The 72,089-nt window shown below is 38.3% G+C and overlaps 1 protein-coding gene across 1 annotated transcript; it reads left to right on the top strand.

Annotated features, from left to right (window-relative positions):
* Positions 1 to 49,200: 49,200 nt before the first annotated feature.
* Positions 49,201 to 52,224, top strand: LOC113298550. Its single transcript, XM_026547318.1, has 3 exons — positions 49,201 to 49,911; positions 50,205 to 50,959; positions 51,799 to 52,224. Exons 1-3 carry the CDS (start codon positions 49,282 to 49,284, stop codon positions 51,965 to 51,967), a joined length of 1,554 nt encoding a protein of 517 aa, XP_026403103.1. The 5' UTR covers positions 49,201 to 49,281; the 3' UTR covers positions 51,968 to 52,224.
* The last annotated feature ends 19,865 nt before the right edge of the window (positions 52,225 to 72,089 follow it).

Here is a 72,089-nt window from a genome sequence, read left to right as displayed (position 1 = left end):
TATGCAAGTTGATTTATGTTGGTTTGTATGAATTATTTACGGCTTAACGAAATAATATGTGTACGGGATGAGTTGTTTAGTCCAATTCGATTCCGGGTAAGAAACCAAGTTAATTCTGATCTTAGTTTGTCTTATCGAAGTGACGTTTCGGTTATTCAAGTCTAATCGAATGCCTAAACAAGGAAATGCTAGTTAACTACCCTAGTATTTGGCTTGTTTAAAATTGAAAGGTCTAAGTTTATGGATAATTAGAACCTGATGAGAAAAATGGAGTCTATCTTTATTTTGGTCTTTTCGAATTAAGCGGTTGTTTTTAAACAATCGGTTTAGCAGAGGAACTAATGTGATTAGTTGTTTTTGGTTTGATAAACTAAATGGGAAAAATTGTTTCGGGCAATTGTTTCCTTGGTAACATATCAAAATAAGACTACTTGTAGTTTCAGTTTTGATATTGGTTATCAGAACATGATGTGTGGAACCCTCGTGCCTAACTCTACAGGTTTGCAAGTCTATTATGAGATTTGTAAGATTCTTTTCGTGTTGTCCTTTATTTTTTCGTTTCTTTGTCATTTTTGTGACAAAAAGGGGGAGAAATATATGGAGTAAACAAGTGATACTGACATTGGTTTTATATTAATTGGTATCACTAAGGAAAAGAACATTGGTACTTGAATGTTTTATCTAACGAAAGAGTGAAAGCACATACTAAGGGGGGGTAACATGTCATATTGATTGGTATAACAAAGACGTGCGGATTGAATATATACCTATCTTCCTTAGGGGGAGTATTAGATTTGTTATTATAATGTAAACAACGGCATTTTCAAGGATTGAATGTAAGCAGTTTTACTGTGCTGATGAATCGGGAATCAAGCAGAGTGTAATGAATTCTTGTAATTTGTTTATCCATATGATGTAAGAGTTTTGTCACTAAAATTGACAAAGGGGGAGATTGTTAGAGCATTGCTCGGTTGAACCCACCAAGTGTTGGTATGTCAAGTTTGGTTGTCATATTTTAGTGAATCAAAACTCATGTTAAGAGTCGCTTGATTATGTACTAGAGTTAAACTTCGTATAAGTTAGCTTGGAAGCATTAGGATATGAGACATTACAAGTACTGAGAAGTCTTGAAGATGTTAAGAAGCAAGGATCTACAACGACAACAATCATCCTTCCACTTGAGGTTAGTGATATTTGACTTGAACTGTTTCATTCCCTAACGTATCTTTCAAGTCGTGCATATTGGAAACATAACTGTGAAGCATATATGGACTCTAGATAGACATAGTATTAAGGAATACAATACGAGGCTTATTGCTTAGCCATTAAACTTTGTAGATAAGACATCTCCATAATCATTTGAATGCTGTTGTGATTATGTATGGGTATGAGGTGAGGATTTCATCATAGGGAACAATGTTTACATGTGTTCTAAGGAAGTAAGTTCATAAACTTGTTTGTGGACCGAAAAGGAAATTGCCAGGAGTTATTGGTTTTGTTATTCATTGCATATCTTATGAACAACTAATATGTGTGATAGAGTATAGACGCTCACAACTTGTTGTGTTCTTGTTAGAACTATTCACAAAGTCCTGACTTTTGTATTGGTATAACTTTTATTAGTAAAACCAATCTTAAGTAATCAACTGTGGTATGATCGGATTATGTCTGCCTTGGGGAAAGGGAACCGATCCTAGTAAGGGAAAGGGAACCGATCCTTGTAAGGGGTGCAATACATCAAGGGGAACTGATCCTTGTATCGGGTGAAACAAGGTTTATAACAGAAAGGGGAACCAATCCTATGGACATGTGCAACACATATAAGTTAGATACCATATATATGTGGGGAACCGATCCTAGTACCCAGTCAACCGAATCTTTGGGAAGCTAGTGTGACTATGCGTAGTACCCACATGGAGGTAGAACCGAAACTTGTTTTGGTAGAACGTAAACCCATGATTGTGATTGAATGTTGGTTTGATCAATCACATGGTTCTTGAAAGTCAGATGAACCTATTATAAACTTGTTTGGAAGTGTGGAAAATCGGTTTCAAGGTTATAAGTGTGAAAGAGAACTTACAAAGTAAAGATGTCGACAAACTTTAAACACGTGCTGTGAATGTTTATTTTTATAATTGTTCAAAGATATTCCTTAACGGCTAAGGGAAGAGAATCCCAGGATCGAAACATAAGTAAGTTAAGAATATTTTATTAAGGTTATTAATTTCACTTTGTAGGGAAATTACAGAATTAGTAATGTGTATTTACTAATTAGATTTTCCGAGAGATTTCGATTGTTATTTTTGGACAGACAATTTCTAGGAATTATGGAAACCGAATTTGTGCTTTAATGAATATCTTGAAAATATTTTCGGTTTTGGAAATTCCTTGGTGTCCAAACTTCTTTATCTATAAATACACGACGTTTTCCTTTCTAGAAAACTAATCCTTCGTAACAACAGACTTCCTCTTTTGTCTTTGTTACTGGTGTAGCCGCCTATCGGAGAGGAGAGTAATCTAATTAGGTGAAATCTCTTACGGCCGCTCGTTTTAAAGTCTTCTTTGGGATTGAGAAGCTCTAGCGCGACCCGTTGGTGGGAATCTAGATAATTTTGGTTTTATCTTTGTTTTCGATTGATTTGATTGACTAACGGTGGTTGAAATCTGATTGCACCTAGTTTTTTTATTCTTGAGAATCTTATCTTCTGATATAAGATTCACTCAAACTAGTTCAGAGTTTCGACGGGGATCTTTAGACTGTTGTTAGTTCTAAAGACGATCTTGTGATGATCCATTGTTAACAGACTCCGTTCGGTGCGTGATTGATTACAAGAGATTCAAGTGATTGTGTGCATGTTTTTATTGAAGATCTAAAAAGATTTGAAGACAAATAAGATATTGAATATCTGACTTGGGTTTTATAATATTTGGTACGCACAATACTTGTTTGGGAAAAAGAGGATCCAATTAATAATCGGTTTATCCTTGTGGTAGAATAGATTGATTAATTGAGTAGATCGGTATCAACACGGTTCTTCAGATTAAAGATGTTGTTGGCTTAATATTAATCGATTACCTTTGGGTGATTGAACATAAGATAGATCTATACCCGACGAAGGAGTTTATGTTAAGATAAACGGAAGAGCCTTTGTCCGACTCATATCACTTGGTTGAATAGAGTTGATACCAAACAGATTTCTTGTTCCTTTACTGTTTGGAATACAAACCAAAGGGATTGTTCCAAGTACGTGACTTATTCATAAGTCGGAGGCGTGGGAATACATACGGAACTAGGTGAACTATAGGGTTAGTTACTTGGTCTCAACTATACGAAGTTAAGTGTAATTTTGTGTAGCGGCTTAATCCTGAGAGTATTCAATTCTGGACTAGGCCTCGGGGTTTTTCTACATATGTGGTTTCCTCGTTAACAAAATCTTGTTGTGTCATTTTCTTTTATTTTCCGCATTATAATTGTTTTATTATAATTAAAGTAAATTACACAAACGTTAATTCCTATGTACTTGATAAGCAATCCTATTGTGTTTGGTTAAGTCCGAACCTTTGTATCAAGTAAACATACTCCGTTGTTGTATTGTCTCGATCTCGTATCCATAGACGATCACACGAAGTGTGAACCGATTAGTTATATTTTCTCAACTCAGTCCATAGACAATCACTTTCGGAGAAAGGACTTATAGGTAGGAAAAGTTTTAGCTTGAGGTATATTTGGGTACCCTCGCCTTTTCAAGTTCAAATGACTCAAATGAGCTAGTTATAGAGTTGTTCTATTGCAAGGAAATTTTATGTACTACACAAGACACAATTGAAGAAAAGATGATTTGATTCACTTGAATCGGTTCATGAACTTTTATAGACACGGTTTGCAAACTGCATTCCTTAGTCTTTTTAAGTTTAAGTTCAGAAATCATCTTCAGATATATAACCTTCTCAAGTTCGCAGAGTAGGTTCGCGGACTTAGCTTCACGCAAGTAGTTTGTCAACTCCATCAGAAATTCTCTGGTTTGAGAACTTCGGCAGTTCGCGGACTTGGATCACGGCATTCATCCGGTTCTCTTGATCAACAACGTTCGCAAACTTTGGTTCAAGGAATATGACTTATACATAAATGTGTTTCCACAACAATGCTTATGTCCACCATTGGTTATGTAATCTAAATTCTCATTTCAATCATTGAAACATTCTTAGAGGATGTTATATAGTTGTTACACCATTTCTCGCCAAAGAAATTTTCAAAGTGATTGAAACATATCATGACTTTCGTCACTATGTAAAGATAAACTTGATCGAAGCGAAAATCTTACCAACACATATTTCGAGATATAGATAGGCGAGGTATACTCGGCTCGAAATACCAAATGTGTGTAATCCAAGTCTATATATATAGCATACGACTTATTGTCTCAAAGATTAGGAGATAGAGTAGATAGACTTTTGAGTGATAGATAAGTTCAAGTCTTCACATACCTTTTTGTCGAGAAGTTCCACCGGTTCCTTGAGTAGTTCTTCCGCTTGTATGATGAATCGCCATGAATTCCTTGAGCTCAACTACACTTTCTATCCTAGTCCGAGACTTAGCTATAATAGACTAGAAATCAAGACTTATAGTTTGATCACTAACATTGACAAACATGCTTGAGATAGCAAAGCATGCGAGTTCGACCGAGCAATTCTCTAACACGAGTTGCCAGCAAAACTGATTGAAAATGAAGCCAAGTCGTTTATAGGTCCTTGTCACGTTGAGTGAGATGCAAAAGGCAAATTCGGGAAGCGAAAGACTATGGCGATGATCGTAGTGATCAAGAGGAGGAGAATCATTTTGTGTGTACACTTAGGCGCAAATGATTCGGGCAAAATTCAAGCCAAAAGGAGTTGGCTAATGAGAATTTCAGGTTTGCATTTGGATATTGATGCATGATTTGAGCAGCAGCGTAAGCGTAGTGCACGACGCCGAGAAGTGGCTCAAATATATGAGATCAATGGCAAAGCAGTAAAGCTAAGTGATGCGGATGCAATCAGAGGGGACCATTGGCAAGGGTTTATCCAAAAGAAGTTGCCGATCTTCAAAAAAGGTTCTGAAAGGAAGTGAAGCAAAGTTAACACAAGTATGGTGATCATACTGAGTCGCGTTCAACGAGGGCGTTGAACAGATTAGGTGGGGGAGGTCTCCTGCAAGTGAGCATAATGATGGTGCATCACAGAGTTGCAGTCCAAGTCAGAATCCCGCCGTAATGGCGCGATACGAAGCCATAATAGCACAACGTAAGCCATAATAGCGGTATACTATATAGACTGTTAAGTGCCAAGAATGACATAACCCTGTAGGTCCAATGAAGTGCAAGAGTAGCACTACATTGTAAAGGCACTTGGCTAAGTAATGGATCTTATTGGCCGACACAATAAAGCTTCATTGAGGGAAAGGCAAGACGAAGCCAAAGTTGCAAGATGCAACATGCAACATGCGAGTTGGCATGTTGGCATGTCCATGGAATTGAGTTAGCCCAAACTGAAGGACGATGCAAACAAGTAGAATAGACTAAGGATTAGTCTATGCATGAGTTCCAGGCAGGGCCAAAGCTTGGACAAGTGCAAACAAGTTAGTAATGCAAGAGTGACATTACTATTGTCATGCAAGTTGGCGAAGTGAAGCATATATAAAGCATGAGTAACTAGAGTGAGCTTAAGGAGATGGCCTTGATGTTTGAAGCATAAGGATTATCCGTGCATGAATTCAGAAAGATAAGCATGCAGGGCCAAGAGGGCTGAAAATTAGCGCGGGACATAATCTAGTATGGCACAAAAAGTGTGCAATACGGCTCAAGTGACGGTTGCAAGTCATTTACGAGCTTCACAAGCATGACAATGACGCGTGATGAATATGAACGGTTATAAAGGAGTTTATAGGCGTTGGAGAAGAGTTCTAACTGCTAGATAACAGGTGTTGCATGATTGGCGCGAGTTAGTAGAGAACTGTCCAGTTGGCACAGTCATGCGTGTCCAGCGGTTGTGCACGATTTGGCCAAGTGAATCTGCTGTATAAATAGTCCTAAAGCATGGAAAATTCGGCAGGTTAGCATATGTAGGAGTGAAGCTTGCATATGTGAGTGAGAGACTCAAAATAAGAGAGTTTTTGTAAGACTAAGGCTTAGTTCAAGGTGAACAAGTCTGTGTAAGTCCCTAAGTGGGCAAGTTTTGTATTTCTTCCCTTTGATGCAATAAAAAGAGTTGATTGTGTCATGTTCTAAGTGTTCTTGGTTGGTTGATTGTTGTTGGTAATGTATGGCCTGAATTGAGTGCATTATGGGGTGCATTTGATGAGTTTAAGTAAAGAGAAAGAAGGTTAAAGACTTCCGCTGATAAACCTGAAGAGTTGGATGTTTGCATTGGTGCAAACTTATAAGGCTGAAGTACAAGCGGGTGAAGCTTGATTCACATAACCATTGTGTTGCCGAGTTACACTTTTCCAGAAAATTTCCAAGAGGCATTTGAAGGTGTGACACCGTGGGACCAGTTGCCGGTCTTTCGAGAAAGTCCCAGGTTATTTGAAGAGAGTTTGGACTTAATGAACAATTGATGACAAATTAGGTCAAAATTGTGAATAAGTGTGGAACCGGCCTCTTGCAAGCCTTAGAGCCGGCCATAGTCGGTCATGGAGGCATGCCCTTGTCTCCATGGTGTCCGTGTCTCAGTCCTGAGAGTTTTGGTATTTTCTGACGAGCGTTTGAGCAACTTTTTGAGAAAATACGAAGAAACCAGGGTTTTGCTGAAACTGGGAAACCTCATAAGATGAAGGAAATAATAATAAAATAAGGGATCATGGAGTGTGGGACCGGCTATGACCAAGGCATGGCCGTCCGACCAATAATCCCGATCCGTGACACTTTCTCTAATTTTATATTATTTTTCATGATTTTATGAAAATACCATGAAATCAAGGAGTTTGTTGAAACTAAGGAGTTTTCCTTGTAGTGAAGGAGTTTCCATGAGATGAGGGAAACAATAAAATTAATAACGATAAAATAAGGGTCGCGTGGGATGGGCCATGGCTAGAGCATGGTCGGTTGGCTAGTGGCCCGGTCCCTGAGTCTTCCCTAATTTTATATTATTTTCATGATTTGAAGGAAATATCATGAAATTAAGGGATTTCCATGAGACGATGGAAATAATTAATAAAATAAGGAATTACAAGGTGTGAGACCGGTCACGGCTAGGGCATGGCCGGCCGGCTAATGACCACGGTCCCGTGACACAATTCCTAATTTTATGTAATTTTTGTATAATCTCCTTAATATGAAGAAAATACCATGAAACATGGGATTTTCATAGGATTAGGGAATTTCCATGAGACGATGGAAATAATTAATAAAATAAGGAATTACAAGGTGTGGGACCGGTCACGGCTAGGGCATGGACGGCCGGCTAGTGACCACGGTCCCGTGACATCTTTCCTAATTTTATGTAATTTTTGTATAATTTCCTTAATGTGAAGGAAATACCATGAGATGAAGGAGTTTCATCAATTGAAGGGATTTTCATGGGATCAAGGAAAATAATAAAATAAAGGGAGAGGCGTGGGACCGACCACGGCGGCATGACCGGTCAGCCGGTGGGCTTGGTCTCGTTAGACGCCTCCTTTAAATATTTTACTATTATTATTTTCTCCATGGTTTCATCGTTCCTTCGTGTTATTGAACGCTCGTTCGTGCATTCAGGTGCTCATTAGTGCATTTGTTGCTGAATACACTTGCACCATTTCTTTGGGGCTTACTCGATGGTGGCTCAGATGCCCGTGCTTTGAATATTTATTACTAACCCATGGAACTCTGCTGGGAATAACCATAAATTGAAGTAATGAAATATTATGCGGAGTAAAGAGTATTTTCCTAGGAATTCAATTGATGAATCTTGCGACTAGAAATAATTAATTGATGGCTCTATACTAGCAGGAATGTTGTCTAGGAGTATTATAATTATTCGGAAATCGAGGTATGAGCTAGCTGAAGCAGAACGCTCGATTTGAATGTTTATTCTGTAAAGTCAGGGAACATTGCGACGTCCTGAAGACGTGGTGATCTATACTAGTAGTGAGTAATACATCTAGGAGCCGTCCAATCATGTCGATTCTTTACAGAAGTGATTACTGAAATTGCTCAGTATTTATGAGATATGTTGTGGTCTCAGCTGAGAGACTGCATATATATGCTCTTAGAAGTAATATACTCGATCAGATACTTTTTAAGATATTCTGAGAGGAAGTATGCTCGATCAGAGATGTGGCATGAGCTTTCACGCTTTAACGAGAGACACGAGCCTCAATACTCATCTGATTGCTGGATCAGGAATATGTATAATTATGGTTTTACGATTTTGGCCTTTGTCGAAAATCCACCATCTACATTAAGTCCCCTGCTTTGTGAGGGACAGTCATGTTCCTCAGTCAGCACTGAATGGTGATTTTCTCGTTACAGTTACAGACGAAAATAAGTAGTTGAACTTAGTCGTAAAATAAGATGTTACCGGATTTTCGATTGCATGAACGGACCATGGCTTGAACGAAGATCCCAATGGTATGATAGAGCATCGTCTAACGAGCATAAATTGATGTAGAACCGCTGATTTGGCGATGGAACCTTGGTCGGTTTAGGATTCACGGGCACGGGCCCAAGAAAGGAAATCCTTGTGAAATTAGGTTTAGGAAATAAAATTTGATATAAAAGGTATTAATCCTTTTTTTTTTATTTCTTCTTCACATAACCGACCACCACCTTCATCCCTTCATCATCCTCACGTCCGAGCACAGGAGAAAGCAGTAGAATTTTTTTTTTTGCCGGAGCTGTTGCCGCCGGCGGTCCGTCACCACCACCGTCCGGCCATATTCCGGCCGACATCGACCAGGTGAGCGATTTTTTTTCCAGAAGTTTATGGTTTCATGAGTTTTTCATGATGAAGTTATATACATGTGCATGTATGAGTGTGATTTTTTGTAGAAAACCCTTGTTTTTAGAAAACGTATGTTCGTTCGATCGTTAGTTTAAGAAACTAGCAATAATCTCTAACTTGAGAGATATTTTTATTTTAAATAGACATGTGTCTAATGATAAAAATTTTTTTATGATCTTTCATGAGAACCAAAATTTATCTTAAAGGCGTGACTTCTCACAGAATTAGCATAAACCTTCGTTTTGAAGACAGACGATCGTACGAAGCAAAAAGGTTTTTTTTTTTTTCTTTTTATGGAACCGTAACATATTACATGAAAAATATATGACATACTTTATTTACGTGAGTTGGATCATGTTAAAAAAAATTTTTGAAAATTTTACGTGAATAATTCACGTTTTTATCATTTTGTTAAAATCAAAATATAGGTTTTGAGCAACCCTTGAAGTTAGACAATTTATTTATGATGAAATATTTCCTCGGTGTGAGTTTTATAACTCATTTGTGTCTGTTCACACTATGAAAATTATGTTCATGATTTTATGGGAAATCAGATTTCAATTTTCAAATAGTAAGGCTTCGTTCGTTTTCGCAGGTTTCAAGGAACGAGTAAATTTGAGGTGGTAACTCATATATCATAATCACTGTGCTAGTGGGATTGTAAATAGGTAAGAGTTAAGAATTACCATTTCGTAGTGAACTCGATATCAGCATATCTGTAATTTTGTGCTCCTGGTTCCAGGCAATGGTGACTTCCAGCAGCAGCGACTATGATTATTACTATTCTTCTAGCTCTTCCGAAGAGGATTCCAAGACTTTTATAGCCAAAGCTCGAGCCAAGACGGATCATGTTAAGGAAATGAAACACAACACGCCTCTTAACGACCGTAAATTTACTCGTGATGAACTCTTGAAGAGAAAAGTCGAGGATGAGACGTTAGCTGATTATCGACAAAGGAGGGACCAATTCCAGCGCAGAAGGTTAGCAGCTGAGGAGAAACTTCGATCTTGTGCTGATGGTGTAGCTTCGGATTCAAATGCTTCAGAAGACGAACCCGTGTGGGTGCCACGGGACCGCAAAATTAAGCCACACCTGCGTACCAGGGAAATTGAGCGATTGGTTGAAGCTGACCTCGAAGCTGAGCGTAAATAAGAAGAGTACTGGGATATGATGTACAACAATCCTGATGAGAGACCGGACTTCGTCAATGGTCCTAACAGTGACTCTGAGGAAGAACTTGATGAGGATTCTTCGAAAGACAATAATGATGACGAATCTGATAATTCTGACAAATCTAACGATTCCGATGAATCTGATGCATCTGATGATTAGTCTTGCTCGCGAGTCTTTCTGAGATTATTTATTTTCCATTGCAGTAGATATTTTCTGGTTACTTGAGCAGTTTGTCTAGCTGAATAGGATGGACCAATGTCCATGTAGACAATAATTATCCACGAAATACAATTATACGAGTTGGCTAGGAGACATGCGGCCCTCCAGATCATCAGTTCACAGTTGCAACGTTGGTTACATCCGAAGCGTCAGTCCCTAGTATCGCCATGTTGAACACGCCTGAACTGTCAGTCCCCAGTATTTTCGCACTTCTTCTATGTTACCAGATACACTCTGATTCGAGAATTAGGGTTTCAATACAAACCGCAACAAATTTGACTATTCGCTATAGGATAAGTATCCAGACCTTCAATGTTTAGGTTTTTCTATTTAAACAACACATCTTCTTCTGTCCTTGTATATTATCAGAAGAAATTTTGATCACGATCATACCTCTCATCACCATGTCTAGCAGTAGTGCTTCTTCTCAAAATGAATATCGGGCGAAGCATGATGCAGAAGTGTCTGTCTCGGTAAGTTGAACGTTTTCTTCCATCTCCCTTTGATCAGGATGACTGATCAAAGAAAATAATTTGTTGCAAGATAATCATAGAAATCATCCTTTTTCTTATGGTTTGAGACCCAAGCGGACTATTAAGGTTCCAGCCCGGTACAGGTCAGCTCGTACTGAAGACGGAACATCCATAAGTAATTCCATGACCTCTTGACTGAAGCTTTATCATGCTATCCAATCCTTATTGAAATTGAAAACTTCTTCATGGTAGGTTGATGTTCACGTTGTTGTCGATGCTAGGAAGAGGAAGAATAGGAAGTCCATGACCGTGGCTGATAATGGTAGCAATCATGTTGATGAAAACTCTACTGATTCCGTGGGAACTGGAGTTAGAGTTCGCTCTCCTGAGTACCCAACAGCTGGACTCCCGTTTGAAACTCCCATGACCAATGCTTGCCCGAACAACGAGGTAGTTGGTGGATTTGTCATTCCCAAACGTCATGCCTATCTGTACACAAAGATTTGGATAAGGTACGAGCACATTGCTACAACAGAAGTGTGGAGAGACTTTCTGCTGACCCTCTTGACTACCGTCGCTGGATTATTACCGATCATTGAAGACATGATCAAGATGAATTTACGAGACGTCAAGAATCATGAGCTACATAGATGGGATATCATGATTTTGAATTGTGAAACCTTGCTATTAAACATAGGATGGCTTCGTCATCGTCTTGAGATGATCAAAATCGACAGGGTAGCGGCTGCTGCTGACGCGATTTCCGCTAAAACTGCTGTCTTGGAGGAGGATAAGGCACTTGCCTTGGAGTCGGTGAGGGTTGAGAAAGCTGTTCAGGACTTGAAAGTGAAGACTAAAAATTTTCAGAAGAGGCTTGACATGGCTTTCTATAAGAATTATCCATTGTTGGATGGTTTGATCTGAGTGAGTATTTGAAAGGGTTGTAGGTTTCTTTTGGTAAAGTAGAATAACTGACAGCATGAAAGAATTTTGTTCAGTTAATGAATGTTTAATGAACAAATGAGCATCTTGCACGCTCTTTTAAGGAAAATAAATTGCATTTTGAAACGTGTTTGAATGATGATAAAAGATTAATTTACTCGTTGTTGATCAAGCGTAATAGGCCCTGAGCCATTTTCCATTGATTATATTTCCTTCTACTCCTCCATCAATATCTAAGATCCTGTAATATCCACTGGAAACTTCCTTGATGACTACATATGGAACTTCCCATTTCAGAGAGAATTTGGGAGCAGACATATCTTGTTGAATGTGTTTTGCTGTCTTTAATACCAAATCTCCTACTTGGAATCTTCAAGGTCTTACCATTTTATTGTAAGCTCTGGAGATCCTTTGTTTGTATGCTTCCACGTATCTTTCTACCTTAGCCCTCCTCGACTCAAGCATGTCCAGTTCATCGATTCTTGAGTTGGACACTTCGGCTTCATCCCATTGTACTCCACTAGCTGTTGCAATCCTTGCTGAAGGAATCTTGATTTCTGCCGGGAGTATGGCGTCGGCTCCATAGACGAGAGAATATGGTGATGTTCCGATTGAGCTCCTTGGTGTAGTCCGATAGGCCCATAGTGCCATAGGCAATTTTTCATGCCATGTTCGAGGATTATCATGAATTGTTCGGATGATAATTCGGATCAAAGTTTTTTTGGTGCTCTCTGCTTGTCTGTTTCCTTGGGGATAGTACGGTGTGGAGAAAACTTTTTTGATGTCGTATTCCTCGAGCAATTCTGTCACATGCTTGTTGGTGAAAGGAGTTCCATTATCAGTGACAATGTGTTTAGGAACACCGAATCTACATATTATGTATTCTTTGATGAAGGATGCAATCGTGACTCCGGTGGTACTTCAAAGAGGACTAGCTTCAATCCATTTGGTGAAATACTCAGTTGCAGTGATGATGTATTCGTGTTACTTCGAAGATGCTGGATGATTTTAACGATGATATCCAGTCCCCAGCTATAAAAAGGCGATTGACTATTCACAGAATTCAATGGGAAACAAGGAGTGTGGATGAGATTACCATGGACTTGGCATTGATGACACCTCTGAACGTGCGCAGCTGCATCGTCTTCCATGGCCGGCCAATAATATTTCTCATGAATTTGGAGAAATAATTTCCTTTTTCCTTGATGTTCTCCATCGTGCATTTTCTTCAAAATTGTTGGGATTTCATGTTCAGCTAAGCATCTCAGTAAGTTCCCACCAAAGCTTTTGACGTATAAGATTCCATCAAGAAAGAAAAATCTTTTAGCTCTCTGAATGAGTTTGATTGTTTCTTTCTTTTCCAGCGGCAATTCGTTGTCCCGAAGGTACTTGATGTGAGGTTCCCTCCAGTCCCCAGTGTGATGGACTGTCAAAGCTGCTAAGTGATGAGGAGGCGTCTAGAAATTGGGAGAAGATCTTTGCAGAGTTCTTGATTGAGCCTCCATGGAAGGCCAATAGTATCCCATCCTTTGAAGATTTCTGTAAAGTGTTACTACCAACGTCTGTCCGCAGATTTCTTCATGTATGCGTTTGAGTTGTTCGTCCGCTTCGTCGTTTCCGAGGCATCGTGATAAATATCCATCAGGATTTAGATAGTATAACTCTCCATGAAGCAAGAAATAATTCTTTAATTCCTTGAGATTGACTTCCCCTTCTGAAAGAGAACTGCTCAGTTCATGAATAATAGGTGTTCGCCAATCGTTAGCTTGAATATCATCAACTTGAGCAATCCAGGTAGATGACACAACACGCCTTTGTACTGTGATTGTTTTCTCTGCTCCTTCTAATTGCAGCCTGGAAGCAAGAGTATCCAGGCAGTCAGCATGCCTGTTGTCAGTTCGTTCAGTATGGACAATCGTTGCATCAGCAAAATGAGTTAAGATCCGCTGCGCTTCAGTTATGAATGGGGCAAGCATGATTTCTTTGAGAGAGTATGTTCCATTCATTTGATTGTCCAGTAGTTTTGAATCTCCCCTTATCTCAAGGTGTGTTGCTCCTGCTTGCTTGGCCAGGGACAAACCTAGTAAGAATGCTTCATATTCTGCTGAATTGTTGGTGCAATGGAAATCCAACTTGAACGAGTGTGATGAGACTTCGCCAGATGGAGATACTAGCACCACGCCATCTTCTCCAGTGTCGTCTCTATGGGTGGAGGATCCATCAAAGTATAAAATCCACGTCTCTTCTTTGATAAATAAGACCTTTGGAAACTCGCCGGGCACATCTTCATATAACATTGTTGCATCTTCTCCTGGAAAGCAGCGAGAAAGTCTGCAACTGCTTGACCTTTTATTTCTTTAGGTGGTACACAATCTATGTCAAACTCTGACATCTGAAGTAGCCACTTTGCTGGTCTCCCTATCAGGGCTGGATTTGATAGTAAAAACTTTCTAGGGCCGGCCTTGGAAACGATCATGACTCTGTTGGATATCAAGTAGTGCCTGAATTTCTGGATTGCATGTACCAATGCTAGACATGCTCTTTTAGCTTTTGGGTATCGAAGTTGAGCGTCTCTCATCATGTAGCTGAAGTAGTGGATTGGACGTTCGATACCTTCTTCGTATGCTTGAGCAAGAAGTGCTCCGATAGCAACATCATTGGAAGCTGTGTAAAGTATTAGTGGCCGTCCTTGCACCGTAGATTTCATGACAGCATGTGATAACAGTATCTGCTGTATTTTCTGGAATGCTTCTTGTTGGACGGTCGTCCATGTAAAACTAGCTTCTTTCTTCAGTAGAGGGGTGAACGAAGCAACGAGTTGAGCCAATCCAGGAATGAAGCGTCGAATATAATTAACCTTTCCTATAAAACTCTGGAGTTCCTTCACAGTGCGTGGAGGAGGCATGGTAGTAATGGCTTTCGTCTTGTCTGGATCGACTTTGATTCCTTCTGGTGTGACCAGGAACCCTAGAAACTTTCCGGAGGAAACACAAAAAGCACACTTCAAAGGATTCATCATTAATTTGTATTATATGCATCTTTCAAAAACTTTCCTCAGAACTTTAATGTGGGATGCTCGAGTCTTCGACTTTACCACCACATCATCAACGTAGTCTTCCACTTGATTGTGCATCATGTCGTGGAATATGGATGTCATGGCTCGTTGATAGGTAGCACTGGCATTCTTTAATCCAAAGGGCATCACAGTATAGTGAAAATTACCAATAGGAGTACGAAATGAGGTCTTGTTTGCATCATGCTCGTACATCTTGATTTGGTTGTATCCACTGTAACCATCCATGAATGAGAACATACCGCGACCACTGGTTGCATCAACGAGCATATCAATGTTGGTTAAGGAAAAATCGTCCTTCGGACAACATTTATTCAGGTTCCTGAAATCAACACAACATCTGATTTGTCCATTTTTCTTCTTGACAGGAACAACGTTTGCTATCCATGTTGGATGTTGAATAGGTTTGATGAATCCTGCTGCTAGTAGCTTCTGAATCACGACTTTGATTTGTTCCTCGAATTCGTGTCTGAACTGCCTAGGCGGTTGTTTGACAGCTTTGGAGCCAGGAGTGATGTGCAGATGATGAGTAACTAATTTGTCGTCTAGACCAGGCATTTCTTCGTACATCCAAGCGAAGACATCCTGATATTCTTTCAGCAGATTTATCAGTTCCGTCCGTTCCTATGGTGACATCATAGAACTAATTAAAACTGGCCTTGGATCATCCTCTGTCCCGATGTTGATTGTTTCGAGATCATCAGTGCTGGAATCAGTGTCGTATTGCAATTGTCATGGAGCATCTTGAACCTCTTCGTCATCGAGTGATGGATCGCTCTGACATGATTCTTCGGTGTGGGGAGACTTTTCGTCGTTCTCCCCTGTTAATTGCTAATCTTTGTGTTGGCGGAAAATGAACCTACCCTCCGCATCATGACTGGCTATGAAATTAGATCCTGGAGTTGAGACCTGATCCTTACGGCGTTTAATCGGTGTAGCATATGACTTGATCGACTTAGCGCCTGAGGATGATGGTTTGTTGGCAACTTCTTCAATGGACTTCCAGCTTGGGAGTTGAGTACTATAAATCTTACTTGGAGGTTCAGGGATATCCTTTTGAGACTCAAGGAATTCAGCATCATAGACCGGAGCATATGGAGATGATGAAGCAGCAATACGAACAATTTTGTTGTTGAGCAGAGCCGTTATGCATTTATGGTATGTCGACAGAACTACCTAGTTGTCATGGAGCCACGGTCGTCCGAGTATCATGTGATAATCAGGCTCTTGTTCGATCACGTGAAATTTGGCCTTTGATTGAATAGGCCCCGCCTTCAAGTCTATGTGCGCATATCCATATGTATGGATCTGGCTTCCTTCAAAACCTGTCATCAAGATGGGATGGAGAACAATTTTACTTTGTGGGAACTTGGCCGCTTTGAGAGTCTTCATAGTAATGATATTTGTAGATGTGCCCGTATCGACAAGATCTCTTTTGAATTCAGAATCTTTAATAAAACCAGCCACGTACAAGGCTCGATTATGCCCTTCATCCGCCATGTGGTATTCTTCTCTGAATGTGATATTGTTGATCGAATGCTCAGACATTATGGATGTTTCTTCAACTGCTAGGCATGACGGAGTTTGTTGCACGTATGATGATATTTGGTTGAGTTCAGCGAACGTGTTCATACGTTGATCCCTTGAGAGGTGCAGGAGTTCACATAGATTTTCAATCAAGTGTGTGACTTCTTGATCCACTGGCTTCTCGTAAGTAGTGAAACTGTTGGTTTGAGGAGCATCAGCGGTAGTAGATCTGAGATGTTCCACCACTTCTGCTCCCAAAAGTCTTTTCAACTCTACCATACAGTTGAATAGTTCATCGATCGCTTTTTTCAATCGATTGATGCTCCCAGCCAAAATTCCTTGCCTCCATGCCAATTCATCCAACGATGGGATTTCTCCGTCGGATACATCAATAGTGGGAAAAGGAGTAGTGAAGTAAGGATGACGAACATTACCAGAGTCGTTCGATCGAGCATAAGGAGCATCACCATTTGAAATACTCTGGTTAGGATCTGGAGTTTCTGAAGTATACCTAAGACCGACCATCTTTGTGAGAGTTGAGATTGCAACCGAGAGAATGATCTCCCACCGTGGTCGCCAATCTATAGACGGGGAAAAACGATTTGCTGGTTTTTACGGAATTGAGGAGATGACCGTGCGGAGGAGACTCCTTGAACCGAGAGAAATGTTTAACCTCACACAGATGCACTGCAAGAAGGGAGTGCTTTAAGTTCGAGAGATCAATCTGTAGGACTCCGGCCTAAACCAAGACAATGGTCGTTCCAGAGTCAATTCGGTCACAAGAGAGGATGGGTCGATTTGTAGGAGGGAAGCTGAGAAATGTGTGTGATCAATGGTGATCAAGGATTGTTGGTGTGTTGTGTATTCTGCGTGAAAATAGTTTCTGAACTATTGAGTTTACTCAGTTGAGAGTAATTTCAAAGACGATGAGTACGTGTAGACGAATTGTCTCTTGTTTGAACGTTGTCTTGTTGGAAAGAATTGTTCTGTCTCTCAATCATCGGTTCATAGAACTATTTCTGTTGCTAGAATTGTAAACACCTTGATCCCATGACGTGTGACAGTTACTGGAGTCAAAGAGTGGGGAAGTGGAAATCGTGTTAAAACCAGTTGCTCATCGTGCGGAGACTTGGTTGATTTTCTACCCACTACTTTTTTAACTCCTTCAACTGATTGCACGACTTGCTCACATTCTCATCGTGTATGAACACACGTGTCGTAGACCGTCAGACCAAAACCCTAGTTAATATCCCCCCATGTGACACGATTGATGTCTCGTGATTGTGGAGTCTGCAAGGCAGACGTGTAATTAGTTAGTCAGTTGATGACTTCATGGGACAATGAGTCCTTGTATTGCTGAGTCGAACGTGATTTGCAAATGTTCTAAGACTCATGAATTGAACGTGTCTGTTGAGACAGAGGTATAATTCTCGAGTAAATATTGATAGTTAAGGTGAGCAAATATTTCTCATTCGATGAATTGTTAAATATTGATAGTTGAACCAACATTCCTTAGTCTGAGCAAATGTTGCTCGTTTGATGAATTATTGGTAGCAGGACCAAATAAAATATTAATCTAAAATACTGGTAACTGAACAGAGCATAATAATTAAGATGTCGATCACGGGATCAACGTAAAATTATTAGTGTTTGAATCTGCTCAGAATTACGTTTTGCAGAGCTTTGGATCTGAAACCCTAATTTTGATCAATTGCTGATCAATTGATGATTTATTGAAAATCAACCACAAAGTGAAGGAGGGACTGGCTACATGGGATGATGATTTGACTATGTAACACCCAGATGCTCGAGTGAGCTAAATACCAAAGTCTCTTGAGGACCAGTTGGTGAAGAGATGATCAAATGCTGGTTTAATCATTTATTAAAAATAATGCCCGTCTGAGCCTTAGCTGATAAAACCTAATTATGGAGAGGTGAGGGACCGACAAGGGGGCATGAAATCGTCCCTTGGTGACCGTCGGACAAGTTTCCGGTCATTCGAGCAAGTCCCAGGTTATTTGAAGAGAGTTTGGACTTAATGAACAATTGATGACAAATTAGGTCAAAATTGTGAATAAGTGTGGGACCGGCCTCTTGCAATCCTTAGAGTCGGCCATGGTCAGTCATGGAGGCATTCCCGTGTCGCCATGGTGTCCGTGTCTCAGTCCTGGGTGTTTTGGTATTTTCTGACGAGCGTTTGAGCAACATTTTGAGAAAATACGAAGAAACCGGGGTTTTGCTGAAACTGGGAAACTTCATAAGATGAAGAAAATAATAATAAAATAAGGGGTCATGGAGCGTGGGAACGGCTATGAGCAACGCATAGCCGGCCGGCCAATAAGCCCGGTCTGTGACACTTTCCCTAATTTTATTTTATTTTTCATGATTTTATGAAAATACCATGAAATCAAGGAGTTTGTTGAAACTAAGGAGTTTTCCTTGAAGTGAAGGAGTTTCCATGAGATGAGGGAAATAATAAAATTAATAATGATAAAATAATGGACGATAGAAATAATTAATAAAATAAGGAATTAAAAGGTTTTGGACCAGTCACGACTAGGGCATGGCCTACCGGCTAGTCACCACAGTCCCGTGACACCTTTCCTAATTTTATGTAATTTTTGTATAATTTCCTTAATGTGAAGGAAATACCATGAAACAGAGGAGTTTCATAGGATTAGGGAATTTCCATGAGATGATGGAAATAATTAATAAAATAAGAAATTACAAGGTGTGGGACCGGTCACGGCTAGGGTATGGCCGACCGGCTAGTGACCACGGTCCTGTGACACCTTTCCTAATTTTATGTAATTTTTGTATAATTTCCTTAATGCGAAGGAAATACCATGAGACGAAGGAGTTTCATCAATTGAAGGGATTTTCATGGGATCAAGGAAAATAATAAAATAAAGGGAGAGGCGTGGGACCGACCACGACGGCATGACCGGTCAGCCGGTGGGCTTGGTCTCGTTAGACGCCTCCTTTAAATATTTTACTATTATTATTTTCTCCATGGTTTCATCGTTCCTTCGTGTTATTGAACGCTCATTCGTGCATTCAGGTGCTCATTAGTGCATTTGTTGCTGAATACACTTGCACCATTTCTTTGGGGATTACTCGATGGTGGCTCAGATGCCCGTGCTTTGAATATTTATTATTAACCCATGGAATTATGTTGGGAATAACCATAAATTGAAGTAATGAAATATTATGCGGAGTGCAGAGTATTTTTCTAGGAATTCAATTGATGAATCTTACGACTAGAAATAATTAATTGATGGCTCTATACTAGCAGTCATGTTGTCTAGGAGTATTATAATTATTCGGAAATTGAGGTATGAGCTAGCTGAAGCAGAACGTGTAAATTCAGGGAACATTGCGACGTCCTGAAGACGTGGTGCTCTATACTAGTGAGTAATACATGTAGGAGCCGACCAATCATGTCGATTCTTTACAAAAGTGATTACTGAAATTGCTCAGTATTTATGAGATATGTTGTGGTCTCAGCTGAGAGACCACATATATATGCTCTGAGAAGTAATATACTCGATCAGAGACTTTTGAAGATATCCTGAGAGGCAGTACGCTCGATCAGAGGTGTGGCATGAGCTTTCACGCTTTAACAAGAGACATGAGCCTCAATACTCATTTGATTGCTGGATCATGAATATGCATAATTTACGATTTTAGCCTTTGTCGAAAATCCACCATCTACACCAATGTTTTTGTTATAAAAGACCAGTGAATCCATCAGGCCCATGAGCCTTTTTTCCTCCCGTTTGAAAAACTGCATTCTTAATCTCCTCAGCAGAAAGAGGAGAATTTAGGAGGGAGTTGTCAGCTTCAGAAAATTTCACAGGTAGGTCTTGAAGGATCTCATCTTGAAATTATTGGGGATGGGAGGAATAAAGATTCTTAAAGTAATCAACAAAGGAGGTTCCAATACTATGTTGGAAAACGATTAATAAAAAATAATTTTTTAAAGTTTTAATAAAAATTATAATTTATTGTTTTCTTTTGTGAATGAAACTTATTAGTCCCACATTGTGGAGTTTCCAATTTTTAGTAGTTTTAAGAAACTATATAAACCTTTTAGTCCCATATCGGGGAGTTTTTCTTCTTATGTTGTATTTGTCAATTATATAAACAAATTCACTACTTTTGTAAAATCTATGGGAAAGGGGTTTCTCTATATTTAGAGGGACCCCTAAGGAAAAAAACATTTTATATTGTTTTCTCAAGTGTTCGAGATTTTCCTTTATGGTTTTTTCGGAGTTGCCAACCTCAAGTTGAGCATCCACTACATATGCTAGTAGTAGGTGTAGTATGGTGTTTTATCCTGGAGATATCCGTCCTGTGAGGGCTATAGCATCACTCTTGAGTGTAGCCTGGCGCTAATGTCTTAAGGGCAACGTGTTGAACACGTGACTCACTCTGTTTTTCCAAAGTTTTGCCTTGTTGTTGTTGCGGAGATATGGGGAGCTCGTCTGTTTCATCAAATCGATCACTTCCATTATAAAGGAGCTAAGTATCAATAACTTTTGCTTATTTGATTTTTCCTTGTTTTTTGATTATTTCACCCAACAATCTTAAGACATTAAAATTTGTAATAATCGAAAATGGTTGGTTGGTTTGTGAATCATGGATGTTAATTGTGGAGTGAAAAACAAAAACGAATTTTTGGTCAGCTGTAGAGTTTCGAGTTTATCTCTTAACCTAGAAGGAATTTCGATGAACCCTTTTGACACAACATAGTAGACATCCTGATAGTTACCCACGTAAAATTTCAGAATTTTTGGAGTTGTAAAAGTATTTTGTTTTTGATATTTTACAAAACAGAGAAACGTTCCTGAAAAATTCTGACGGGCAGAATTTTGTTGTTCACTAAAGTAGTTTTTATGGGGCAACCATGAGTTTTTTGATATGGTGGTTCAAACGAAGTTTATAAATGTAGATATTATCTTCAAAACTCATATTTTATCTGAACTAAGGTTTCTGAGATGTGGTGTATTAGGTGATTGGGAAATTACCGTGTATGTGGTCAGAGTATAAACGAAGTTTGTGACATAAAATTGAAAAGGAACATGGCTACCAGGCGCATGTGGATGAACACAAGTCTTCCAAAGCTGACAAAGGCGAGAACATCAAACACAACTCTAAGCGTAGTCTTTATAAGAAAGGTATGTTTCGTAAAACTGAATCCGACATTACTTTAATTAAGGGTGATTGTTATGTTTGTAAAATTCCTGGCCATACGACAGTAAAGTGTAGAAAACATAAAACCTTAATAAGTAGAAAGTTAATGCTAATTTAGTTGAAACAAATTAGAACGAGTTCATTGACATGATCGGAAGTTATTTTAATAACCAATGTGAGAGACTGGTGGGTGGACTCTGGAGCCACTAAGTATGTTTGTTGAAACAGAGACCTGTTCACCTCTTATCAGAGGATAAGGGATGTCGAGAAACTCTAATGAGTAACTCATCTGCGGCAGAGGTTGCATAAAAGGGAAAGGTCAAGCATAATCTCATATCTGTAATATTCTCACACTGAATGAAGTTTTCATGTTGCGAGCATATGAAAGAATCTCGTATCTTGTTCTCTTGAAGATGGTAAAAGATTGAAGATCTTAATTAAATGTGGAAAACTTGTTATAACTAAGGGCATTGATTTTTTAGGCAACCGTTATAGGACTTAGAGTCTGTATAAGTTTAAAGGAAAATCTGATGAAGTGAACATAGTTGATTCTTATGCTTTCTTTTGTGTGTCTTTGAATGTTTTGCATGGTAGACTTGGAACCGTAAAATTATAAGTCAATGCATAAACTGCCTAGCATAGGCTACGTACCCAAATTTAGTTTGGATCTTGAACACAAAAGTGAAATGAATATTCTATAAAATCTTTTAGAACAAATGTTCAGAGTAATTCTAAGCTCTTAGAATTAATTCAGTTAGGCCTAGTTGACATGAGTTCAACCCAAAACCACTATGGTAAAAGATGGTTTATAACTTTCATGGATGATTGTACGAGGTACTATCTTGTATACTTTATTAGGGATAAGGATGATGTATTAAAAGCCTTAAGATGTATAAACTTGAAGTTCAAAACCAACTATAAGCCTTGAACATAACAAATGTATCCTTAAGAAGATGATAATTGCCATGTTGATTAGTTCAGGATTACCTGGGGGCTTGTGGGGAGAGGCAGTCCTCTTAACTAGTATATCCTGAATATAGTACCCTTAAGGATCAGATGAAACTCCATATGATTTATGGAAAGGTAGATGACCTTCTTATGAATGCGTCAAAGTGTGGGGGTGTTTGACTAAGATTGTCATTCCTCTTCCTAAAAGAACTAGATAGAAACCAAAAATGTTGATTGTGTCTTCATATAGGGTATGCTGAGTATACTTCTACATATAGGTTTTTGGTTGTGTGTTATGATTTTTCATACTTTGGTGTGATTTTTCTGACTTTGTTGTGAATACTATTACATAATCTAAGGATGATGAGTTCTTTGAACACGTTTATTCTTAAACCTGTACCTCATTAGAGATGTTTTGTTGATCTCCTAGATTTATTTTCAAATAGTCAGAACTTATCTTAAAGGAAGATGAAGTTAAGGTTGAGCCTAAGGGAAGTAAAACAACTAGACTTGAGACTTCTTATGAATCCGACTTAATAATATGCCTAGCTTAGTCTAAGCCCTGTACTTGTAAAGAAGCCTTGATATCTACTGAAACCCCATTCTGGTAAAAAGCTTCATTTAGTGAAATGGACTCAGTCCGTCGGAATCTGACTTGGGAGGTTTCTAGTTTACCTTCAGAGAGTAAGACCATGAGATGTAAATGAGTCTTTAAGAGAAAACATTAGGTATATGGAACTGTGGAAAAATATTAGGCTAAGTTGGTAGCTAAATGCTATAAACTAAAAGAAGGTGTACATTTCCTTGATTCTTATTCACATGTGACGAGATTTACTTCCGTTGAGATGCTAATTGTTAGTGTTGTCATAAACAAATTAGAGATACATCAGATGGATGTTAAGACAACTTTTCTAAAATTGTGAATTAGATAAAGAAATTTACATAGACCAACCTGAGGACTTTGTAGTGAAAGGTTATGATGACAAAGTTTGTAAGTTGAACAAAATTTTGTATGGTTTATAAAATAAGCACGTAAACAATGACATGGAAATTTTGATCATATGATAATGTGTAGTGGATTTAAGTTAATAAATCTGATAAGTATATTTACAAGTAACTTGTTAAGGATGGCTGCGTGATTGTATGCTTGTATGTTGATGATATGATTATACTTGATACAAACATAGATGTGATTAATTCCACTAAAAACATGCGCTGAATGAGAACGTTGACTTGAAAGACTTAGGCCCTGTTGATGTAATCTTAGGGATGAGGATTAGAAAATAATCTAACATATGTAGTCTTAGTCATTCTCATTATGTTGAATTTGTACTTAAGAGATACAATCAGTGTGATTGTAAGCCTGCTTGTACTCCGTACGATTATTCTTGTAGACTCAAGAAAAAAAGGGTAATGGAGTATCTTAACTTGAATACTCAAGAGTTATAGGATGTCTGATGAATTTAATGAACTGTAAGAGTCCAGACATTGCCTATATTGTGAGTAAGTTAAGTAGATATAATTGTAGTCTAGAGCAATAGCATTCAGATGCACTGAGTAGAGTATTATGGTACCTAAAATACTCTATTACCTTTTATTTGATTTATGAAAGGTATCTTGCTGTCCTTGAGCGACTTTGTGATGTAAACTGGATAGTTGACTCAGAGGAGTCCAAGTCTACGAGTGGATATGTTTCACTCTAGCATGAGGGTTTGTTTTTGGAGGATTTACAAACAAACATATATTGCTCAATTCATTATGGAATCTGAGAGTATTGGGTTAGATAAAGCACGAGAGGGGGTCGAGTGCCTAAGATGATTTTTAGAAGACATTCCTCTCTGGCATAGGCCTGTGCCAGCTATATCTATACATTGTGTTATCCAAGCTATAATAGCTAAAGCTGAAAATAACTAATCTCAATCGGCGTTATTTCCATTGATTGGATAAAGTCCAAGGAGAATATCGCGCAACCTTTGACGCAAGGTTTATCCCAAGAGATAGTTAGAAATGCATCGAGGGGGAAGGGTCTTAAGCTCATAAATTAAACTTGCCATGAAGGATACTCAACCTTGATGACTGGAGATCCCAAGATCAAGGTTTCGAATGAGACAACTAATTTGTGGTGGGTAAAGGTAAACACTATCAGAGGATTTTATTCTCTGTCCCTTCCCTATGGTGTAGACGTGATAGTGTGACTGCATGTGAAGGATGACTTTTAAGAAGTATTAATGAGTTCTACAGTTTCAATTTAAGATTGAAGTGGAGTGTAGCAGTAACACTCTTTATGGAAACTCACCTATCTGAATGAGGAAGTGGACCGCTTCCTATGAGAATATGAGCTTTGATTCTCTAGAGCATTCTGAGAAACAGGATATGTCCATGGCCAAATCGGACAAAACGGCACGATCTTGGCAGCAACCTTGGAGATATCACCATGGTTGTTATCGCGAATTACATCAAATGATAGCAGTTCAAGACATAGTTCACTGTCTCTAGCAAGTAATTCCGGTAATATCTCACTAAGCAAAGGTTCAAGACCTCATGGACACCTCTGCCTAAAATGGTATTTCATGCGCTTTTTATGTGATTTTCGTTTTGATGGTTTTGGTATTACTGGAACTTAGGACCTAAAGGTCACTAAGGGTTCACTAGTTCATGCTTTTTCACTTTGGTGAAAGATACTTATAGTCTCACCATGTGAGAACTAAATATGAAAGCTCTCAATACTATTATGATTTGTGCAATCCATAGTATGACCATGGGGTCGACACACTTTTGTGTGAGGAAGAGGACGTAGAAATGACTAGTATGATTTCAACACTTGCACAATCAGTATGTTTGGATCGTGAGATTGGGATGTTGATTTACCAAGATCTATCTGTGTTTTTCATGTTTTATTGAGTTTTCATTCATGCGGGGATTGTTGGAAAACGATTAATAAAAATAATTTTTTAAAGTTTTAATAAAAATTATAATTTATTGTTTTCTTTTGTGAATGAAACTTATTGGTCCCACATTGTGGAGTTTCCAATTTTTAGTAGTTTTAAGAAACTATATAAACCTTTTAGTCCCATATCGGGGAGTTTTTCTTCTTAAGTTGTATTTGTCAATTATATAAACAAATTCACTACTTTTGTAAAATCTATGGGAAAGGGGTTGCTCTATATTTAGAGGGACCCCTAAGAAAAAAAAACATTTTATATTGTTTTCTCAAGTGTTCGAGATTTTCCTTTATGGTTTTTTCGGAGTTGCCAACCTCAAGTTGAGCATCCACTACATATGCTAGTAGTAGGTGTAGTATGGTGTTTTATCCTGGAGATATCCGTCCTGTGAGGGATATAGCATCACTCTTGAGTGTATCCGGGCGCTAATGTCTTAAGGGCAACGTGTTGAACACGTGACTCACTCTGTTTTTCCAAAGTTTTGCCTTGTTGCTGTTGCGGAGATATGGGGAGCTCGTCCGTTTCATCAAATCGATCACTTCCATTATAAAGGAGCTAAGTATCAATAACTTTTGCTTATTTGATTTTTCCTTGTTTTTGGTATTGCACCCAACATACTATTCCTATCAGTTAGGATAGTACAATAAGAGTCCTTGATCCAACTAATGACATTTCTTTTTCTCCTAAAGAGGGCGATTCTATGGAAATAGGGTGAATTTCTATCACCTTCCATGAGCCAAACCTCCCTAGATTTATCACTCAGTAGAGTTCCTCTAAATTATAGAGGTATTCCGTATAAGTAATAGACTTTGACTGATCCATATAGGAATACAATATTAGGGTTGATATTCTTACATAGGGGGTTAAGTTATTTATTAGCAGATTTCTTTCCTAAGCCTCTAACATTCCAGCAAAGCATGAATATCTAGATTTGAAGGTTTTGTGAGATTATTAGACTTTGACTGATCCATATAAGTATAACAGGATAGGATGATAGAGATGATAAAATAAGGTTGGGCTATATTTCCATTGATTGGGAAGAAAATAATATATATCTGGATATGATATTGCAAAACAGTTTTGGTGAATGTGTTAATATTTTGACATATCACAACAACGTTCAAAACAATCCAAGTCTCTGAAGTTGACCGAACCTTTGATAAGCCGTAGGTGCTACATTTTATGCACATATTTATACTAGCTAGATCTCGATAATTTGGCTAATAACTCAATTTTAGTGCTTTTGTAGAAAGTACAAATGAATGCGATCGTCCGGAAGAATAATAGCTAAACAGAAGCTAAAGAGACCTTTGTGACCCGGAGTACCACTGTTGCATTTCACCACAAGGGAGACAGAGCTCATTTATTGTGATCGTGGGATACCAAACCAAAATGCTCAAGTCAGTGAAACCACAAAAGCGAGAAAATGAAAGATATCTCTTTGTGCCCACGTGAATTTTAACGTGGTGAATTCCAGTAGTGGCTTAAGAGGAAGTGGAACGTACACCCACATTACAAGAGGTGGTTAGCAACATTTCCCGGTGTTGTATGAGCAATGAAGACTTCAATTCCTATCAAGTCTCAAGCACCCGAAGACCACTAGTAGCTAAGGAGTTATGGGACTTACGTGGCAACTATCTACCAAATTTCTTGTCGTCATTGAGATGGAGGCAGGTCATCGGAGGACAAAGATGAGGGTGATAGCCGGATAGAGAAAGAGAAAGGTTCTGGTGGTGCTGTTTGTGTTTGCATGGAAAGAGGCAAGTCGTATAAGCTGAGATGGCACGATGGATTCAAGACAGTAGAGTTGATGTTGCGGCTGTATGCAGATCGTGTTTGCATGAATGGAGATGGAATCGAGCTGGTGGTGTTGCCATGCTCATCATGGTTGTGAACTGAAATACTTCCACGAGGAGTTTATGGTCGACCGTAAGGAGGATAGAGCTGAGAAGATTGCACTCGGCAGTGGAGACATGCATAAGTTGGTCGGAAGTGGAAAACTGGTCATCTCGGTGGGGTCATTTCAATGGAAGTTCTTGACTGGGAAAGAATTGGCATGCAGGAAGAGAGGTTGAGCCGTTGGTACCGATGGAGGATGATAGTTACAACAACAACAATGGAATTGGTGTTGGTTCAATTAAGATGGAGATGACCTGAATTGATCTTGGCTGAGCAGCTGGAGAAGGAGTGAAGCTTTGGTTATAAGGCATGGGAACAAATGGATGTTGCTGTTTTCTACAAAAAGATGTGTGAGAAAATGGAGGACCGTGCTATGGTTGGATTTAGAAGTTCAGGGCGAAAAGGTTGGCTATGGACAGAATTTGGATGTCGTAGCCGGGGACTAAAAATAGGAGCTGGGTTCTGATTTCTGGATCGGTGTACTGAAAATAGGACTGGGCCCTGACACTGCTAGGTCTTAATTGGACTTTCTCAAATTTCTTCTCAAAACACCCTTATATATTTTCTGCGAGAGAAAAAGAAGGGGATCGGCCAGAGAGCCGCAGCTACAGAGTGGACGAGAGAACAAAAGGAGACGGCTAGGACGAAAACAGGGAGAGGGTTTGCAGTTCCATTTCTCAATTTCCGTTTTGGTTTGCTAGTGATTTTCTCTCGTATGTTTATGGCTTTTAAGAAAGTCATTTCTTGCTAGATTCATGTAACTAGAATTCATGGTAAAAATCACTTTGAGCATAAGAACAATTTGATTTGAAATATATATGTTTTGGAGGTTATTATGAATTGATTTAAAGATTCTATGATTTTGTTTATTAACAAATGGTTATATTAGTTGCTGGTTCACCGGGTTCAAAACCTCATGCGCGTAATTAGTAGTTTTGCAATTATATTTGTCTTATTGTTTCATAGTCCATGCTTGGACTCATTTCTTTGATGGGTTATGCTTAGGGATAGCCAAATAATATTTGCGAACTAAAATTAGTTTCGTATAATTTTCTCACTAATACATTTTGATGGTGCATGCTTGGATTTAATCTTTTGATGTGCTATGCTTCTCGTATACTAGTGATATTTGCGACTCTATGCATATAATAGGTGATGTCAATAGAACAATGAATAAATAATTTTTTTAGAATTGTCTCTTTTCAGTAATTGAATAGAAATAGTGGTGGACAACGTAAAACCCTGGTTACTTTCTTTCATATTGATTTTATTTTATCAGCTTAATTTTATTATTTCATCTTCAATTATAAAAATCCTAAAAACATCATTGTTGGTTAATCAATTAGAGATACTGATTATTGATATTTCCATCGCTCCCTGTGGGTTCGACCCGTACTTTTATCTGTCTACTAGTTAGACACCGTGCGATTGCGGTATATACAAATAGGTATCTCCGGATCCTATCAATTTCGCCGCTGTAGAGGAGTGGTTGCAAAATACTTTCTGATTGATATCTTTTTGTAAATAATTTTATTTTAGATTTTCTTTAGTTCCTTTTTACACAGTTTATTTGATTTTTTTATGTACCTTAGACTGAAGTGTTGTGGGCGCAAAGAAAGTATGCACTCGCAAGGATTTTGCAAGAGCCACTCAGAAGATCCATTAGAGGTTTGCTTAGCTCATTTTGGGTATGATTTTGATGATGATAGTGTTATTTGTGAAGTCAATTCCTTGTTAGTGTTGTGCTTGGGAACGACACACAAAAGACTTGCAAGTATACAAGGCCAAGTTTTAGTATAGAGAGTAAGCAAGGGATCAGTCCACAGGGAGTGGGAGCATACGAGAAATTTTCCTAAGCTAGCAATGGAGACAAGGCACTATGGCAGTGAGCAAGGCAAAGTAATATGGCAATTGCAAAGAACCAAAACAGTTAACAAAGCAAAGATGACAAAACAGCATGGAACCAAGGCTGTGAGCCAAGGGCAGGGGTGAGTTTGTGCACTGATTTCAATGCACAACAGGCTTCAAAATACAAGAAATAAACAGCAAGATAGCTAAGAAATTTAGCTGAGCAGGGAGCAAAATAAGACTGAAATTGTAAGTGACTGAAATAAGGTATTGTGGTCTAAGCTAAGGCTTAGAGTCCACCTTTGTGTCCTAGCCAAACAATGTGATCCTAGGTTGAGTTGAAAATCCTATGCATACATCTAGAATGGGAGGAAAACTAATTTGCTCACTAGTTTGCCCCTAGCATTGACTGTATTTTGACAGAACAATCAATCACAGGCACTATGAGCATCAATCTCTTCCCATTGCTCAATCAAAACAGACATCAGGATAACTATCCTAGCAATTCACCATTTGACAATGCACTAGGCTTCATCTGAGCCTCAGCCTAATGCAGTTTAGCTCATGCTAAACATGTAACTAACAATAACATTCATTGAGTATGATAATTCAAGCAACATTCAACATTCGAGATAATTGAAAACAACATGCACACATTCACTGTTAACTGCATAAGAAGAACTGAAATTGGAATTGCATCAAAATAAATTTGTTTCAATTCTCTACTGGCTAGTCCAGAGATGCCCAATTTTACAACCCCTAACACCCTTTTATAGTTACAACCCAAAAAAAAAAAACTAAAATCCCCAAATCAGTGAAATTAGGGTTTTACAAAAAATCCTTACATAATCTATGAAAACGATTGATAGCTCTCACCCATGCTTCCTTGTCGTCTGCTGATACTACCCATGCCTTCGATTTATTCTCTAACCTCACCTATTTCATCAACTCCTAACCTAGGGTTCCTGTGAGATGAAACGATTAGGAGGTGATGTAATAAGTGGCTAGAAAAGTAGGTCTAAGTGATGATGGCTCGAGTGGTGATGGTTGAATGATTTGGGGGGAGAAGATGGTGGAGTGATTTGGGGGAGAAGATGGTGGTGATGGAGACAGCGTCGCTGTTTCAGAAGAGGGGAAGAAGGAGATGGCTCGATGGGTTTTGGCAGAAGGGTGCGTTTGGTGCGGGTAATAGGGTTAGGTTGCTTAGGTGTTAAACGGGATCATCAAATTTGATGTTTTGTGAAGGGAATCCGTGGGATGATAACTTCTGAAACGGATCTAACGGCGAGATGGAGACAGATTATGAGCGACCGTTGGATGCAAAAATACAACGAAACTAACGGCTCAAGATGGAGTTAGGTGCTGTAGTGTTGGTAAGGTGCATCGAAATCTGATGCATGATGACGCAGCGACCGTTGGATGATGGAATGGATCTAATCTTACGGTTAAGAAGGAAAACGGGTTTAGGATATGGATTTGGGCTTAGGAATTGGATTTGGGCTTAGGTAATCTTGAGCCCACTTCTTTTTTAAGAACAATTTCTTCCTTTTTAAGCCCATTTTTATCCTTGACTCTTCCATAACACATTCTTCACTTCTTTTCCGCTAGAGATTCCACCGGCTTTCTCCCGTGTCTTTGCTCTTTTGGCTCCGCAACTCATCTAGTCTTTATTTGGTACCAAAAAATACAAAATTAATTAATAAAAATATTTATTCTTGAAAACAATGAAAATACAGAATATGGGATAAAATGTAGAATTAATGCACAAAAGATGAGTTAAATGCCAAGAAAAATATATAGAAATATGCACTTTTTAGCACTCATCAAATACCCCCAAACCTGAATTTTACTTGTCCTCAAGTAAAACAAAACTAAGGAAATCCTACCTATACCACTGTCGCTGGTCTCTCGAATGCATTTAGCATATGCACTAATCCTTTTAAACCACTAAGTGTCCCTAGTGGACGAGTGAAGTCTCGTGAAGGTTTGCTTAGAACGTACCTACAAAGTTCTAGGTCAAAATATAAGCTCAGATTCCATCAAATGTGACATGTGCAAGACAGTTTAAGCTCACAGCAAAATGGAGATGTCAATCTAGCTATCAAAGGCACAATCCTAGCACTGATAACAAATAAAGACACGTGATAAGAGTGTAAAGTGTATCTACACATGTGTAAAGAAAGATCGGATGTTATGACTACTAATCACCAAGAGATAGTTTCTCAGGCTAAGAACCAAGGTCGAAATCTAGCTAGCTGTCCGGACTTTACGAGAATTGTGAATGAGTTGGAGGTATTTCACAATTACTCGCGTTGTACATCAATGGCATACACCCTCCTTGCTTATTACAATGAAACAAAAGATGACTCTTTACATGACTCTTATTTACATTGACTACTCTTTTATTTTTGGAACAAGAGAGGATGGAATTGATAAATACTTGATTTTTTTTTATTTTTCTATTTTTTTTTTTTTTTTTTATTTTTTTTTTTTTTTTTTTTAAACACTTTTGATACATACAAAAGAAACAAAATTACATGACACTTTGCAAGAGGTAGCCCTTTTTGATGCACCCAGTTAAATTCGATGGTTGTTTTCTTAATGTAACCTCCACCTTCTATCCCAACCAACCAAAGAACAAGCTAGTCAAGTTTCGTTCAGTATTCTAAAGTGATTGGCAACTAACTTCATAAACACCTTGAAGATCGAGGCTATACATGTATTGGTAGATCGTGCGCGTGCAAGTTTCTTATCACTATGTGAATTGTGCTAGAATCAGGGTGCCTAAATATCTAGACTAAGACTCCTAATAATTACATATTTGCACAAGAGTCAACATTTCAAGGTAAATGAGCTCGATTTTTATGTTTTTTTTTTTTTTTTTTTTTTTTTTTTTTTCAATTTTTTTGGAATTTTTCAATTTTTTCAAAAAGATGGAGTTTTGTTTTCAATTATGGCATATTATCGTGGTATCTACTCTATACCCCCAAACCTAAACTAAACATTGTCCTCAATGTTTAAAATATGGAAAGAATTAAAATGCAACATATGGAAAGGGACATGCTGAGTAGAGTAAAAGGAGAGAGAATACCCGATTTCGGCGAAAGCAGAATTAAAACTCCGTTATCCAAGGCAAAACTCCAACATATTCGGAGTCACAATGGATGAGCACAAAATATACAAAAGGAAATTTAACTAACACATTATCTACAAGAAAATTTGGTTTTTAATGGGATTGGACTTTTTGGGAAAAATTTGGTTTTGTCGGGAGTGAAAACTTTTTGGTTTTTTAGGGAAAAAGGCTTTTTGGTTTTCAATGGGGAAGAAAACGCAGCTACTTATGTACAAGGGTGGACCAGTTAGTCCACATAGACTGGGTCCTCCAGGTTGGTTTTTCAGTGTCGGGTGGGAATGGTTCAAGGAATGGTTTTAATCTCTGCCCGTTGACTTTGAAAATGTTCTTGTTGGAGACATCTTCAAGCTCTACAGCTCCATGAGGGAAAACTGTGCGTACTAGGTACGGTCCCTTCCATCTGGAACGCAGTTTTCCTGGAAAAAGATGTAACCGGGAGTCATACAGCAAGACTTTCTGACCAGGAGTGAAGGATTTGCGTAGAATACGCTTGTCATGAAATATCTTCATCTTCTGCTTATATAACCTGGCACTGTCATAAGCCTCATTTCTCAATTCTTCCAACTCGTTGAGTTGAAGTTTCCGTTGAATTCCAGCTTCGTCCAGAGAAAAGTTCAGTTGCTTGATTGCCCAATAAGCTCGATGTTCTAACTCCACAGGAAGATGGCACGGCTTTCCATACACTAGACGATAGGGGGACATGCCAATTGGTGTCTTATACGCTGTTCTATAGGCCCACAAAGCATCATTCAATCTTATTGACCAATCTTTCCTAGACGGGTTAACCGTCTTTTCTAGAATGTGCTTGATTTCCCTATTAGACACTTCCACTTGTCCACTGGTCTGAGGGTGGTACGGAGTAGCAACCTTGTGAGTTATTCCATACTTGCGTACTAAAAACTCGAAGTGCCTATTGCAGAAATGTGAACCACCGTCACTGATGATAGCTCTCGGGGTACCAAAACGTGAAAATATGTTTTCCTTTAAAAAGGAAAGTACCACCTTGTGGTCATTTGTTCTGGTTGCGATGGCTTCTACCCACTTGGAGACGTAGTCAACGGCGACTAAGATGTACAACTTGCTGTCAGACATGGGAAATGGACCCATGAAGTCGATCCCCCAAACATCAAAAATCTCAACAATCAGAATAGGATTCAATGGCATCATGTTTCTCCTTGAAATGCTTCCCAGCTTCTGACAACGTTCACAGCAACACAGTAATCATGGCAGTCCTTGAACAACGATGGCCAATAGAACCCACACTGCAAGATCTTTGCAGCGGTTTTCTTGGCACTGAAATGGCCTCCACAGCTTGGTCATGACAGAAAGATATCACATCTTTCTGTTCGGTGTTGGGGACACATTTCCTAATGATTTGGTCTGGGCAGTACTTAAACAAATATGGGTCATCCCAAAGGAAATGTTTAACTTCAGCCAGGAATTTAGAGCGGTCTTGTCTCGACCAACGTGAGGGCATCCTACCTGTAGCGAGGTAGTTAACAATATCAGCAAACCAAGGAAGGTCTGAGATAGACATCAGCTGTTCATCTGGGAATGATTCTCTAATCAGCTCAAATTCATCAATAGACTCTAAAGTTAATCTAGACAAATGATCAGCAACCACATTCTCACAACCTTTCTTATCACGGATTTCGAGATCGAATTCCTGTAATAATAGTATCCATCGAATAAGGCGAGCTTTAGCATCCTTCTTGGAAAGAAGATACTTCAAAGCCGCATGGTCTGTGTATATGATGATCTTAGACCCTATCAGATAAGATCTAAACTTGTCTAATGCGAAAACGACGGCAAGCAATTCCTTCTCGGTAGTTGAATAATTGAGTTGGGCATCATTAAGGGTTTTGCTAGCATAGTATATCACATATGGTAGTCTATCAACTCGCTGTCCTAAAACAGCACCAACAGCATAATCAGAGGCATCACACATAAGTTCGAACGGAAGCTTCCAATCGGGTGGTCGGACTATAGGAGCGGTGGTGAGAAGGGTTTTTAATTCCTCCCATGCCTTCACACAAGCAGCATCGAAATTGAAGGCAACATCTTTGGAGAGAAGACTGCACAGAGGTCTGGAGATTTTGCTGAAATCTTTGATGAATCGCCGGTAAAAACCAGCATGACCTAGAAATGATCTGATCTCCTTCACAGAGCGAGGTTGTGGTAGATGTTGAATGAGGTCAACTTTAGCTTTATCCACTTCAATTCCTTTTTCTGAGATGATGTGTCCTAGAACTATTCCTGAATTCACCATAAAATGGCATTTTTCCCAATTTAGAACAAGGTTCTTTTCTTTACATCTGGATATCACTAGGGCAAGATGCTTCAAACATTCGTCAAACGAGGAACCAAAAACAGAGAAATCATCCATAAAGATCTCGAGAAAACTATCTATCATGTCAGAAAAAATGCTCATCATGCAACGCTGAAAAGTAGCAGGTGCATTACACAACCCGAAGGGCATACGTCTATAAGCAAACGTCCCAAATGGACACGTGAATGTAGTTTTTTCCTGATCTTCCGGAGCAATGTGAATTTGGTTATAACCGGAAAAGCCATCTAGAAAACAGTAGTGACTGTGTCCAGACACACGTTCTAGCATTTGGTCAATGAAAGGGAGCGGGAAGTGATCCTTCCTTGTTACTGTGTTCAACTTCCTGTAGTCGATGCATACTCGCCATCCTGTGGTTGTACGAGTAGGGACTAATTCATTCTTGTCGTTCTGAACTACAGTAATGCCTGACTTCTTAGGCACAACTTGAATGGGACTAACCCATTTGCTATCAGGTATTGGGTATATGATACCCGCATCAAGTAGTTTCAGGATCTCTCCTTTGACTACATCTCTCTGTTAGGATTAAGTCTCCTTTGCATTTCCCTCGATGGTTTGGCATTCTCTTCAAGGTTAATGTGGTGCATGCAAATGGTGGGACTAATTCCTTTGAGATCTGAGATGGTCCATCCTAAGGCCTCTTTGTGTTCCTTAAGTACTTCTAAAAGCTTACTTTCCTGTTCCGTGTCTAAACATGATGAAATAATGACAGGTAAAGTATCATAAGAACCTAGGAATGCGTACTTCAACGTACTAGGCAATGTTTTCAATTCAAGCTTGGGTGGCTCAACAATGGATGGAATGAGCTTGGAATCAGAGAGTAAGGGTGGTTCCACTTCATATTTCTTTCAGTGACGTCCATTTGAGGTACAGATTCGAGCAGAGATAGGACGTCACTACAGTATGCATCATCATAGGAATCTGAGTTAAAGTTCTCCATACATGCTTGAAAGGGTCGACGGATAGAATGTTAGTCAACGAATCTTGTATTAATCCTTCAATCATATTAACTTCATGCACATCATCATCATCAAGATTCACAGGTTGTTGACTAATATCGAACACATTCAATTCTACCGTCATGTTGCCAAAAGACAGTTTCAACATCCATTACGACAATTAATGATCGTTGGACGTAGCCAAGAAAGGACGTCCTAAGATGACAGGAATGTGACAGTCTGGGTTTTGTACAGGTGAGTGTCAAGACAATGAATCACGGGAAAATAGAATTTGTCAACCTTGATCAAAACGTCTTCGACCATCCACGAGGAATCTTGACAGATCGGTCTGCCAGTTGTAGAGTGATAGATGTTGGCTTCAACTCCCCAAGACCTAACTGCTCATAAACAGAATATGGCAGTAGGTTAACACTTGCACCGGTCTAATAACGCTTTATTGACCGTGTGTTCTCCTATAGTGCAAGAAATTGTTGGACATCCTGGATCCCTAAACTTGGGTGGAGTTTTGTTCAGAATGATGGAACTCACCTGCTCAGCTAAGAAAGCACGTTTGTGCACATTGAGCTTGCGCTTTTGAGTACACAAGTCTTTGAGGAATTTGGCATAAGCAGGGATTTTTGATTGCTTCAAGAAAAGGAATGTTGATGTTGACTCTCTTGAACAGATCTAACATCTCATTGTAATGGGTACTTTTCTGTTGATAGATCAATCTTTGAGGAAATGGGGCAACAGGAGAATGAGTTGGCAAAGGGACATTCACAGCAGTAGAATTGTCAGGCTTTCCAACTTGCTCAGATTCTTTGGTTTTCTGGGGTTGTGGAGACAGCGTGGATTTGTATCAGATTCATTAGGTTCGCCCACTTTGTTCTCGATGACTTTACCACTTCGGAGGGTGGTAATGGCATGGACTTGATCTGGAGAGGTTTCCTTGCAGGATGAAGAGCCTGTTTGAAATACACTCCTTGGATTTTGTTGGGGTTGGCTCGGAAGTTTACCCTTTTCTCTCTCACCTATGGAATCACAGATTTGACCCATCTTTTGATCAAGACTTTTCTGACTTTGCACCAGACTCTGGAACATTTCCTCTAGGGCGGATAATCTCTTGTCGGTATTGTGTTGAGGATATGATTGTTGTTGAGAGTTTGATTGTTGTTGAGGGTTTCTCGGGTGTTGATAACCTTGATTGTTCTGATATCCCTGATTGTTTTGATAGCTCTGATTGGGTTGAGATGGTCCTCCCTGAGTGGGTCCTTTTGACCATGAAAAGTTAGGGTGGTTTCTCCATCCTGGATTGTAGGTCTGTGAATAGGGGTTATGTCTTGTTTTTGAAACATGGCATGTGCCTGTTCAAGCCTAGATTCCTGGACTGCAAGCAAATCGGGACAATTTTGGAATTGATGGTTGGGATCGTTACAAGCGGCACATACAGACGAAGCGACATGTTCTCGGAGAGTAGTGGTGGAAGGTTTTGAATTTTTATGTAGTTCTAACTCTTCTAATCTCCTAACTATTGATGCCATGTTTGCTCTTCCCTCGAAATCTGCTTCAATCCTAAAAGCCTTCGCTTCGGATGTAGTCTTTCTGGGTTCACGGATGGATTCCCACTGTTGCGTCTTTTCAGCTACTTCAATCAAGAAGTCCCAAGACGCATCAGCAGTTTTGTCTACGAATAGACCATTACACATCGACTCAACCGTTGTTCGGGTGGACACATCTAGACCTTCATACAAAATTTGCACAAGTCTCCATTTTTCAAAACCATGATGGGGACATTGGAGCAATAATTCATTGAATCTCTCCAAGTATCTAGCTAAGGTCTCACCCTCTAATTGCACAAAGCTATTCAGACTTTGACGAATTGTCGCAGTCTTGTGATTCGGGAAAAACTTTTTGAAAAACTCCTTTATGAGGTCATCCCATGTCATGATGGATTGAGGCTGTAAAGCATAAAGCCAGGCCTTTGCCTTATCTTTCAGGGAGAAAGGAAAGAGCCTTAACTTTAGGGTTTCGTCGGACATTTGAGTGAAACGCAGAGTTCCACAAATTTCCTCGAATTCTCTCACGTGGTGGTACGGGTTTTCATTCTCAACACCTCTAAAATAGGAAGCATCTGTATTGTGCTCGATTTCAGCTCATAATGGCCATTATCCTCGGGTAGCACAATACAAGAAGGTTGACTGGCTCTAGTTGGGTACATATAATCCTTGAGGGTACGGGGTTCTCCCATTGTTTCGGTTTGATCTGGGCTGTCTACCTCAGAACTCAGAATTTCGATAGGTTCTTCTTGATTAATTCTAACAAGTCTGTTTGTTTGGTCTCTATAGGTCACAATCATGTCCTTGTAGGTACCTCAACTAACATGTTGGTCAGACAGAGCAATCGAAACAATTTTGGACCACAAAAAGGCCCAATATTTTGGTTTAAAATGGGTTTTGATGATTTGGTTTTGAGTGGGTTTTGGTTTTAATAAGGGATTTTGTTTTTGGTTTAAAATTGGGCTTTGGAAAAAATTTTGAACTAAACCTAGCATAAATTAGCACAACCCATAAAAGAAAATAAAAACAATAATAATAATTAAGACAAGCCCATAAAAGAAAAAGAAAAAAAAAATAAAGACAAAAAATAATTACAGTCCCAAATAAAAAAAAAGAAAAGAAAATAAAGGAAAATAAAAATTATTACAATCCCAAATAAATAATTAAAATTATTACAAGCCCGAATTTGAATTTAAATGAGGCCCAAGTGGGTTAACTCATGGGTTAGGCTTACTTGATTTTTGGAGGGAAGCCCAAAAATAGGCTTTTGGTCCCCTTTTAGTTGCACAGCCCAGTTGGGCTTTAGGATCGTCCTAAGAGCTCACGCCCAAGCCCAGCAACAGTTGGAGTTGGTTCAGCAACACGAGCCCAGGAGGATCAGCTGCGAAGCCCAGGAGCAGAAGATCACGAGCCCAGCAGTGAAACGCAGCTTCAGTTGGCAGCCCAGTTGCTTTGGCTTGGCAGCAGCAGGCTTGGTTCACCAGCTCCAGCAACAGCAACAGCAGCAGCCAAGGTTCCAGCAGCAGCAGCAGCTCAGGTGGCCAGCAACACAGCTCTGCAGCAACTCAGTGCAATGATTGCAGGTCAGGACAGCAAAGGAAATCAGCAGCAGCAAGCACCACTCCCCGGCAGCGGCGCCAAAAACTTGGTGTGCTTGGGAACGACACACAAAAGACTTGCAAGTATACAAGGCCAAGTTTTAGTATAGAGTAAGCAAGGGATCAGTCCACAGGGAGTGGGAGCATACGAGAAATTTTCCTAAGCTAGCAATGGAGACAAGGCACTATGGCAGTGAGCAAGGCAAAGTAATATGGCAATTGCAAAGAACCAAAACAGTTAACAAGCAAAGATGACAAAACAGCATGGAACCAAGGCTGTGAGCCAAGGGCAGGGGTGAGTTTGTGCACTGATTTCAATGCACAACAGGCTTCAAAATACAAGAAATAAACAGCAAGATAGCTAAGAAATAGCTGAGCAGGAGCAAAATAAGACTGAAATTGTAAGTGACTGAAATAAGGTATTGTGGTCTAAGCTAAGGCTTAGAGTCCACCTTTGTGTCCTAGCCAAACAATGTGATCCTAGGTTGAGTTGAAAATCCTATGCATACATCTAGAATGGGAGGAAAACTAATTTGCTCACTAGTTTGCCCCTAGCATTGACTGTCTTTTGACAGAACAATCAATCACAGGCACTATGAGCATCAATCTCTTCCCATTGCTCAATCAAAACAGACATCAGGATAACTATCCTAGCAATTCACCATTTGACAATGCACTAGGCTTCATCTGAGCCTCAGCCTAATGCAGTTTAACTCATGCTAAACATGTAACTAGCAATAACATTCATTGAGTATGATAATTCAAGCAACATTCAACATTCGAGATAATTGAAAACAACATGCACACATTCACTGTTAACTGCATAAGAAGAACTGAAATTGGAATTGCATCAAAATAAATTTGTTTCAATTCTCTACTGGCTAGTCCAGAGATGCCCAATTTTACAACCTCTAACACCCTTTTATAGTTACAGCCCAAAAAAAAAAAACTAAAATCCCCAAATCAGTGAAATTAGGGTTTTACAAAAAATCCTTACATAATCTCTGAAAACGATTGATAGCTCTCACCCATGCTTCCTTGTCGTCTGCTGATACTACACCATGCCTTCGATTTATTCTCTAACCTCACCTATTTCATCAACTCCTAACCTAGGGTTCCTGTGAGATGAAACGATTAGGAGGTGATGTAATAAGTGGCTAGAAAAGTAGGTCTAAGTGATGATGGCTCGAGTGGTGATGGTTGAATGATTTGGGGGGAGAAGATGGTGGAGTGATTTGGGGGAGAAGATGGTGGTGATGGAGACAGCGTCGCTGTTTCAGAAGAGGGGAAGAAGGAGATGGCTCGATGGGTTTTGGCAGAAGGGTGCGTTTGGTGCGGGTAATAGGGTTAGGTTGCTTAGGTGTTAAACGGGATCATCAAATTTGATGTTTTGTGAAGGGAATCCGTGGGATGATAACTTCTGAAACGGATCTAACGGCGAGATGGAGACAGATTATGAGCGACCGTTGGATGCAAAAATACAACGAAACTAACGGCTCAAGATGGAGTTAGGTGCTGTAGTGTTGGTAAGGTGCATCGAAATCTGATGCATGATGACGCAGCGACCGTTGGATGATGGAATGGATCCAATCTTACGGTTAAGAAAGAAAACGGGTTTGGGTATTGAATTTTGGGTTTAGGATATGGCTTTGGGCTTAGGAATTGGATTTGGGCTTAGGTAATCTTGAGCCCACTTCTTCTTTAAGAACAATTTCTTCCTTTTTAAGCCCATTTTTATCCTTGAGTCTTCCATAACACATTCTTCACTTCTTTTCCGCTAGAGATTCCACCGGCTTTCTCCCGTGTCTTTGCTCTTTTGGCTCCGCAACTCATCTACTCTTTATTTGGTACCAAAAAATACAAAATTAATTAATAAAAATATTTATTCTTGAAAACAATGAAAATACAGAATATGGGATAAAATGTAGAATTAATGCACAAAAGATGAGTTAAATGCCAAGAAAAATATATAGAAATATGCACTTTTTAGCACTCATCAGTTAGACTCTGCACCACTGTTAGACACTAACAAATGGAAACCCAAACTAGAGCCTCTAATTCTGCCCGAGTCTCGACTAGTTCCATCAATCGATAAACCTCCGACCTTGACTCATCTTGATAATATTAATAATGAAACTGTTGTAAATGATAGTGGGTCTATGAGTCATGATATTATTGCTCCATATGAGCCAACATATGTTCGTGTGCCCTATTTTGCTCAACTTGAACCAGTATCAGCCATCAAAGTTATTTCCACTGATTTAGAACCTGATTTAGGGTGTGCACCTCAACAAGAAGCTATTGAACAGTTTATACCTCTTTGTGTGAATGATTTACACATCCCGACAATGCATGAATTGATTATTATGAAATGTTTTGTATGAGGAATGGATTCACATATATCTTTGGATGGTTATAGTGTTTGCAGGTGCATATTTTCAGCTGACTGGATTAGTTGGGTTGATCCCCAACTTTTCAGACTATATATATATGATTGGCAGCTAACTTTCGGGTATTAACCTCACCTCGTTTGAGAACGTGCTATTGGTAGAAAGGGAGACAAATACCTTTCGCTTCATGGGAGTTAACCCATCAGATTTGTTCCCTTCACTCTATCTTTTATTTTTATTTGTTTAGATTTGCATATTTTATTTTAGGATTTCCCACCTTAATTTCTACGTTGGATGACTCAATTACATTGAGGACAATGTAATGTTTAAGTGTGGGGGAGTGGAACTTTCGCTAGGATACTCGAAAAAAAAATTCATTAATGAAAATGAAAAAAAAAAAAAAGATGACTAGCTGTTTAGCGGGCTACAAAAAAAAGAAAAAAAAATATTTTTAGAGTATTTTCTATGACCAGCTGTTTAGCGGGTCTTTTTGTCTAGCAGTTTAGCAGACATCTTTATACCACTGTTTAGTGGTTCCGCCTAGTTGTTTAGCAGACATCACTATTTATCCAGTTGTAGAGCGGATCTCTCTTTCAAATCCGTTGTTGAACGGATATCACTCTTCATATCCAGCTGTGGAGCGGATATATTCTTTGTTTTACTCGAGGACTAGCAAAATATAAGTGTGGGGGTGTTGATAAGCCGTAGGTGCTATATTTTATGTCCATATTTATACTAGCTAGATCTAGATAATTTGGCTAATAACTCAATTTTAGTGCTTTTGTAGAAAGTACAAATGAATACGATCGTCCCGAAGAATAATAGCTAAACATAAGCTAAAGAGACCTTTGTGACCCGGAGTACCACTGTTGCATTTCACCACAAGGGAGACAGAGCTCATTTATTGTGATCGTGGGATACCAAACCAAAATGCTGAAGTCAGTGAAACCACGTAAGCGAGAAAATGAAAGATATCTCTTTGTGCCCACGTGAATTTTCACGTGGTGAATTCCAGTAGTGGCTTAAGAGGAAGTGGAACGTACACCCACATTACAACAGGTGGTCAGCAACATTTCCCGGCGTTGTGTGAGCAATGAAGACTTCGATTCCTATCAAGTCTCAAGCACCCGAAGACCACTAGTAGCTAAGGAGTTATGGGACTTACGTGGCAACTATCTACCAAATTTCTTGTCGTCATGGAGATGGAGGCAGGTCATCGGAGGACAAAGATGAGGGTGATAGCCGGATAGAGAAAGAGAAAGGTTCTGGTGGTGCTGTTTGTGTTTGCATGGAAAGAGGCAAGTCGTATAAGCTGAGATGGCACGATGGATTCAAGACAGTAGAGTTGATATTGCGGCTGTATGCAGATCGTGTTTGCATGAATGGAGATGGAATCGAGCTGGTGGTGTTGCCATGCTCATCATGGTTGTGAACTGAAATACTTCCACGAGGAGTTTATGGTCGACCGTAAGGAGGATAGAGCTGAGAAGATTGCACTCGGCAGTGGAGACATGCATAAGTTGGTCGGAAGTGGAAAACTGGTCATCTCGGTGGGGTCATTTCAATGGAAGTTCTTGACTGGGAAAGAATTGGCATGCAGGAAGAGAGGTTGAGCCGTTGGTACCGGTGGAGGATGATAGTTACAACAACAACAATGGAATTGGTGTTGGTTCAATTAAGATGGAGATGACCTGATTGATCTTGGCTGAGCAGCTGGAGAAGGAGTGAAGCTTTGGTTATAAGGCATGGGAACAAATGGATGTTGCTGTTTTCTACCGAAAGATGTGTGAGAAAATGGAGGACCGTGCTATGGTTGGATTTAGAAGTTCAGGGCGAAAAGGTTGGCTATGGACAGAATTTGGATGTCGTCGCCGGGGACTAAAAATAGGAGCTGGGTTCTGATTTCTGGATCGGTGTACTGAAAATAGGACTGGGCCTTGACACTGCTAGGTCTTAATTGGACTTTCTCAAATTTCTTCTCAAAACACCGTTATATATTTTCTGCGAGAGAAAAAGAAGGGGGATCGGCCAGAGAGCCGCAGCTACAGAGTGGACGAGAGAACAAAAGGAGGCGGCTAGGACGAAAACAGGGAGAGGGTTTGCAGTTCCATTTCTCAATTTCCGTTTTGGTTTGCTAGTGATTTTCTCTCATATGTTTATGGCTTTTAAGAAAGCCATTTCTTGCTAGATTCATGTAATTAGGGTTCATGATAGAAACCATTTTGAGCATAAGAATAATTTGCTTTGAGTTATATATGTTTTGGAGGCTATTGAATTGATTAAATGATTCTATGATTTTGTTTATTAACAAATGGTGATATTAGTTGTTGCTTCACCGGGTTCAAAACCTCATGCGCGTAATTAGTAGTTTTGCAATTATATTTGTCTCATTGTTTGATAGTCCATGCTTGAATTCATTTCTTTGATGGGTTATGTTTAGGATAGCCAAATAATATTTGCAAACTAAAATTAGTTTCGTATAATTTTCTCACTAATATATTTTGATGGTGCATGCTTGGATTTAATCTTTTGATGTGTTATGCTTCTCGTATACTAGTGATATTTGCGACTCAATGCATATAATAGGTGATGTCAATAGAACAATGAATAAATAAATTTTTTTAGAATTGTCTCTTTTCAGTAATTGAATAGAAATAGTGGTGGACACCGTAAAACCCTGGTTACTTTCTTTCATATTGATTTTATTTTATCAGTTTAATTTTATTATTTCATCTTCAATTATAAAAATCCTAAAAACATCATTGCTGGTTAATCGATTAGAGATACTGATTATTGATATTTCCACCGTTCCTTGTGGGTTCGACCCGTACTTTCCTGTGTCTATTAGTTAGACACCGTGCGATTGCGGTATATACAAATAGGTATCTCCGGATCCTATCAACCTTAAAATGAGAAATATTTGAGGGTCGAACTTGATTTCCTTTTTGAAGACAGCAATTAGGTTGAGAAACTATTTAGATTTTGTTTTTATCTCTGCTCCCCCAAGTACAAACCACAAGGGGCTCATCAACTTTAAAAACATGTTGGTGGTGACGCCTAGGATGAGTAGTATAAAGCTTCACGTAATGACGGTTGTACTTTAGTAGTAGGACAAATCTCCCAATGATAGCAAAATAGATTTTGTGGCAAAGATACGTCATAATGATGTAGGGGAAGTTAGTTGAATTATAAATGATATTGTCTTTCTTTCCATGGTGGAAAAATTGATTGTGCATACTGCCAAAAGTAGTTAAAGCATAGTGTTTGGGTATTTGAATGGGAAAGAGGGTATAAGAGGCGGGAGAATTATTTGGCTTTCTGGTAATTTGATGGTGGTTTAAATGAATGATGCTAAATTGGCTAGGGGTACATGCATATTGGTTTAGATGAATAATCCTTGTATCTGCCATGGTTGCAAATAGCCTATTTAATATGCTCTGGTTGACAATGACGCCTCTCAACAAGTGTTGCCAATCCTGGACCTGCATAGAATACAAGATTCTTATTAAAGCACAATAATACTTATCAAAATTAGGTGAACCACCATTCCCCCTCTTACTAGTGATTCTACGAGGTTTATTGAGAGATGAAACGTCTTGGAATAGGTTTTGACTATTGATTTGTATGTGAAAATGATGTTTCTGGAGAAGGTGCAAATAACCTTGAATTGGCGTGAATAGGCAAGGGACGAGACGTTTAACCAAACGTCTTAAATGACTATAAATGGTATTAATTAAGGGTCTATAAATTGGGTTAATCAGAAGAAAAAAAATTATAGTAGAAAATATAACCAGAAAGGGAAAAAATTAGAGCAACATAAGAAGAGATTAGAAATGGCAAACTTTGGTAATCATGCTTCTTCCTCTTCTCCTCCCACAACCAGTGCCAATGATTTAGCAAAGAGTATTGCAAGATCTTTAGGAGATCGGGAATTAGGGAAGTTGAAGGAGGTTGTTCAGGCAGAGATTGATCGATGCCAACTAGAGATAGAGAGACAGGAGGAACAATAGGATAATGCTTTTGAATTTGCTACATGAAAGGAGAAAAGGATGGAAAGAGATGAAAGGAAGAGAGAAGAGCGTTTGGAGAAGTATAATATGAAAAAATATGGAAGTGCAACAGAGACGGAATCATATGAAGATGAAGTGCATGAGTATTACATTGAGGATATTGATTCAAGTCAGGAAGATTCAGATACTGCTGAAGAGAAACGAAGGATGGTGAAGTATGAGGAAGATAGGCTTTATAGGCGATATCTGCAAGAGAAGGCCAATCCTGCAATCTTCTCAAGGACCATGCATGAAGGTGATTCTGATGAAGATGAAGAGTTGTTGGAGGATGAGAGTGATGCAAGTGTCGAATCAGATGCTTCTGAAGGTTCTGATGACGATTATGGGCCTCCTGCTTCATCTGTAAGTGACTACAACAATGCAAGTGATGAGGAAGATGGATGGAGCTTCGATGTGGATGATTATTAATAATCTTCCTTGGGGTATCGGCAAGAACACCAATACTAGGCTTTGAAAAAAGTCTAATGATGATCAACAAATGTTTTTCTAACAAGTTTTGTTGGTACTTGCTCCTAGTCTTCTGGATCTTGCTCTTGTTGTTTATTTTTATCTTGTTCAAGTAAAAACTTGATTTGTGTTTAGGTTGTGTTGTTTATGTTGGTTTTTAGTTTGTTTGGTAGTTTTCCAAGTCAACTTCTGAAGTTTGGGAGTGACTGTAGTAGGACGGGGTTGGTTTTTGGTGGTGTTGCAGTGGGGATTGAAGTGAAAGTAGTTTTTTCCGATGGCTGTTTTGTAATGAATTACTGTGATATAAATGTTCAGGTTTTTTTGGTGGGTATTGATAGAAATGTAATGAACTGCTGCAGTACTAATTTTGCTTTGTAAGAAATCATTTGAATGAAGGTAATTTTCTATGGTTGTATCAGAACTTGTTTTGGTAAGTTTAGAAGTTCTTGCTTTCCAATGATTGATCTTGAACTTGTAAATAGTATAAATGATAGTGATGATCACAAATAGAAGGACTAATTGATAAATGCTAGTAAGATGAATTCCCAGGAAGAAAATTTCAGAGAGCATCAATAGAGAAATTGAATGCTGATGTCAGGGTGACAGTGAAGAGCAATATTGTTGGTTGAAATTAGACTTTTGTTATATCTATATATACCTCAATTTGAATGAGGTAATCTCATAAATAATTTAGGGATTTTCCATCAATAAAGAAAAAGAAAAAAAAATGTGCAAAGGAAGATTGCTCAAGAAAAAAAAAAGTAAAAGAGAAAATGTTAGTCACAATTTTAGAAGAATAACATGCGACATAAGAATTTTTTTCACGGTTTGTAAAATTTTAATGGGCAGCGGCTGCAACCAGCTTCCTTTTTTTTTAGGGTTATTTGATTTTTGATACTTACATTTTGACCAATATTAGTGTTTGGTCTAACTTTTGTCCAATTTAGGAGTTGGTACTTGGAAATGATGGTGACCAACGTTGACTATGTTAAATCTGACTTTTGTTTAATAATTGTAAAAAATAAAATAAATAAATAAAATAATCAACACTGGTAGAAAATAGTTACCGATCTAATTGAAAAAGAACCCGAATTTACTTTTCTTCCCCAAATTGAAAATCACTCTCTTCTTTTTTTTCGTTTTCATTTCAATTTTTTCCTTCGACCTCATTGTCATCCACAAATTCAATCAGGAAAAAAAAGACAATTAATAGTAATCGTGAATCCACAAGTTCAGTCAACATAAATCTTCTTCTGCCAAAACCATGAAGGAAATTAACTACATTTGGATCAAATAGTCGTACACTGAAATCATATAAACAAGATAAACTCAGTAGAGATTGAATTTACATCAATCGTAACCCATTTCAACTTGAAACCCTGCAACAACAACAACACATGTATAACCAAAATTTCACTACTTCCATGATTCGCCACCACCAAAATATTTCCATATTAGGGAATTCTAAAACTTCAATCAGACAGCCTAATTTCATCCCCAACCTCAAAATTTACGCCTCCCAAACCAAGATTGGACACACTAAAACCTTAAAATTCCTGCAAACCCACGAATCAAATATGAAAAAAAACAACCCAAATTAGGTCACTTCATCGAATCAAAATACCAAAAATCAGAGCTCAAAATCAAGAATAATATCAAAAAAATAGGGCATACGATTAATGGGATTTTATCGAATCAAAAAGGGTTATGGTTTAGAGTTTGGAAAAACAAATCAAATTTCAGATTGAAATTTAAAGTTCTTCAGTCATATTAGAGAAAAAAAAATAGGAGAAATTTTGTCATGGTGGTGTCAATATTGTGATTTAAACAAGAAAAAGGTGACGATGATGATTTTAGATTTAAGGTTTCTCTGTGTAAAGGATATCAAGATGAAGAAGGATATGCAGATAGTTTTCTACGAAGAAGAAGAACATAAAGCTCTGTTCGAGCGACTTAGATGGGTTAATATTAAGAACATTAAGATCTTAACCGTTGATCACTTAGATGGGTTAAGATTTAATGTAAACCGTCCACGTATGTGATAAGTTAAGGATACAGTTAGTCATTGTTACAAAAGATGGATACGTTATGGTAATTGCAAATTAATTCACCAAATTTTTTGACGCAACGTTACTTAACCAGGTCAATGCGGGTCAACGTGTATTCCAAATACCAAGCACTAACTTGGACAAAAGTTAGACCAAACACTAATATTGGTCAAAATGTAAGTACCAAAAACCAAATAACCCTTTTTTGAAGCAACCAACTGCCTCATACTATTCCACATTTTTCACTCTTTCAATACTCCACCACTTCGTAGTTAACCAACGCAGGAGTTGAGTTTTACAAAAAAAGGCTATTATTGGGGCGTCACATTCCATTAGAGGGACGTCACCTAATAGGACAAAAACGGGTCATTCATAAGTAATATCAAAAACCCCTTATCTCAAATAATTTTGTAATGACTAAACAACCCTTATTTAGCTAATGTTAATTTTATTTAATTAGATAATAATTAAACTAATGAATTTGTTATATACTTGGTGAATTTTGGGACAAAGTTTTTGTGGGAAAAAAAACTAGAGAGAAGAAAAAAAGAATTTGTATGCCTCTAAACTATCTCCCATGAGTTCAATTTCGCTCAAAATTAACTTAAGTATGTAAAACAATTTCAGATATTTCGACTTACATGCCCGATTACGGTTGGGTTTGAGCTTCGTTACCAACCGTAACCTCTATTTACAGTTAGGTTTGGATGAACTCCAAACCGTAACTGGTAATCAATGAGACAAAACCCAGTCGTAGAACCATTACGGTTGGGAAAATGGCATTACGAACGCAGACGTAATCCAGTTTACGGTTGGGTTTTACACAATTCCGAACCGTAACTCAATTTACGGCTAGGTTCGAATTTTGCATTACCAACCGTAAACTTTCCTGTGATTTAATTAGATTTTGTTCCTACGGTTGGAAATATAAATTTTACGGCTGGAAATACCACATGCAAATTAGATTTACGGTTTGGAATCATCCAAACCTAATCGTAATATCTTCAGAAACTATAATTACGGTTAGCGAAGCCAACCGTAACACCTTCAGAAATGCAACTAAAACCCTAATTTGACTTCGATTTCATTCAATCTAACCTATTTTTAGCACAAAAAAAGTAAAAACAAGATGGGTTATCGATTAATACCTAATATAAACCATGGGTTCTTGTTGAGGAGTTTGAAATCGTGATTCTTCAAATTTTTGATTCGGTTGTTGGTGATGAATTTGATCGTCCGGTGGTTTATTGAGGAGAGAAAAATTAGGTTTTTAAGTTTTTAGTTTAAGGATAATCTAGGCATTTTGTTTTTGTGTTAGGATATCTCATAACCACTTTTTTGGACAGTGAGAATCCAAGTGAAGCCCCTCTATTAGAGTGTGACGCCCCAACCAACGACCCCATTCCATTGGCACCTTCTCCAGTACGCTGTCTAATCTATACACAAAAAGCGCGCCACGAACAGTAACAGAAAGATATATAGAGAGAAAAAGAGAAGGTGATACTCGAATTAAAAACCTAAAACCATAGAGAGAGAGGGCTTAGACTGAAACTCAATGGCGGGTAGAGCTATGAAAGCGGACCTTGACTTTGCGTTTGAACTACAAGTAGAAGAAGCATTAACGGCTTCCCTTATCGGCGATGAACAAGAGATTGCTCAAAACGCAAGTGATTTTCAAACCCTAGAATTACTGAAACAATTGGAACAAGAAGAGAAAGATAGATTACAATGGGAAACAGAGATCAACAAAATGAAAAACGATCTTAAACGTTTAGTTCATGATCAAAAAGTTGCACAAGAAATTAGTCGTATTCCTAATGATCAATGGGAGGAAACTGGAGATTATTTTGAGAAACCTTTTGGTGAAGCGTCTTCTTCTTCTAGGGATGTCCATGATAATAGTGCACCGTTTAAGCTGTATTTCAAGGGTCTGTTTAGTACTGAAAGAATTGGGGATTCAATTGTTGATATAGCTGGGATAGGTTTTGCTGTCTGTGATCCTCTTGGCAATTCTATTTTGAATGGAGTGAAACCATTGATTGGTGATTGGAAGTCTGATTTTGCTCCTGAAGAGTTGGAATTGAAAGTGGAGGCTAAGGCTTTGATTCAAGGTTTAACTGCTGCTCTTTCATTGGATGTTAAGAGGATCGATTTCTTTTGTGATTACTACCCGCTTTACCAATATGTGAGTAGTTCATTTTTGATTTAGTTTACATGTCTTCACTGTTAATGCTTTTAACTTCGGCTGTTCTTTACCCTAAAAATGTGAAACCCTTAAAATGCAGACTAACCCTAAAAATAGCTTTTGATCTTAGGGAGGAAACCCGTGGTCCAATATAAACGGCTATAATTGGATGAATTGGCAAAAGTGATATACTCTGTCTACATTCGTTGATCATGTTACAATAAGATAAATGTTGTCAGCTTCAAATATATCATGTATTCTTTACTTCTTTTTACATTACTTTTTCCAAACAGATCACAATGAGACATCTAGTGAATCAGCAGAACATTGCCACAGTAGTTGATCAGGTGTCTCTGCTTCAAAGAAACTTCATCAGTTGTCGCCCATTCCTTGTGGCTCGAAAGGATGTTAAATTTGCATTTAAGCTGGCAAGGAATGCCATAGATTCACAGATTAACAGGTCAGCTGGATGTAACACTTCTAGGAGTAAGAAGGAGACGTGCAACATCTGCTTAGAAGATATTTCTGTGGGCCAAATGTTTGCCATCAATAGGTGCTTACATCGCTATTGTTGTTCTTGTATGAAGCAGCATGTGGAAGTCAAGCTACTTAACGGAATGGTACCCCAATGTCCTCATGATGGCTGTAAAACCACGCTAAATCTTGATAACTGTCGAAATTTTTTGACCACTAAGTTGATTGATATGATGAGCAAACGCATTCAGGAGGATTCTATACCTGTAACCGAGAAAGTTTACTGCCCAAACCCGATGTGCTCTGCGCTGATGCCAAAGATCAATATTCCAAAATTTGCTTATGATCCATCCACCAAGGAATATTTAAGTGGACAGTGTATGAAATGCAATGAATATTTCTGTTTCAAGTGCAAGGCTCCATGGCATTATAACATGAACTGCCGAGCTTATCAGAAAAGTTCCGAGGACGACGCAAAGCTGAAGAATCTTGCAAATATGAAACTTTGGCGCCAATGCAAGAAGTGCAACCACATGATTGAACTGGTTGCAGGTTGCTACCACATCACTTGCAGGTACTTTGTATATATAGGCAAGCTTATCATAACCTGTAGAGGTTTATCTTTTGTGGTATCATGGTTGATTTTATTCAATACTGCCATGTTCTGGATGTTTTTTCTTATTCTTTTCATATTCGCTCAAAAAAACACGAAACATTTATGGTGTGACTTCATTTGTATGCCATGTCATATTAGGCAGTACCGTTATGTTCTTGGTTCCTGCTTCTCCCGTACTTCCTGAATTTTTTTGGAATCGTTTTATATAGGCTGGTGGTGATTTAGATATTACCAACTGATTTTACTTATTCTAGTCGAGTAATATATCATATATTATAGGTAAGTGGTTGTTCTGTTTAATACCTTCTAAATAATTGAGACATATGATGTCATGTGTTTTGTCTGAAGTATGTTAAACTCGATTTTAGTTGGTTGAGTGCTGATCAATTCCTAGAGTTGAGTTAGGGAGCTGTATGTGTGGAGTCTGCAACTGTCCACTGAGTTTCATATTTCATCTGAAAGGACTTTAAGTTGCCTTATTTACAATGTTGAGTGACCAAGATCAACTAGTTAGGTTTAAATGTTGTCTGCACCTTCACAGGCACATTTAATGTATGGAGACATAACAACAAACTCCATCACGTGCTTAGTCTTTTCAGTTGATAACCATTTATCTACCGAGTTTGAAAGCATTCACCAATAAGTTTCGGGTTGAGGCGGACATCGCTTACAAGGCACTGACTTCGACCATATGGATTTTGTTCTGAGTATGCTACCGACTTAGGACAACAAACACCATTAAGTTATTCATGTGATTTTCCTTCTTTTTACTTCATGGGATTCTCTCTTATTTGCAGGTGCGGTCATGAATTTTGCTATACCTGTGGAGCAGCTTGGAAGAATAAAAAAGCGACGTGTACATGCCCAATATGGAATGAAAGGAACCTCATGCATAACCAGCGGGGACCGAACAGGCAGAATAACCCGCAGCAGCAGAACCAGTATCATCAGCAGCGGCGTGGATAAGTGTGGTACTTAGTCTTGGTATGAAGTTTCTAGTTTCGCTGTTTTATCCTTGTAAAACTTATATAGGAAGGACGACAACTAGACAGTATGAGTTGTTCCAAAACTTTATTGATTGTATGGATTAAGTAACGGTAACTGCAGTGTTTTGTTGTTCTTGTAAAATCTGAGCAAGGATATTTGAAGAACCCTGTTGGTCATCAACCATTAAGTAACCTACCTTGAACAAATGGTATACATGAGTACCGACTACACCACAACTTTGTAATCAGCCAGTATAGTAGGATTTTTTCCTGGTCCACTAATGGGTAATGGGATCCAGAGACTGGTGCTGTTTGAGAGCTCAGTTTGTCTGGTACTCTGGTTTCCCTAGGCTGTTTAATTAACACGAATCACACTTTTGGCGACTCAAGATATCCAAGAAATAATTCTGGTCAGATAGGTAACTTGTGTCAGCATTGTCGTTTCTCTTCTATTTTTCCGCTAAGATTATGCACACTTTTTCCTGCTTATCTTTTGCCACTGGACAAGTCAGTAACTTTCCAGACTCACTAAAGTAATGAAGTAGGCCTGCCTGCCTAAAGAATTAGGTTGAGCCGAACCCTGTTCTTGATGTATTGAGCAAGCAATTGTACGGTGACCACATTGTAGCTTTATCCCTAAAATGTGGAGAAAAGCAATTAGTGTTCTAGTAAGATAAATTAGCAAGCATAATATGTGATATTCGTCTTCAAATGGTGAATGCAATGATGACCGTCGCGATGTCCATTTCTCAATTACATTTCTATCCTAATTGTAGACTAGAAATCAAGATATAGTTTTGACAACAAGCTTGAGATAGCAACACTTGTGAGTTCGACCGAGCAATGCTCTAACAATATCCTGCTTTGTCAATTTTAATAATAAAACTATCAATACATATGCATAAAAAAATTAAGCTTTAAACCTCCTAGAATCTATCATACTTGATTTCTTTGGTTTCTTCAACTCCTTGAATTCTTCGTTACTTCAAGTTGCAATGATTCTGAACGTGTTCCACTCAGCATCGTTGTTGTTGAAGATCCGTGGCGACAACAACTATGAAAACAAATATTCTCAATCGATTATGCAGAAACATAGTATTATTATCTTCTCCAAAGTTCAATTGTATGCCAACTCTGAAGTAATACTATGGTGATATGTTATGTTTCTCCCCCTTAATCAATACTTACATCTTTTGCATGATAGGTGAAACCTATAGATTATTGATTCACTCCCCCTTACATAATGATCTGTAAACCATATGTATATAGTGCGAAACTAATAAATAATTATCCCCCGTTTTTTCAGTAAAATTGGCAAAGGTACGAATATCATGGGATCATAATGAATACAACCATTTCAGGATTCCAAGGTGGTTACATATCAACTTTATTTAGATGATTTCACATAGTATTTTCACATAGTAAGATAATACTTAGCGCTCATCTAGGAGATCTTAGATACAAGCATCCCCTTCAAATTCCACAGCCACACACCCCACAAAGATATAACACTTAAGCACAAGTTCATTTAAGAACTCTCCCCCATTTGATGTCATTCCCGAATGAACAACATGAGTGACCTTACTTTAATGAAAAAGAAGGATTTTGTCGGACATTGACAAATCACATGGATTTGTATCCTTAATATCGACTTAAATTAATCTCAACGCCAGTTACAAACAAAGAGATAATTTTAATCGGTGTGACTCAACATAAGAAAATCTTATGGAGTGTATGTTGCAGTAATGACACAATAGTGTGATCACGAGTAGATCGATACTGCGATAAAATTCTCAAAGAGTTTGTTCTATTTTCAATTTATAAAAACATAATAGATTTATCTTCTGAGCATATATGAAATATCAGCTCGATTCACAAAATACATAAAGGCACATATATTTCGTAAGAATTTTGAAATAATTAAACCAATAATGATTTCATACTTCAAGTTCATCTTCCAACAACTCTAGAATTTAAATAAACAAATCTAAAAATATGCAAGATGAAAAACGTTGGAAATAGCTTATGTAATCACAATTTTTGCTATAACAAACCCTAGTTATCCTTCTCAATAGTAAGAATAAATTCTCACAAGAAGTTTCCTAGAAAATAAGAAAACAAAATAAGAAGAAAATAACATGAACTTCATAATCTTAGACTTCATCTATTTCTTCATACCTTTCTGCAACTCCATTGAAGAACGAGTCACCAACATCTTTAACCCGTTGGAATTGTTGATATGTTGTGTTCCTGACTTAGCACACCAAGCTTCCGATTTACAATACGAATATGCTGTCTGAGTTTTGTATATTCTAAGATTAGCTTTTTCTGGTTTTTAATCATGACCTTTTGCTTTTCGATAATTTTGAACTGGCTATCGACGAGTTGATTTAATTGCAACTGAAGGTTAGCAATTTTAACCTTAGAGTCATTCTGAGCGAGAGTCAGATCCTTAAAGGAACCAACAATCCAGGAATTATGTTCTTTTCTTAAAGAATTCCTTTTCAACGTTGTTTCATAGAAATAGTTTCCTTCCTTTGAATAATCTTCATCGAGAACGATGGTTTCATGAGGTTTTTTTGAGATTTTAATTCTTTTGCAGAGATGAAAAATAGAACTTGAAAATGCGGGGGTACAACAACCACACCCAACAATTCATTTGGAAATCTGAGAGGACTTACTCCAATATACTTTCTAGAGAATCAACTAGATAGTCAGACTCAATCTATAGAAAAGTATATAAAAGAGTTTATATCTCTATCTCTAAATTCAATATGCAATCAGCAAATAGAAATTTGCGAGCCCGATTGAATATAAGAGAAGTAACTTGAACGGTACCAAAGATCAATGTTCAAGGATCAATCAATTTCAATCAACAACCAAAGGTTGGATTTCCTAATTGATCGATACAACGCACAACCAGTGATATTTCAATTATATAACAAAATATAATGCAAAAAAGAAATAACACAGACACCAGAATTTTGTTAACGAGGAAAACCGCAAATGCAGAAAAACCCCGGGACTTAGTCCAGCTTTGAACACCACATTGTATTAAGCCGCTACAGACACTAGCCTACTACCAATAAACTTCGGACTGGACTATAGTTGAACCCTAATCAACCTCACACTGATTCAAGGTACAGTTGCGTTCCTTACGTCTCTGATCCCAGCAGGATACTATGCACTTGATTTCCTTAGCTGATCTCACCCACAACCAAGAGTTTTCTACGACCCAAAGACGAAGACTTGATAAACAAATTTGTCTCACACAGAAAAGTCTATTGGAATAGATAAATCTGTCTCCCACAGAAATACCTATGAGTTTTGTTCGGTCTTTTGATAAATCAAGGTGAACATGAACCAATTGATAAACCGGTTTTATATTCCCGAAGAATAGCCTAGTATTATCAATCACCTCACAATAATCTTAATCGATTAAAGAAACAAGATATTGTGGAATCACAAACGATGAGACGAAGGTGTTTGTGATTACTTTTCTATCTTGCCTATCGGAGATATAAATCTCAATCCAATCTTACAATTGCACTCAATTATGATAGAAACAGCAAGATCAGATCACACAATTACAGAGAAAATAGTTAGGTCTGGCTTCACAATCTCAATGAAGTCTTTAAGTCGTTAACCTACAGGGTCTTGTGAGAAACCTAAGGTTAAAGGAGAATCGACTCTAGCTATGCAACTAGTAGCATACAAAAATATGGGGATTAGGTTTCCCAGTTGCTAGAGTTCTCTTTTATATAGTTTTCAAATCAGGGTTTGCAATCTAAGTTACCTTGGTAACAAAGCATTCAATATTCACCTTTAGATGAAAAACCTGATTCAACCAAGCTAATATCTTTCAACCATTAGATCGAACTTAGCTTGTTACACACAAATGAAATGTACCCTCATTTAGGTTTATGTAACCGTACCTAAACGTGTACACCATGTTGGCTCAACAATAGTTAACCGAGGTTAGCCATATGATCACTCTTATATCAACCTTATTCATCTTAACCATAAGTAGTTCAAATGACTCAAATGAAACTAGTTAAAGAGTTGTTCAATTGATATATTATCATAGAAGTGTACAAGAACACAATTGAAGCAAAATCGGTTTGATTCACTTGAATCAATTCATGAACATTATAGCCACGGTTTGCAAAGATTGCATTCCTTATTATATAAATGTTTAATTTCATGTACATAACCGATTTTAGAACTTTAACCTTCAAGTATGCAAACGGTACGCATACTTGAAATACTCGGACCAAGATTGGGTTTCGCCAGTACGCAAACGTGTACGCATACTTCCAATCTTAGCAGAAATATTCGGACATGAACCTCACGCCAGTACGCAATCGGGTACGCATATTTAGGTTCCCGTATTTCTCAAGCCAATAGGTACGCGTACGGGTACACATACTATGGTTCCCGGGCACTGATTACATATGTGCAAGAGTACCGAACATGTCATATCCAATAATGGTCAAGTGTTCTGAACTCTTATTTCAATCATTGAAACTTTCTTAGAGGATGACAATAGCCGTTTTCACACACTATTAGCATCAAATTAATTTTCAAGTTATTGAAATAATCATAACGAAACATTCCAAGTCTACACCAAATGATGGTATCAGACAAACCATGTAAAATGTTACTCGACAATTTCACATGATCATTTTTTGACTTGCGTCAAGAATATAAGATGAACTTGGTCGAAGCGAAAGCTTGCCAACATATATTCCGAGAAATATGTAAGCGAGTTAAACTCAGCTCGAAATCTCATATGTCTATAGTAGAAAACTATATCGTAACACGAATTATGTCTCAATATAGGAGATAGAGTAGAAATAGACTTTCCACATACCTTTTGTTGATGAAGTTCCACAAGCTCTCCTTAGTAGTTCTTCGTCTTCAAATGATGTTCGTGGTGTTTTTAGACACTACAAGATGAAAGTTATTGTTCTTATGGAATTTTCGTGAGGAATCACCCAAATTATTTCTTCCATAAGTTTTCTTGCTTTTTGCAGAATTGAAAACCGTTGGAGTCAGATTTTTTACTTCTTTAATTGCAAAGTTAAGCAATTTTTGAAGATCAGAAATTTGTTTCTTTCTAGAATAAAAATTTAGAGCAATGTGATTCCTTTTTTCGCAGTGTGAACAGATTCATGGACTAGAAACCTTTGTTGGTACGTTGTCTCTACTAATAGCTTCTTTGGATGCTGACAGTTTACGTAAACATTTCTTACCGGAAATATTTTTTGGAAGTAATTTTCTCAGTTCTAGGAAATGCCACAGGAGCAATAACATCATGCAATGAGGTAATTTTAATTTTTAACACGAAGTTTTCTTCTTTCAAAGAGATACACTGTTCCTGAGCTATAAGGAAATCTGTAGCCAATTTCTCCTTTTCAACACGAAGGCAGTCCAATTCTGATGAGTGACTCTTGAGTAAGCGTTCTTCTCTTATTGTTCATTCTCTAACAATATCTTCAAGCAAACTAATCTTTTCATGCTGAATAATAGTTTCTTGAATAATTTTTTGAATATCGTTAGAATTTTTTTTAATATAATCAGAGAGTTCAGTTCCCTATCAAGGGATTTATCAAGCTCATCAAAATACCGATCACACATTTTCTCAAGATCTCTAATTTTAGAGGCTTGAAAATCAATGATCTCAGCGGATTTTTTTTAAACTTCTGATAAGTTCCAGCTTAGATTCTGATATTGAACAATTAGTAATTATGGGAAGCATATAATCAGAAATTGACAACATGAGTTCTTTTCCTTTGGATTCAGAAGAATCAACTAAGGAGTTATCCTTTGAGGTAAGTCCCAAACAATTGGCATAATCAAAATCTTTAATGGACATAGTCTTTGTGCTAAGATACATGTTACTTCAAACGTATCAAACACAGACTTATTAGGTCTTAACGTGTTTGCATTCTCTGATGCAAATTGAAAATGCAGGAGTACCAAAATACAACACCAACTCTTTCTTAGGCAATCGTTATGGACAAACTCAAATATAATTCTGAGAGTTCAACATAATGAATCTTAATCAGGAAAAAACATTTAGAGTTGTATCTCAAATCAGAACGTTTACAGACACAAGCTCATGAACCTGATTTTCGGGTGAGAGTACTTGGTGATTCCAAAGATCAATTTCCAAGTATCAATCAAGTCGTATCCAACAAACAAGGTCGGTTATATCTAATATGATTGATTAATGTACAACCTATGATATTTGAATTATAAAGATAAACAATAAAATGCGTAAAAAGAAATAACACAGACACAATAAGTTTTGTTAACGAGGAAACTGCAAATGCAGAAAAACTCCGGGACCTAGTCCAGATTGAACACCACAATTTATGAAGTCGCTACAGACACTAGCCTACTACCAATTAACTTCGGACAGGAATGTAGTTGAGACCGAATTAAACCCTTCCAGCAATTCAGTTACAGCCGCATTCCTTACGCCTCTTGAATCCCATCAGGGCTCTGCACAATTGATTCCCTTAGCTGACGTCACACCAACTAAGAGTTTATTCAACTCAATTGAAGACTTTAAACCAATCTGCCTCCCACAGATAATCTTATATATGATTTCCTATACGATCAAAAGTTTTGATCAAGGTGATGGAAATCTATAAAAATATACAAAGTATAGCTAGGTATTATGCAAGCTGAAGTGCAGCCTAGATTATTATTCACCTCACAAGTATATAACTTTTGGAATCAACAAAGTTTGAGACGAAGAGAACTTTGATGATTTCTATATATCTTGTTCAAGTGAAAAGCTCAACATGGAACAAGATCAGGATACTCTATATATCAAGATAAATAATAGATGGACCTGGATTCATGAATTTCAATGAAATCTTTGTAGTCGCTAAACCCTAAAAGGGTTTTAAGAATAAGACGACTCTGGTTACAACTAGGACACACCAAGGAAAATAGTGTCGGGATTCAAAGATCCAGTTGCTTAAAGTTCCCATTTTATAGACATTTAAAACATAGGTTGCCTTAGGTTTAAGCTAAGATATCTTTGGAACCAAGCAACAATAACCATCGTTAGATGAATCTTTGAATCTGATTTACATAACAAGATATACACTCAACTGGTTAGGATGAAACTTAACCGAACCGTGTATAAGATCACGCTCATGAATGGTTGGTCAAATCTAGCCAACTGAACTATAAGCTCGAGCATTTTCATAAACACTTAAGACTTAACTTAACTCGAAACACAATTAAGTGATCAAAAATTTCTATGGTATTTTAGAGATTATTCAAATACAAATTATCTTGGAGAAATAATTTAAGTGCATAAGAATTTAATCGGCATGGTTAGTAGATGTACAAAGTACAATTACCATAGTCGTTCGTGAGTCAGGCCAGTCACAGCACGTGTACTGGTTTGTATACTATTAGCACAACCAAGTTCCAGAGTTCACAGAACTATTTAGGTATGCGTACTGGTATGTGTACCTTAAGACTATAACCGGTTCCAGAGTCCACAGAACTATTTTGGTATGCGTACCGGTATGGATACACAAACCGAGTTACGGAATATAAAACTTTTTTGGTACGTTTACCGGTATGGTTACTCAACCGGTTCCGTGATCATAATTCCTTTCAGTTTGCATACGGGCATGCGCACCGATTCGGTTTACGAGTTAACAGATTTTTATAGGATGTGCATAAGGATATACGTACCAAAAATCTGTTTGTGGACATTTTAGCTACTCCGCTACGTGTACGAGTATATTTAATACGGTTTCAGACTTATAACAGTTTTCCCAGTTTGTAAGGCTGATGCCATTGTTTTATATCTGAGTCTATAGTAGTTTTATATTTCTCTAAATCGATTCGAAACATTCCCGAACAACATCAATGACACATATCACTGTTCCAGGCTATTTTCGAATGATAAAACTTGAATCATGATTTTGATTGCGAACAATAAATTATTCTTAATCGAAATTCATCAAGCATGAAAAAATATTCATTAAGCTTAGTCATATTTCGAGAACTATTTATAAGATGAATCTTGACTCGAAATTCTTGATATGCTTATGATAATCTAATTAGTTATGCGACATCGTCTCATAAATAGAAATATGAATATAACTTGAGAAATAGTTGGTTCAGTCTTCACTTACCTTTTGTTGAAGAAGTTCTCCAAAAGCTTCGTTGATCTTCGCCTTCAAACGGTAGAACACAATGATGACTGCCACGATATCTGTTTCTCAACTACACTTCTATCCTAATCCGATACTTAACTAATTGTACACTAGAAATCAAGATATAATTTTGACAACTAAATTTGACAACAAGTTTGGGGTAGAAACATTTGTGAGTTCGACCGAGCAATGCTCTAACAGGTTTAAAGTCTCGACTGAGTTGAAGCAACTCTTAGGTTGTAAAGGACGTCGGCTAAGGGAATCAATTGCGCGGAGTCCTGTTGGGATTCAGGAAGTGTAAGGAACGCGATTGTAACTGAATTTCTGTGAGGGTTTAATTCGGTCTCAACTACATTCCAGTCCGAAGTTAAATTGGTAGTAGGTTAGTGTATGTAGCGGCTTAATACAGTTTGGTGTTCAATCTGGACTAGGTCCCGGGGTTTTTCTGCATTTGCGGCTTTCTCGTTAACAAAATTTCTGGTGTCTATGTTATTTCTTTTCCGCATTATATTGTTTATCTTTATAATTGAAATATCACAAGTTGTACGTAAATCAATAAAAGTAAATACATCCATCCTTGTTTGTTGGATACGACTTGATTGATTCTTGGATATTGGTCTTTGGAATCGTCCAAGTACTCTTACACATAAATCAGGTTCACAGACTTATCTCTGTAAACTTTCTGATTGTAGGAGAAAAAAAATATAACTCTAAATATTATTCTTTGATTGAGATTCATTAAGTTGAACTCTCAGAATTGTATTTAAGTTTGTCAATACAGATTGTCTAAGAAAAAGTTGGTGGTGTATTTTGGTACCCCGCATTTCACTCACGATGGCTGTAAAACCATACTGAATCACGATAAGTGGAAATGATATATGACCACAAAGTTAAATGATATGATGAGAAAACGGATAAAGGAGGATTTTATACCTTTAACAGAGAAAGTCTATTTCCCAAACCCAAAGTGCTCCAACCCGATGTCAAAGAACGACATCCCAAAATGTATATACAAAGAGTCTACAAATGAATATTTTTGTGGAAAATGTGGGAAATGCAATGAATATTTCTGTTTTAAGTGCAAGGCATGGAATAATCGCATGACCTATAAAGCTCATCAGACACAAATAATATCTGAGGATGATGCAAAGATCATTGAATCTTGTCGATACAAAGCTCTGACACCAATACGATAAGTGCAACCATATGATTGAACTGATTTGGGGTTGCTACCACATCAGTTGCAGTTACTTTTGGTCTCTTCTTGAAAGCATGCTTATTTTTCATTTGCGGAGGCATATGCTTATGCTTATCTTTAATGTTATGTGTCGACACTATGTCATATTGGATAGTAGGCGGACCCTCTTACTTCCCAAATACACGAGTACTTTAGCGTAAGATAACAGTCTTTTAGATATTACCAACTGTAAGTTAATGAGGTACCTTATATTGTAGGAAAACAATTTTATTGTTGTCGATACTCATTATCCCATAGGATCTCTTAAAATATATTACATGATGTGCTTGTTTTGAGTTACGTGAATGGACAGAGCTTACAACTTCCCAGTAGTTCCACACTCTCTTATGAATGTTATACTCCCTTCATTTCTAAAAGATCGTCCTCTATTCCATTTTCGTCGTTTTCAAAATTGTATCCAGAATCTGTTTATAGTTGTATATTTCCAATGAACTCTCTAATGTACCCTTAAATTTTTTATATTCATAAATTTATTTTTAACCGGGCCCAGTCTAAAATATTAAAGAAATTTGTATAATTAAGAAAACAAATATATCATTCATTCCTTTTAAGAGAATATATATTTGACTCCAAAAATTAAATCTGTAATACAAAACAGAAGAGGTTTTGAGCCTTAGATGGACACATAACATTTTGAGAGACAAACATTACATCCGACCATCCCAGTCTCATTCCAGAAAAAGACAGCGGACGGATGTAAGAGTTGTAACTTCTTTTCATTATGACTTTGCATTTATTGGATTCCCTCGTTACTGAGATCATAACTCAACTTCTTAAAAGAAAAATTTAGATGTTATTAACAAAGATTACATAATATATAATAAAAAGATTCGTGCTTTCACGCGGTCGTTCGCATAACTCAAAAAATACGGTCGCACCTTTGCACCGTTAGGTAACTTTAAATTATCACATCTTGGAGATGCACATTTCTCATTGCATGTTATAAGAATTTTAACTTTTTCTTAAACCTTATTTTGTTAATTATTTGCAGACAAGTCCTTTTTTTTTGCTTGCTAATAAACTTTTTATTAATAACCAAAATGAGTTACACGAATACAAAAAACAGGATCAAATTGATACAAAAACTAAAAGAAAATACAGCATAATTTGGAGTTCAATTATCCAAATCTATAATATTTATGATGTTCATTTTCTAAGTTCCCTAAGAAAGAAGGTCTAATATAGTAAATTAGTTGTTCTCCTCTTTTCAGAGTGAATCCTTTTTCTTGCTAAGGAATCAGATGAGAAGTTGACCTCCATATAGCTGTGAATGAACTCCCATTCTATGATATTGTATCTATAGATGGGGAAAAACGATTCACTGGTTTTTTAAGGAAGTGAAGAGACGGTCGTGTTGTCGAGACTCCTCAACCGAGCAAACTGCTTAACCTCACACAGATGCACTGCAAAGAGAGTGCTTAGATTCGAGAGATCAATCTGTAGGACTCTGGCCTAAACCAAGTCAATGGTCGTTCCAGAGTCAATTCGGTCGCAAAGAGGGAGATGGGTTGATCTGTAGGAGGGAAGCTGAGAATTGTGTGGGATCAGTGATGATCAAGGATTGTGGATATGTTGAAGGTTTCTGCAAATTTTGGTGAACTGATGAGTTCGAATAAGTTCTGATAGATTGATGAATTTTTGAGAGTAGTTACTCGAGAAATTCCGTATAAACAATTGCTGATTGTTGATGATCATTTGTTGTCCTTAATCATGAATTCAGAGACTTATTTATATTGTCAGAGTCGTGAACACCTTGATCCATGTAAGTGTGACGGTTTCTTGAGTGAAAGAGTGGGAAAGTGGGAGATCGTGGTGAAACCAGTTCCAGATTGTGCGGAGACTTGGTTGATCATTCACCCACTACTTTTCTAACTCCTTCAACCGTTGGCACGACTTACTCACATTTCTCATTGTGGATGAATCCACGTGCTGTAGGCCGCCATACCAAAACCCTAATTGATACCCCCCAATTTGACTTGATTGATGTCTCACGAATCGTGGAGTCTGCGTGACAGACGTGCATTAATTAGTCAGTTGTTGACTGATTAGACATTGAGTCTAGGTTTTGTTGAATCGAGCATGAGTGATGAATGCTCAGCGATTCATGAATCGAACATGTAGTTCTCTGAAATGATGTCAATATTGTAGAGTAAGTGATGAATTACTGACCAGTATTTGAGCGAGAGCAAGTATTGCTCAATTCGACAAATTACTAAATATTGAGAATTTGACGAGCAACTGAGCAAGTACTGCTCAATTCGAAAAATTAATGATTATTGATAGTTTGACGTGCAACTGAGCAAGTATTGCTCAATTCGAAAAATTACTGATAAATTACTAAATATTGATAGCTGGATCAACATTTGAGAAACTGAGCAAGTATTGCTCAATTCGACGAATTATTTATTGGTGACGTGACCCAATAAAATATTAAGATATTGGAAGATTACCAAATGATTAATTTAGATGTTGGTTGTTGAATCAACATAAATTCATTAGTGTTTGAATCTTGCTTAGAATGATGATTCGTGGAACATTTATTCGAAACCCTAATTTCAGATCAACTATCTATTAATTGATGAAATCGCTGAAAATAGGTCATGAGTGATAGAGGGACCGACCACATGGGATGATGGGTGTCCATGTGGTTCCCAGTGCTCGAGTGATCATGCACCAGGGTCCTCAGTTGGAGGGTTGGTGAAAGAAAGAAGATTAAATGTCGGTTTCATCATTTATTGAAATATTGCTGGGATCAACATTAGGTGATAAAACCTGAGTATGAAAAATGAGGGACCGACCAAGAGAGCATGAGACCAGATCTTGGTGGTCACGGGACCAGATGTTGGTCGTTTGAGCAATCCCCAGGTTAGTTGTAGAGAATTTGGGCCCAATATGAGCAATTGAGCAAATTAGGTCAGAATTATGAAAACGTGTGGGACCGGCTTTGTGCAAGCCCTAGGGATGACCATGGTCGGTCAAGAAGGAATGCCTATGTTACCATGGTGTCCATGTTTCCATACTGAGAGTTTCAGTATTTTCTGATGTGCGTTCGAGCAACATTGTGAATTTTCAGAAGAGTTTCATCTTGACTGAAATTCTTGATTTTTGCTGGAATGGGCATGTATGCTCAATTGATAAATATTTTGTAAATATTTAAATAAGGACATTTTATCATTTAATATTTTCGTGCGAGGCTAGCCGGTCGTGTGACCATGTTGGCTTTTGGTTTTTCATGATTTGAGCAATATTTGAGAAAATACGAAGGAATCATGAATTTTGCTCAAATTGGGGAGTTTCATGAGATGGGGAAAATAATAATTATAAAAGGCTAGGTATTTTAAGGTGTGAGACCTCCACGGCTTGGGCATGGCCGGCCGTCCCGGTCCCGCAACACCTTTCCCTATTTTATATTATTGTTTCTCATGAAAATATGGAGAAACTGTGAGTTTTGCTCAAACAAGGAAAGTTGCTAGAATAAAGGAGTTTTCATGAGTTTTCATGGGCTATCCGGTGGGCCCGGCCCATGAGCGCCTCTTATTATTTTATCATTATTGTTTTTCTCCTGTTTTGTGTAGGATTCCTCATTTATCCATATTTTCGAATGCTCGTTCGTGCATTCGGGTGCTCGGTCGTGCATCATTTTCGAGTACACTTGCACCATTTTATGGGGCTTACTCAGTGATGGTCCCGATGCCCGGTTGTTGAGTATTTATTACTGATTTATGAAATTAAGTGGAGAATGATTCATAAAACTGAGCAATAAAGTGAGTAGTCATTTATTATCAGTCTATAGAATCAGCTGTGGATTTGACCATGGATTCGGAGTAATAAAATGATAATTTTATTACCATCTTATGGAATCGTATATTTGACCATGAAATCGGAGTAATAAGATAGGTGGTGATATTACCATTTCATAAGATCAGTCGTGGATTCGACCATGAAATCGGAGTAATATCTATTACCATTTCATGAGATCATCCATGGATTAGATCATGAAATCGGAGTAATACATTTATCTATTACCATTCCATAGAACCAGTCGTGAGTTTGACCATGGAATATGAGCAATAAGATAAGATATATTATCTTCTAGGAATTCAGTGGTGAATATGACGTAGAATTTAATCTCTTGCGTATAGTCAGTGAATCAAAGAGTGTTGCCAATGTCCCGAAGACGTTTTTCCCTCTCAACATTTCATGTATGGAGGACCTCCTAAGTCTATACACAGACACTCTACATAGTTAGGGAACAGTGAGTGTCACCGGCCTCCTGAAGGCATATTGCTCTCAATCTTACAGAGAACCGCCCAATCGTTCTTCTATGTAAAGGCAAATTCCTCTATGTAGTCAGGGAACAGTGAGTGTCACCGACATCCTGAAGACGTTAAGCTATCAATCTTACGGAGAACCGCCCAATTACGTTATTCTACATAGAGGCTATGATGAAATTCCAAGTGTCGAACGCTCCGGAGAGATCTTTCGAGCGACATATGCATCATACTTCGTAAAACACGAATCGTCACATGGATTCCTGAAGTCGTGTCAGAAACATGCAGTATCATGATTTTACGGTTTTGACCTTTGTTGAAAATCCACCATCAACATTAAGTCCCCTTCTTAGTGAGGGACAATCATGTTCCGTAATAAGCACTAGATGGTGATTTTCAGTCGACGAGAGATCAGTGGTTGAACTCAGTCTACAAAGGCATTCTCAGAATCTCCAATTTACTCCAATGACGCCATATGCGAGCAAATGTTCGGGTTGAGACCCTGGTAATGTGGTAGAGTGTCATCCCACGAGCACGGAGAGATGAAGCACTGCTGATTTGGGTCCCCGGAGGATCAGTTTTGGTCGGTTTAGGATTTGCGGGTCCGGGTCCTAAAATAAATCCTTGTTTAGGAACAGCCGTTTGTTCGTTCGTTAGTTTAAGAAACAAACAAAATAGACATGAGTCTAATGATAAAAATTTTGTCTGTGAGTTTCACGAAACCAAAATTTTATTTTTTAAATATGTGAGATTTCACAAAATGGAATAAACTCTCGTTTCAAAGTTGGATGCTCGTACGAGAGAGGTGTTTTTTTTTTGTTTGAATAGACGTGCGTCTGTTAGTAATAAAAATTTTGTCTATGAAATTTCATGAAATTTTTTATTTTTGACATGTGAGCTTCAAAGACGTATGCTCGCGTGAGGGAGCAAAAGTATGCATATATTTTTTCGAATTCACGTGAGTTTCACATTAAAATATATTTTGTAAAATCAATGTTTTGATTTTGAATAATGAATTTTGCTTGTCTTTGCAGGTTTTGAAGGAACGAGCAAGTTTTCGAAAATATGACGTTATAATCACTACAACTAGTGAAATTGTAAATAGGTAAGAGTCTGAGAATTACCATTTTGTAGACGTTAATGTGAGCATCTTTATTCCATGATTCATTGTTTCGTCGAATCCTACGCTTTGTATGAACGATGCGCTGAAGTAGAACTGTTATGCATCTGTCAATTTGCACGAATGACTGACTCCATGACGATACTTCCAAAGATGATGTTTCCAGATATGACATCTCTGCAATGCAACTTCAAGAAATGGTACTTCTGGGACCTCTGAGTAATGGTGATAGATCCTTCATACTGAGTTGTACTCGTGGTTATTCATTAACTTTATCACAGGATGATCGTGTAGTGAGATCCTGGGTCAATGTAAATTTCATGGAAATGGAATAAAGTCTTCAAGGCGGAGAACCCAAAAGCAAGGACTACGGGATGTTAGTAAATGAGGTGCAATCCCCAGCCGTTTGTTTGGTGAGTTGTCGATGTTTCCTCCGTCATGAATTTTCTGAACCGTACAATTAGGATCACGAGACTAAGGTTTGTTATTTACTTTGCTCCATAGAGCCATGAAAGTCTTCAATTCTGTGTTGGTGAACAAACAGTCTCTGAATGAGTGTCGAAGAAGAAGTCGATGTGAGTATCTCTCCGTATAATCGTTCATAGAACTCTTTGAATGAATATCACTAATTGTTGTTGATGTATCCAGGAGGATATTTCTATGGAACCAGGGAGTACTGATGATGATCGTTTATCTTCGGAGGGTGGTGAAGAAGAAAACCCTGAATTTCGAAACCGAATAAAAGCAATGATGTTTCCAACGGTGGTGTCGACAATTCTGGTCCTTTGAGCGCTTTAGGGACCACTCCAGTAAGTACCCATCGTATATTTTCTTCATAGAACTATTAAATAGTTGTTTGTGAATGAATGAACGAGGACCCATATGAATGAATGAAACTTTATGCCGAAATACGTCACCAGAAAATTCAGAGATCGCCCTTTTACCAAAACGCCATAAAATCTTCGCCTGATGTCGTATTTTCGCGATCTACCCATGTATCTTCAAGCCCAGAAAATTTCCAAGATTTGTTAAAGAAATTTTTTGGGCTTTGAGCATGTTTGGCGGCCGAAATCATCGAAACAGTAAACTTCCAGGAGACTTTCAAAAATTTCTCAGCTTGCATGTAGTTGAATGTTTTGGACACACCCTTTTTCTCGTTAATCCAAATGTTATGAAATTTTTATATGCTGTAGAAGACATCCATAAGAAGAGAATGGTATATGATCCAACCTTAGATTATTCACTAATTTCTCCCAGTTCGTCGTCTCATACAGGGTAGTGAAAAACTCTTTAGATGAGCCCGCGTGTTTTTATGACTTTCATGTTGTTTGGTCATGTATTGAATGCATAATGGAGAACCTTAATGATGTTAGCTCACTTACATTCTGAATTTGATGATTGCTTTGGGTTTCCTTGCTTGGATTGCTCTAATCCCATGTAATCTTCGTAATAGGTGTCAATTGCCGAAGTTGGGAATAATATAGCCATGATGATGATTTGAGTAATATGATGATGTAATAACCATGGTTGAATGTCCCGCAGAATTCGTTTTATGATGAATGATCAGTGCATGAGAGTCTGGTGTCACGAGTCTTGGACTGCGAAACTTGATGAAGGACTTAGCGGAATGACCTGGTGGACACCGATCGACTGTGGAAGTTATGAATACCGTCTAAGAATTGCTTCTTGAATCTTGTATGCTCTGGAAGCTGTAGGAACCTCATATGACGTTGAAATTCGATGCTTGACCCCAACTTTTGAATCTAAGAGATTGATTTATCGCATGAGAAAAGAATCACTCAATTTGGAGTTGTAGAGGTCAGCCAACGAAGCGTGCACATTTGTAATTTGTAATCCCGTACAAATTTTTCAGATTTCGTAGACCTGATGGTAAAGGCCATATATTTCAGCTCGTATGTCTGATTTATGCACCCTTTTGGTATGTTGTAGAAAAGACACAGACGAACATCTTTCATTGAGGAGGAATTGTCCCATTCCTCACCCATTGGTACGTTTTTGTAAACCCATGGCCTGAAATGTGTTGTATCTCTTTTGTGGAGGCAATGAGAACATCTTGTAGAAGACTTTGGTTTGTACCCTTCTGTCGTGTAAGCTTTGGGAAGACGTTCATGTTACCATGTTTTAAGGTCTAAACGTCTTGATATGAATCATTAAGGCTTGAAGAAGTACGATCCATAGAGTAACGTTTCAGAGAATGGATAGTTGGTGAAGCTGGATGTTGCGCTTGAGACTGATGAGATCACAATTGAATTTTCTCCAGAATTTTTTTTTGATGCTGAGACCATGAATGGAGTTCCTCCACATGTCCTTGTTGATGCCGATACTATGGTTGGAGTTGCTCCAGAGACCGAAAATGATAGTTTTTGCTCTTCCATCCAGTGAGCCTTTACATGCACGGCCCAATTGGTGAGTTGAGCATTCCTTAGATGAAGGTGTACTAGTATTTCAACCCAAATTCATCTGAATATGACTTTACTGTGAAGTGGCTTCGTCAGGAAATCGATGTTGTTGTGGCAGATAACAGCGGCAGTCTCCATTCTGGATGTGACTGGTGAAGGTAGGAAATTCCGAAGTCGTGCAGAGGCTTGTGATGCTGAGAGGTCATGTTTGATGACGTTTCATGGAATCACATCAGGTTGCAATGACTTGTTAGGTGGATAATATTTATTGAAATATATTGAATTGATATTTCCAATAAGATCAAGTCCCCAGTGCATCCCTCATTCACTTAGCAGGGTTGAAGGAGTTTGTAGCATCCATTGATGAATGAATGATGCTGCATCTGATCCAGAAGCCTTATCCTGGGATAGTGAAAACTTATCGATTGATCGTGTTGGTGTTAAATCAGCGTGTCATCGTCGAGATATTTGTGCTGAAGCCATAGGCGCCAATGAAAAGGGTGTAGTCTTTGATTGGGAGTTGTTCGTGGGTGAAAAGTGGTAAGCAGGAACTAGCCTTAATCACAGAAAGTACTCCCATGGAGAAGATGTGGTTATGGAAGTAATAATGGGGAATTGATCATGATCTTAAGAAGTGTACCCTCTTTTCCTTTTATAATGACCCTTTTATGGATAAACACCCATGAGATTACCATATTACTAAACTGACATTTCCCTCTCCTTAAGTTAATATCAAACCCTAAAGGGCCTTTCTCTTTAATCCAAAGCCCAACTTTCTTAGTGTGTGCTTGTGGACTAGGGCTTCCCATCTTAATGGGTTAGGCCTAGTCCCCAAGTCCCTTTATTCCCTAAAAGGGGGACCTTGATAGGTTAAGGAGAGTCTATTCATATGATTAATCATTTTCATGTATCAACATTAGTCCCCTGACTGTTTGACTGGTCAAATACCATGTCAACAGTCACACGTGTGCGTTACGGTTGCAAAGGGGAGTTATCGGACGGTTTAAGTTCATGACTCTTGGGAGACGTTGGTTACTGATTTATTCAGTAACTGCTCCTCCTTTTACCCTCCTATAAATAGAGGGGACCTCGCCTCAGAATTTTCATCTTTTACCATTTTTCTTTCTCTCTCTTGTTCCTTCTTTTGTTCATCATGTCCGACGGCTCACCTGTCCGCGACTCTCCTCCAAGACATGAGTTATATACATTGGAAGAATTCATACACAATCCCGGTCTTAAAGACAAAATCATACCCCCCCCCCCCCCGTTGGGGATGATAGCGCTATTCTTTTCCTTGCCGACGATATCTGGGTCGCGCGCATGCTTAATCCTCACCCATTTCCTCCATCCGGGTCTGTAAAATGGCTTATTCGTCCTCAGGACAACTCACCCACTGTGCCTTCTTTTGAAGATTCTCCTCGCTTGGCAATTCATATAGGAGATTATACTTTTCCTACGATTGACCATCGTTCGTTCGCTGAATCGCATGAACCATGGATTGACTACATCCGCTCAAATCCAAACCACGTGGCTATCATTCGTTCTCTGGGTATAGAGGCGGATTTGGAGTCTTCCAAGTTTAGGGATGTCCGGCGGGATTATGATAGCATAAATCGGTTGTGCGCGCGCTGGGGAATCGATCCTCATACGTTTCCGTGGGGTGAAGTGACCTCGGTCTTGGAGGACGTGGTGGCGCTGACCGGTCTGCCTGTTCACGGTTCTGTTGTCTATGATTCATGATATCTTTATAAATCTCTGAATGACGAGAACAAGGAGCTTCAGGACCACTTACTCAATGCTAAGACGAAATCCATGTCTTTTCAATTGCCTGACGAGCTCAAAGCTGAAACCCCGGATGGAGTAAGCACCCCAGCAGATAAAGGGGAAAACAAAATGACCGATTCAAACTCGCATGATTCTCCTTCGCGTGTTTCGTATTCCTCGAAACTCATGGCATCTTCCATGAAAGCCGCTCGACAAAAGCCTTCTCCTGTTGAAGGGGCTGGTGATGCAAAGGAGGTGAAAAGCGGTCAAAATCAGAAGTTCGGACAGCGTCGAGCTTCTTTTTCATGTTGGATCAAGTATTGGGCTCCTTTTTAGTCTGGTCCTGGCAAGGGCGTTCCTCCTCGAGAAGGGGAGACGGACAGGGCAGAGATGGCTGCATTTCTACTCTTTTGGCTTTGTCATGATGTCTTTGAATATAGTCCCCGGGATACTATCAAGAATGAGTTGATCCCTATGGCGGTATTGATGTCTCGCGGTGTATCTTTCCCACTGGCCCCTATATTTCTCGGTGGTTTGTATCATTATCTAGACTTGCTGGTTCGCGATATTCATCGGGTGGATGGATCCCACACGGTTGAAACTTTACTACCTGCCAACTTTATTCAGGCATGGGCTTGGGAGCACTTCCCTAAGTATAGGCCTTCTCATTTTAATCCCTTGTCCCTTTCTCGGCACGTAGAAGTCGTTCGAAAAGACGGTTCCAAGCGTTTGGTGACAAAGCCAGAGTGTCATCCCCGGATGGCTCTTTATCACAAGAAAGGTCATCATCCTAAGGAGAAGCTTAAGGATTTTATGGACAAGGGTACAGAATTTAATCCCCTCATATATCAGAATAGTCGTACTGGTTATCTCCACTACAATTTCATCAGCCAAACCCCGCGAAGGATTTCTTCAGCAGAGATGCCTTCGGCGGATGAATTTGATATGCTTGTCTCTGTTTTACCTGGGCGTCTTCCTGGCTTTTATGGTGGGAGATTTTCTTCCGAGTTGTACAACACTGTTCGTGTCGCGCGACAATTAGGCTTTGATCAGGGAGTTCCATTTAATGTTTTC

This window comes from Papaver somniferum, chromosome 7 (assembly GCF_003573695.1).
Source record: "Papaver somniferum cultivar HN1 chromosome 7, ASM357369v1, whole genome shotgun sequence".
Classification (NCBI taxonomy): domain Eukaryota; kingdom Viridiplantae; phylum Streptophyta; class Magnoliopsida; order Ranunculales; family Papaveraceae; genus Papaver; species Papaver somniferum.
The sequence above is the reverse complement of the archived record's forward strand: the minus strand, read 5'-3'. Positions and strand labels throughout refer to the sequence as shown.

Excerpts from the sequence above, each read along its gene's own strand:
- LOC113298550 (XM_026547318.1), top strand. The coding sequence starts at position 49,282 with ATGGCGGGTAGAGCTATGAAAGCGGACCTTGACTTTGCGTTTGAACTA. Across the intron at positions 49,912-50,204 it reads ACTACCCGCTTTACCAATAT|ATCACAATGAGACATCTAGT; the intron begins GTGAGTAGTTCA and ends TTTTCCAAACAG. Across the intron at positions 50,960-51,798 it reads TGCTACCACATCACTTGCAG|GTGCGGTCATGAATTTTGCT; the intron begins GTACTTTGTATA and ends TCTTATTTGCAG.